The sequence below is a fragment of the Phoenix dactylifera genome, unplaced genomic scaffold, assembly GCF_009389715.1.
Source record: "Phoenix dactylifera cultivar Barhee BC4 unplaced genomic scaffold, palm_55x_up_171113_PBpolish2nd_filt_p 000812F, whole genome shotgun sequence".
Lineage (NCBI taxonomy): Eukaryota > Viridiplantae > Streptophyta > Magnoliopsida > Arecales > Arecaceae > Phoenix > Phoenix dactylifera.
The window spans coordinates 56,523-127,282 of NW_024068179.1; the positions used below are offsets into that span (position 1 = coordinate 56,523).

The 70,760-nt window shown below is 45.9% G+C and overlaps 4 protein-coding genes and 1 pseudogene across 6 annotated transcripts; 1 reads left to right on the plus strand and 4 right to left on the minus strand.

Moving 5' to 3' along the window:
* Window positions 1-8,403: 8,403 nt before the first annotated feature.
* Window positions 8,404-10,490, minus strand: LOC103696228 (annotated as a pseudogene).
* Window positions 10,491-12,824: 2,334 nt separating this feature from the next.
* On the minus strand, window positions 12,825-15,195 carry LOC103696229 (epoxide hydrolase A-like). 2 transcript variants are annotated; one of them, XM_008777772.3, is made up of 4 exons: window positions 14,823-15,195; window positions 14,552-14,734; window positions 13,595-13,830; window positions 12,825-13,173 (listed from the first exon to the last, which is right to left on the minus strand). In XM_008777772.3, the coding sequence occupies exons 1-4, from the start codon at window positions 15,111-15,113 to the stop codon at window positions 13,119-13,121; spliced, it is 765 nt and encodes a 254-aa protein (XP_008775994.2). In that variant the 5' UTR covers window positions 15,114-15,195; the 3' UTR covers window positions 12,825-13,118. The 2 variants fall into 2 exon arrangements, with proteins under 2 accessions (XP_008775994.2, XP_008775993.2); XM_008777771.3 differs by having other exon boundaries at window positions 12,825-13,276.
* A 14,768-nt stretch (window positions 15,196-29,963) lies between these two features.
* Window positions 29,964-32,553, minus strand: LOC103719777 (epoxide hydrolase A-like). Its single transcript, XM_008809170.3, has 4 exons — window positions 32,155-32,553; window positions 31,324-31,506; window positions 30,512-30,744; window positions 29,964-30,338 (listed from the first exon to the last, which is right to left on the minus strand). Exons 1-4 carry the CDS (start codon window positions 32,494-32,496, stop codon window positions 30,092-30,094), a joined length of 1,005 nt encoding a protein of 334 aa, XP_008807392.3. The 5' UTR covers window positions 32,497-32,553; the 3' UTR covers window positions 29,964-30,091.
* A 5,081-nt stretch (window positions 32,554-37,634) lies between these two features.
* Window positions 37,635-40,521, minus strand: LOC103719784 (subtilisin-like protease SBT1.5). The gene has a single exon (XM_008809178.3). The coding sequence runs from the start codon at window positions 40,256-40,258 to the stop codon at window positions 37,874-37,876; it is 2,385 nt and encodes a 794-aa protein (XP_008807400.2). The 5' UTR covers window positions 40,259-40,521; the 3' UTR covers window positions 37,635-37,873.
* A 2,349-nt stretch (window positions 40,522-42,870) lies between these two features.
* Window positions 42,871-45,566, plus strand: LOC120107274 (protein disulfide isomerase-like 5-4). 2 transcript variants are annotated; one of them, XM_039120484.1, is made up of 7 exons: window positions 42,871-43,062; window positions 43,832-43,898; window positions 44,076-44,222; window positions 44,618-44,779; window positions 44,853-44,930; window positions 45,014-45,202; window positions 45,310-45,566. In XM_039120484.1, the coding sequence occupies exons 3-6, from the start codon at window positions 44,079-44,081 to the stop codon at window positions 45,089-45,091; spliced, it is 462 nt and encodes a 153-aa protein (XP_038976412.1). In that variant the 5' UTR covers window positions 42,871-43,062; window positions 43,832-43,898; window positions 44,076-44,078; the 3' UTR covers window positions 45,092-45,202; window positions 45,310-45,566. The 2 variants fall into 2 exon arrangements, with proteins under 2 accessions (XP_038976412.1, XP_038976413.1); XM_039120485.1 differs by having other exon boundaries at window positions 44,853-44,900.
* The last annotated feature ends 25,194 nt before the right edge of the window (window positions 45,567-70,760 follow it).

Consider the following 70,760-nt stretch of genomic DNA (forward strand, 5'->3'; position numbering starts at 1 on the left):
GAAAGGAAGAAAAACGAAGTGATAAAAGGGACCTTTCATTAATAAAGGGCCGGAAGGCTAATTACAAAATTGGAGGTCGGCCATTCAAAAGCCGACCTCGATTACAACGAAAAAGAAAAAATACATGTGAGTCCTAAGCGGCGGCAGCAGCGTCCGCATCGCCCTCGGGGTCGTCCACGGTGATGACCTGGGGGCCTTCGGCAGGTGCGGGCTCGGGGTCTGTGGCGGGGGCCTCGGCAGGTGCCTCCGACTCGGCCACCGCCGTCACGGGCTCGGCGGCGTCACCTTCGTACAATCCCGCCTCGGATGTCAAAATGGCGGGAATGTCGTCCGAGTCGGACCCGTAGCCCAGGTTCATCCTCGGACGAACCGTCGAAAGATCGAACTGGGGGCAGATCCGAGCCATCTGCTTCCGGAAGTTATCGAAACCCCGGAGAAACCCATCCACCGTCTCCTCCTCCAACATATCGCGGAACTCTTCCGACTCCTTGAAGAGTTCCACGGCATGCTCGGCTCGCTCGAACGCCCTCTTCTCTCGGGCCTCAAGCTGCTCGATTTTGAGGCGGAAGACCCCGCCCTCGTATTTGAGGCCTGCAACCTCGGATTGGGCCTCCCCCAGGCGCGCCTCCGAAGCGCGCAAGGCCGACTTGGTCAAGGCATAGGCGGCCTTTTCCTCCTCGAGCACCTCCGCCGTAGCGAGGCGCCCGGCCTCGGTAGCCTCCCTCCGAGCCTCGGCCTCGGCCAACGCCGCCTCCAGCTCGGCGATTCTTTTCTTGGCCGGCTCCAATTGTCGGCCGAGCTGCCGGGCCTCCTCTTGACACCCTTGGGCGATGAACACCAGGGTGTCAAGTTCGTGAATATGCTGCAAAGAAAGGAACAAAGATGGCCGTGAGTTGAAAAGCACACGAGTTCACTAATAACTTCGAGGAGATTCCGAAGAGGACTTACCCGGGCGGTGTTGCAGTAGGTACCGTCAACGACCTCCTCCAACGGCAGATTCCGGAACTCGGCCCGGTCCGCTGGAAGCATCGCACGCCGGAATACAGAGCGTGCGACCTCGGCATCATGAATAGCCGAGCTCCCCTCGGGAACTGGGGAGTCCGGCTCCGACTCTTCACGAAAAGCCCAGGAAAAGCCCGGCACACCCGAGCCTGAGGTCCCGGAGCCGCTCGCTTCGGGACCTTGGGTCGGCTCGGGCCCCGGGCGCCGCAGTTGGACCACGGCCGGCCCCTCCCGCTGGGCGATAGGGGGAGGACAAAGGGGAGCCGCTGGGCCCGTGTTGCTGGCGACCCGCGTCCGCCCTGGGTCGGCTGCGGAGGCCCCCGCCTCTGGGTCACTTGCCCCGGCCGACGTAGAAGCACCGGCCGACCTCGCCTTCTTCCGAGGCTGGGGAATAGCTCCCCCGGCCTCGGCCTCTCGCCTCTTCAGGCGGGAGAAGAGGGATAAGTTGCTGGTCGGCATGTGAGGGATGTCTGAGATCAAAAATTTTCCCAAGTGTTAGATCAATGTAAGTGAAAAGGAAAGACAAGAAGGAAATGCAACTGCTCTTACCCTCGGGGCGCGCCGAGCTCAGACCCACGCTCGCCAGGGCGTCCTCCCGTAGGAGCTCGGTCAGGTCGTACCCCTTTCCGAGGGCCCGCAAAGAGTCCAGGACCCTCAGCTCCCTCCCCGAGGGCTCGGAGAGCTTGTTGAGGGTCTTCAGCCGAGGGTGCCCCCACCTCGGGTTGAACCCCCACGGCGCCTCGGGCGCGAGGAAGAAAAACTTTCCCTTCCACTCATGAATAGAGGAAGGGGCCCCATGAAAAAGTGACATACCGCCCCAAAAGACGAAGTATAGCCACTCCGCGTCCGCCGGATTTTTCTTCAATAAAAAACACCGGCGGAAAACGCTCACCGAGATCGGGATTCCATGCCCGAGGCACAAGGATAGGAACCCGATTATAGTCCTCCACGAGTTCGGAGCAAGCTGTGCTGGGACGAGTTGGTACTCGACCAGCAAGTTGTTCACGAACTCGTGAACAGGGAACCGCAGGCCGGCCCAGAGCGTCTCGCGATGGACCGCGATCCGACCTGGGGGCGGCCACGTCACCCTATCTTCCGGCCCTGCAGTTTCGAGGCGAAACCCGAGCTGGAAGAAAAATCGGGAGCGGATCAACTCCAACTCCTCCCACGACAGACTTGACCCTACCTCCTCAGGACCGAGACCCATTTTGCAGAAGAATGAAACTAGATCGAAAACAGAGAAAGGAGGAGGAAGAAGAACCCTAGCAGTTACAGGATAGGAACCTACGGGACATCGCCGGAAATCGCTCCGGGCACCGACGGCAAGATTTAGTCAAGGGGTGGAACAAGAAAGAGGACGGCAAAAATGCAAGGCAACCAAATGGAATCCTTAGGGCAGACCCGTGGGGTTTATATAGACCCCCCTGACGGCCCAGATCGACAGGGTCGGTCCCCATCCCCCAACTGGATTACGCCACGTGTCGACCTCGGAGGCCGAGGCACCACATTCACTCCGGATCAATAAATCGGGTACGAAATCGAAACGCTGTCCCATCGGATCCCGGGGCTTCATCATGGGTCCGCAGGATCAGATCACCTTGAAGAACGAGCGGGCGTCACCCCCACTCCCCTCATTTAATAAATCTCTGGGACACGTGGAGCCCCGATGTAGCCTCCACTTCCCCAGATCAATGATCCGATAATACGAGATCGGAAATGTCCGACCTCAGATCATGCCGCGTGTCCGTTTCGAAGCACGAAACGGCATACTCATTGATGGACGGGGAGCCTCGACCACGAAATCGAGGCGCCGCCTCGTCGGGCTCGGGGACCCTCATCATGGGTTCGCCGCACGAAGCGATCTCGGAGATCCAAGAGGCGCCACTCCTGTTACAGCTATTTCGAAAAACATAAAGATACGAGCCCTATCATAAGTTCGCTGAATAAAGTGACCTCGAAGCGCCAAAGGGCGCAGGTCCCGTCATAAAGGCTCCGAGAAGCGTAAGGGTGCGGATGAGATTCCCTACAACTCTAATGATAGTCTTTACTCCCCACGTCCGAGCCTGCAAGCTGCTCGAACTCGGAAGTCGGGGGGTAGTGTTGGGGGAATAAGATTTCCCCCCCAGTGACGCAAGTACCCCTAAGAAGTCGCACAATCGCCGACCCTGGATAGCCGAAGTCGGCGTCCGACCTCGGAACATCCGACCTCAACATATCCGACCTCAGAACTCCCGACCCGGAAAATTCCTGACACCCGAGGTCTACTCCTGTCAGCCACCTGCCACGGCCATACCCCTCCGAGGTCCGGTCAAGGGCCATATCCTGCCACTGCTCCGGCATTTATTGCGCACAACTCCTACAAACCTCTAGTTCACTCCACAATTAATGCGGATCTCCGGCTTACTCCACAATTAATGCGGATCTCCGGCTTACTCAACAATTAATGCGCGTGGCTCCTGTTATCTACGGACTCACAGCTCTCCACGGCAAGTCAGCCTGGCGGAGTCCAATCAGCTATGATAAGTTCCCAATCTCGGCCTTACTCCCGATACCAATGCAATAATTCGCCCGATTGCGTGCCAGCTCGGGTCGTACGACGACTTCACCTCCGACATCAACGCAATAATTCACTCGATCGTGCGCCGATCTGAGCAACATGCCGAGCCGTACAATGGCCTCGCCCCATCACATCATAGGTAAACCGACCCTCCTATAAAAGGGGACCTTTGCTCCTCAGAGGGGGGTTGGGAAAAAAATTCCACACTCTACAAACACTGTTCTTCTTCTCTTTATACATTTTGCCCCCCATCTGACTTGAGCGTCGGAGGGCCGGCGCCGGAAAACCCGGCCACCGGTTTGTCTGCAGGCACCCGGACGGAGGACGCCGCTCGCCGACGGATCGCCGCTCCCCTGTGAGGACCTGCCGCTCCCTCTCCTCGACCGAAGATTGCCCCCGGGTCCAATTTCCAGCAACAAGTAGCTACATGATAATGTATAAATGCAATTGATTGGATAACAAAGGATAGGAAAAATGTAATTTCACATCAATGTTTTGTTGGAGGAGCCATCAAGTGTCGAAATGCACCAAAGTCCATGCTGATCCTCTAGGATTCTAAAGAGTGCAAAATTGCAATCCACAGTCTCCTGGTTGGTTGCCTCTGAAGGTCTCAAAAATTGCATCGCATTATTGCATTCATTTTATGCTCAATATATGCTTTCCATAAATATTCATAAGATAGTAACGGAGGGATATCGACTCACACACAATGGGTGTGAGTTAGCCCTTAGAATCAGAAAGCATAAGAAATTGCAAGGAAGACGGAATAGAGTTGTAGTTCTCTCAGATAACATCTCCGAAATGATGAGCCACATAGGATACCATCCAATCTGCAGCATTGTTGGTCTCTCTGTAAATATGAGTAGCCCGAGAGCCGACGTATTCACCTAAAAGACGGTGAATATTGTGGAGCAACCGCAACCCCCTGGCAGCGCGCCCGAGACCCTGGATCCCTTCGATCACCGTGACGGAGTCCCCCTCAAGAATAATGCGATCCGCACCCAGCATCTGCCTCGCGTAGGAGGCCCTCCCAAGCGGCTCTGACCTCGGCGACGGACTGATCGAAAATCTGCCGACCCTCGGCCGCCACTAATCTGGCTTGTTGATCTGCTGCTACATCCACCCTCCTTGACACTACCGTTAAAGTTCACCTTAAGGAAACCAAGGATGGGGGCTCTCAAAAGACGAGCACAATTCTGGACGCTGCAAGAGCAGAATGAGAGTCCCAGATTTTCCTAGCCAACCCAAGGACGACGACGCAGTGATGTCAAAGACCTCCACCTCATGAAGTAGGGCCCTGTTCACCACTCTCGGGTGCGCACCTCTATCCTCAAAGACTCGGACGTTCCTATCTAGCCAGCAGTGATAAGCCAGATAAGCCACCTTAATCCCCTGCTCTAGAAGGTCGGGCCTCCGAGAGGACTCAGCCAGAAAGAGCAGAAAATCCTCAGTTGATGACCACCCCTGTCGTAGCTTAGAGGAGGCCGAGGTGCACTTCCAAATCCGAACAGACTATTGGCATCTAAAAAGGATATGAAAGATAGACTTCTCCGCCTCCTGACATGCCCAACAACCTAGGGTGATGCTCACCCCTCGCCGAGCCAGCACTCTTCTGGTTGGCAAACATCCCCAGGCCACCTCCAGACAAATAAGGCCACACAGGTGGATACGCAGTCGCCAATTCCAATCCCCCTCAATCAGCCGTGCCGTAGTCCTCCTGACCAGCCCAAGAAGGTCTCGAGTCCGCAGCTGTCCTGCCAATTTGGCCCCACACCCTCCTATCCTCCACCATACCTGCTAGGATTGGCACCGCCAACTCCCGCTCAGCCAGTTGCTCGCCAAAGGCCTGCTGCACGAGGTCCACATCCCATCCTCGCTCTTCTGGGGCAAATAGATCATGAACCCTGTGCCCCTCCAGCCCCTCGAGGTCGAAATAGGTGCGCCACCTGCTCAGCAGTACGCCAGCCAGCTAACAGTCCCCCAAGACATCCACTGATCGCTCATCACCAATCTCTCATCTGATCTCCGAATTCACCAAGGGAGCATGAGAGCATATCTTTCGCTAGAAGAAGGAGCTGCGCCGACCCATGCGGAAGATGGACGGGTCCGCCAGGTTTCCATACTTGGCCCTCATCAGGGAGCCCCAGAGACTCGCCTGCTTCAGAATAAACTTGACTGCCATCCTAGTAGCGAAGGCCTTCCGCCGCTCGATCAGGAAGTGGATCCCCAGTCCACCACAGCTAGTCGGCTGGCAAATCATATCCAATCAGAACTTTCCATTAGCATCACCTTCTTCGTTGTTCATTAAACTTTTCCTGTATAATACTGCCATGTATAATCTTACGGGCTTCAAGAGGTATAACCTTTAGCATAGATTTAGTTATATGACTATGTTATAGAGTTACGAACTGAGATATAGTTAGCTTACTTGGTGGAGCTGCTGCTACTGGGTAAAGAAATCTATGTCCATTCTATCCTAAAGCCCGCTGTTTGATTGCCATACCATAAGCGGTGATCCTCATGGTCGCTTAGGCCATTTCCAGCCCTGCTCTTTTCTTATACCTGAGAGTAAACAATTACAAATATATGTATTTCTCTTCCTTCTAGTAGCTTTGTAGATAAGGGGTCCAGGGAATAAAAGCAGGTATACATTTTTCTGTTTTTTAATCATGATATTATATATTTTTCATTTTTTTCTGAGAGTGATGAAATAATAATGTGTTAATTTTATAGAACTTAGAAAATATTTTAAGTTGCATAATATGGCAACATTCTTTTAGATTTGTGCAGCAATGACATAGTCGTGCACATTTTTATATTCCGAGTATGAGAAACTGATGTTTTCAATAGCTGAGTAATTACCATGTTATTGCAGTCAGCAGGTCTCCCAGGGGACAGTGGCCAAAGGGCAGGACGCATTCGCTCCAATCGGTGCACTTGTAAGGAAGCCTGATTTCTTTGAGGGTTTATCAGAGAATACCAATCATACATTTCGCAAAAAGTTCGAGTGCATGCAACAATATACTAGTTATCATGTTTTGTCTTCCTAGTTTCAAGTAAATTTTTCAGAGAATACCAATCATACGCATTCACTCCTCACCAATGCAGTAAACAGTTTGATATATGCCATTAGTTGACCCTTTAGCACTCTAATCCTTTAGAATTCAGACTATTATATGACCAAGTTAGTGTTAGCATAAGCATATTGAGCTATTTGACTGTCCTATCAATTCCTTCTGCCCAGGCCCTCAGGGTGCTGGCCCCGTCAGTGTGCGCCAACCGATTACAGCCGGCGCAACAGGTCTGATAGATATCCACTTTGATGTCCAGAGATGCCAAAAACCAGTCAGTGGTTGCTGCCGTAGTATAATAAGGAGATATTTATGAAGCTGATTTGAGCTGGATTTTATGCTAGAGCACATTAGTGATCGGAACAAAGTTGCAGCTTATGAGAATAAAGTTAGCATGAACATAGCCACCAAAATCGAGAGAGAGAGAAAGAACGACTAAGCGTTGGAGGAACAGTTGTATGACGCATCTAGAGGATCTCTCCAGAGTATTGGGCAGCAAAGGAGGCGACACAGTTAGCGGCATTGTTTGCTTCTTGGTACACATACACGGCCTGAAAGGCATCACACTCCCTCACCAGCCACCGGATGTCGCCTAGTAGCGGGTGTTTTGCCCTTCTCCGCCCCTCTTTTTGTATCCAACCAATCGCCACAGCTGAATCTCCCCTCAAGGATGATACTCTTGGCCCCTAAGACCCATCTTGCGTAGAAGATTCCCTCTTGCGCTGCCCTGAGCTCCGCCCCAAGAGCTGATGCCGCGAAAGTGCATCGCCCCCGCCCCAAAAGTAGCTCCAGCTCTATCTCCACTAGCAGACAACGAGCTGTCAAAGTTCATCTTGAGATGGCCAGAGGGTGGGGGCTCCCAAGAAACAAAAACAGACCTGAGCACTATAATAGCAGAGAGGGGATCCCAGATGTCCCTAGCCATCCCAGACCAAGCAACAATGGCAGCCTTAGTGACCTCAACGACCTGACAAAGGGCTCTTTCCACAACAATCCTCAGGATGCCCTCATATCCTCGAAGACCCTACTGTTCCTGTCCAGCCAAATGTGGTACGCCAGATAGGCACAGGCGATGCCCCACTCAGCAGTACTTGGTGATCACATGACAACCCTCATGTGGCGAAGTAGATTCTCTACTACTCGGTGGTCCTCGGCATAGGAAACGAGGCCCTCCTCCAGATCTGTGCGGCCCGTGGGCATCCAAGTAGAGCATGGCTGACCAACTCCATCATATCAAGGCAATCCACACACGTCTGAAGGATCCTGACCCTCCTCCTAGCCAGCACACTTATGGTCGGCAGACAACCCTAGGCCACCTTCAGATAAATAAAGCCACTCGGGGGTGAACCCGCATCTTCCAGATCCATCCGCTATCAAGCTGCTGGGATGCCTCTCCGCCAATCACCGTCTCCAGATCCGCTGAATGTACCTTGGCCCTCCCTGTGGTCATCCAGAGTAGACTGTCCGTTAACGCTCCTTGAGGCAGCAGGATAACTAGGATCCTCTATTAGATCCGAGGAATAATTTTATCTTGTTTAATTTCATTATAGCCCCTTTCTCCCCTCTATGATTACAGTTTCCTCTGTCAAGGTGCCATTTCTCATGCAACAAGACCACAACTAGATCAAAAGATATCATCCCAAGCCACCATCTCAATGGTCGCAACTGCATCCAGATGCCAAACATTATGCTCCTGCTGCTAGCCAATAATTTTTCCTAGTGGATTTCATGGATGTAAGGCTAGAATAACACACCGCAGTCTACTGATGGCACTGGGACAGAAAACTAGCTATATCACGTAGGATCACCAAGCTCATAATTTCTATATATTGTAGAACAACAACAAAGAAGAAGCACTCTCAAGACAACCTCTTTGACAAAGATAGTTGGCACTCGATGCTTAGCATAGTTGGCTTATTAACATCGGCTAAAGATGATTTCACCATTACTAAAGATCACACACCATATCAGAACTTCTGGATGAAGTCAAAGATGTGATCGGTGATCTCCTGCGCCTTCTCCTGGTTGATGAAGTGAGCAACTCCCTCCATGACAACTACTTCCTGAAGGAGAGGAACATCTTTCTTGAAGCCACCCTTGTGGATATAGTCCTGCCTGCGTGGTGGGTCATGGTAATTGAGATCCAGGTCTCCGATAATAAACTTAGCTGGTACTTTTATTTGTGCTCCAGTCCATGCTGCTGCAAGCTCCCAGTTTCTGCAAGGAAAAATAATCCCAACAATGTAAAGGAGTCCAGTTATACACTGCTTATGTGAGCGAGCTTACCAAGTATCGACACCACATACTTGATAACAAAAAACAATATCAAGGGGGAAAACATATATAACATGAGCGTAGCAAGTATTCCAAATAACTTCACTGGATCAAGTAATCAAGATAACAATTTTTGATCATTTGAGAAGCTGAAAAAGCTTGCTCCCACCACATATGAGGCATTTTTTCTGATACAGCCATGCTGATGGAGTTGAAGGTTGCAGGTAACTTACAAATCAAGACATCGGTAGTAATTGATCGGCCCAGTAAAACCAGACTTCTCAAACTTGCTCGTGAAATAGTTGATGTCTTCTTCCGAGAGCCAAGAAGGCAATGTAATGTGCTCATTAGGTGAACCCCAGCCTTCCTTGGGTATGAAAAGAGGCCCTGGATTGCGATACGTCAAAAATTTCCTGAGGACTGTTGCAGTTCCAAGCCGAGCAAATTCTGCTTCTACGGCTCCGTGTTCCTACGTCAATATTATGAGATGCTTACAACCATTTTAAAGAGTGTTCATCCAAAAAATAGAACAAAATAAAATGACTCCTTACAGCCTCCCTTCCCTTAAATAAATTTAAAAAGAAAAAAAAAACATATGCATATGACTAACCATATCGACGTAAAGAAACAGACCTGGAATCTAGAGATATAGTACTCATCTCCATTAAGAGTTCGAACGTGATTCAAGGGCTTCGCAGCAGGGTTCCGGGGCATAAACGGCACGCTCAAATTCACCAATGCTTTCACCCGGTCCGGCCTAAACAGGCACAGATGCCACGCCACGAACGCCCCCCAGTCATGCCCCACCACAAACACCTTATGTTCAAACACTCGAAAATATAAAACTTACCGTCAATGGCAAAAGATATTCGAACTTTTTATTATTAGATAAAAGAATGGTCACCTGAGAGAGGGCGAGGGCGTCGAGGAGGGCGACGAGGTCGCCGACGAGGTGGAAGATGGTGTAGGAGGCGACGTCGGGCGGCGCGTCGGTGTCGCCGTAGCCGCGGAGGTCGGGGGCGATGGCACGGTAGCCACGGGCGGCGAGGCCGGCGATCGATCTGGTGGCGCCATGTGTACCAGAGCTCCGGGAAGCCGTGGAGGAGGAGCACCGGCAGCCCCTTCCCCTTCTCCGCCACGTGCATTCTTATCCCGTTGGCCTCCACCGTCCGATGCGAGATTCCCGACGCCCCCTCCATTTCTCTCTCTCTCCGCGTCTGGGGGCAGGTAAATTAGATGACGCGGAACAGAGGTCCGAGAGGATTTTGTGGCCCTTCAAACGTCATCGTCATGGTTCGCGAACCTCCCATGTCTTTTGGTGCACCAACCCCGCTCCCATTTTGAGAAAATGATATTCGCCATTGACCTCTCCATCGTCGGCAGAAATTGGAGGCGGCTGGGGCCGAGGACGGTAGAAGCTTGCACTCCGTCAGTTATCTCTATCCTTCCATGGAGGACTCTGTTCTTTTCTAAGAAGCACCTTTCGATCAAAGAAGGCGGTTGTTTGGGAGTGATCGATCAAAGCCGGCTTTGTAGACGCACGCGTTGCGACGCAAGCCATGTTTTTTTTAGATGGAGCTTGCAAAGTTGGAGGTCGCTCGTCACCTTGACATTTTTTTTTTTGGGTCAAGCCGTCACATTGACATTCGCCGATGGCACTCCGACACACAAACAGGCAAGTGACAAATTGGCGATTTCATGGCTTCCCTTTTTTTTTCTAGTATTGCCCAATATTTTTTTTTTTTACCGAAACGAGTATTTTATATATCACGAGTACGAATACACCTAATAGAAACGACAAATAATGAGTCTCAAAATGTTCCGGACAAGTCTCTCTCCTCCAGCCCACAGGATACCTTCTGAGTGGCTTGCTACTTTTTCGACAGATATCATAGCTAATCTTTGTGCCAGAGTGGCATTAGCACCATGATATTTCACAATGCAAATGATCCTATTATATATTACACTTGCTCTTGTGAACTTTGCTATTCTTCTTGTGCCATGCATGTCTCACGCGGAAAAAAGTTTGTGTGATGGTTCAACACCCTGTAATCATAATATTTTTAATGTCATGTCTCCCCCTCTTTTCTTTTCTTCCCCCCCCCCCATCTTCTTCAAGGCGGTTGGAACCTTGGACCTTTGCATCACTGGTGGTGAACATTCAACAAGAGGGATGGGGCCAGTGATAAGTAGGGGTTGGTGGTTTAGGATTTGCGGATTGTGTTGAGAGAAAAAGAGCCAACGATGATTAGATCAGCAAGGAGAAGGTCGCGGTGATGCCGTGATGGTGAGGTTAGCATGGAATGGACTTGTCGAGGGTCGGACAGAGAAGGATGGAAGCCATGAGTAGTGGTCAGTGAGGTTAGCATAGGTTCTTGTCCACATTAACTAGAATAAATCCAGGCTTAGCTTTAGTAGAGAACCTAAGCCTAATCCTAATAGATTTTCTTTGATTTTTAGTTGAGAATGGTGATAGAGAGTGGTTTTGTAAAATATATATGTAAAAAAGAGTAACGCGAAAAGGAAGGAGATCTTTGTGAGGCATATGCAAGGGAACCGAATTTGAATCTTGGCTTATATTTTTTTTTGATAAAAAAAAATTTCTCCTCTCTCCTAATTTCTTTTTTCAGCACCACTTTCTTATTATTTTTTCTGATGTTTATTCTGAATCCTAAATGGACGCATTTGATCTACACTTACTAGTCGGTATTAGAGTTATAGACTTTGAGGTTTATTATTCATGTGTTCAAAATTCGACGTATTTGAAGAGCTTCCGGTAACAATAACCATGATGCGAGACGCAAAGGATGTAAACTCTTATTTTGGTTATTCAAAAAGATAAATCATTATGATTGATGCAACCATTTCTCTCACTGAGATTAAAAAAATTAAACAATACTACTTTTGAGTATTGAAAATCCGGCATCAAGTTTGATTTGATCGGGCCAAATTTATGAGAGATTGTGAACAGTAATGCCACCAAAAACCCCTAATATTGCAGAAAAGCAAGGGAGAGAAAAAACAACCTGATCCCCTAGCACCCTAATCCTTTAGGTTTCAGACTCTTATATGACCAAGTTAGTGTTAATATGGCCATATTGGGCTGTTTGATATCTTAGCAGTTTGCAGAATAGTATTGGTGTCTTACCGTGCCCGTAGATTCCAGCCGGCATAACAGATCTAATGGATATCCACTTTGATGTCCAGTGGCGACCAAAGCCATTCAGCGGTTGATGCCGTAGTATAATAATAGATTTCCTGTTCGACCGCTGATTTGAGCTGGATTTTATGCTACAGCACATTAGTCAGCAGAGCAGAGTCTCAGCTTACGAGAATTATGATTTTTCTTGGAATCCAGTTGCAAACGTTAAAGAGTAATTCAAAGCGAAAAATTTATAAAGGTTGTACTGAATGTCTTACCAAGAAATATCTACTGCCCTGCTGTCCAGAGAACACTCTGTACAGAGTAAGGGGACAGGCAGAACAAGCCACAGAATACCAAATGATGATATACATTACTTGATTGATGATATGCATAACAAAAGTATAATACCCTCCCTATGTTTTGCATGTGTGGATGCATTATTATTATGAGCGATATTTATAAATACATTAATGCTTCCATTAAAGAGAAGATAGTATATATCAATTTTTATGAAGGAAGAGAATCCAAACCTATATTCTCTTTTGATAAGTCACAGAGACATTAGTAACCCAAACCTCTATGAGATCTGAGGAGTGATTGTACCTTCTTGTTTGATTTCATTATAGCCCCCTTCTCCTCTCTACCATTACAGGTTCCTCTGTCATCAGGTGCCAATTCTCATGCAACAAGATCACAACTAAATCAAAACATACCATCACAAGCCACCATCTCGATGTTCGCAGCTGCATGCAAATGCCAGACAATATGCTCCTGCTGATAGCTAATAATTTTTCCAAGTGGATTCCATGGAAATAAGGCTAGAATAACACACCACATAGGCATAGTTTCTTTATCTGCTAGAACAACGACAGAGAATAAGCACTCTCAGGACAACGTCCTTGACAAGGATAGTTGGCACTCGATGCTTGGCATAGTTGCCTTATTAACATCCGCTAAAGATGATTTCACCACACACCATATCAGAACTTCTGGATGAAGTCATAGATGTGATCGGTGATCTCCTGCGCCTTCTCCTGGTTGATGAAGTGAGCAACTCCCTCCATGACAACTACTTCCTGAAGGAAAGGAACATCTTTCTTGAAGCCACCCTTGTGGATATAGTCCTGCATACGTGGGAAATGGTAAGTGAGATCCAGGTCTCCAATAATAAACTTAGCTGGTACTTTTATTTGTGCTCCAGTCCATGGTGCTGCAAGCTCGCAGTTTCTGCAAGGAAAAATAATCCCAATAATGTAAAGGAGTCCAGTTATATAGTCCTTATGCGAGCAAGCTCACCAAGTATCAACACCAGATGCTTGATACTAAACAACAACATCAAGGGGAGAAACACAGATAAATATGTATATGATACGAGCCTAGCAAGTATTCCAAATAACTTCATTGGATCAAGAAGCTTCCAGCGTTCATAATCAAGATAACAAATTTTGATCACTTGGCAAGTTGAAGAAGCTTGGTTCCACCACATATGAGGCATTTTTTCTGATACAGACATTTTGATGGAGTTGAAGGCTGCAGGTAACTTACAAGTCAAAACATCGGTAGTAATTGATCGGCCCAGTAAAACCAGACTTCTCAAACTTGCTCTTGAAATAGTTGATGTCTTCTTCCGAGAGCCAAGAAGGCAATGTAATGTGCTCGTTAGGTGAACCCCAGCCGTCCTTGGGTATGAAAATAGGCCCTGGATTGCGATACGTGAAAAATTTCCTGAGGACCGTTGCAGTTCCAAGCCGAGCAAATTCTGCTTCCGCAGCGCCAGGTTCCTACCGCAATATTATGAGATACGTACAACCATTTTAAAGAGTGTTCATCCAAAAAAATAAAACAAAATAAAATGACCTGAGAATTGCCACAACCAGCAGCCATCCTGGAACTTAATCCAGCGGTGACAGCTGCTACAATCTACAAAAACCCTTATGGCATTCGGAGTATCTCTGTATAGGCAAATCACACTTGTGAAGTCCTTGAAAGAAAGATCCTAGCCATGGGAACTTAGGCCAAAGAGAGAATGGAACTTGTACTGCAAGTGAGGTGACTGAATTGATGATTAGGTTCCTAATGGTTGGGTTCTTTGCTGAAAAAGATGGCACGAGCCTCACTTCGCTAGAAGGGAAAATATTGAGTGTAGTCCTATAGTTACAAGAAGCAGGTGTGGGTGAAAGAAGAAATGGAGATGCGGATGCAGAGAAATAGGTCTTTTTAAAATTTTTCTAATGAAGAATCAGTTATGAAGCCAGGAAGATTAGAAAAGTGAGCAGCACCTTAAACTCGTGACCAGTTTGCATGTGGGTGGAGGTTCTAATTGAGAATTATGACACAAATAACTATTGAGTGCAGCTGCTCCCAGCACCCTTATTCACAAAGAGAAGCAGCATACACACTCATGTATCCATACGAAAGCATATGCATATGACTTGCCATATCTCAACAACCAAATTTCGTGACAACAGCAGAGTAAAGAATACAGGGCGTAAAGTAACGGACCTGGAACCTGGAGATATACAAGTCATCTCCATAAAGAGCCCGAAAGTCATCCAAGGGCTTCGCAGCAGGTTTCCGGGGCATAAACGCCACGCTCAAGTTTACCAACGCTTTCACCCGGTCCGGCCTAAACAGGCACAGATGCCACGCCACGAACGCCCCCCAGTCATGCCCCACCACAAACACCTTATGTTCAAACACCCAAAAATATAAAACTTACCGTCACCGGCGAAAGGTATTAGAACATTTTATCATTAGTTAAACGAATGGTCACCTGAGAGAGGGAGAGGGCGTCGAGGAGGGCGACGAGGTCGCCGACGAGGTGGCAGATGGTGTAGGAGGCGACGTCGGGCGGCGCGTCGGTGTCGCCGTAGCCGCGGAGGTCGGGGGCGATGGCACGGTAGCCGCGGGCGGCGAGGCCGGCGATCTGGTGGCGCCACGAGTACCAGAGCTCCGGGAAGCCGTGGAGGAGGAGCACCGCCGGCCCCTCCCCCTTCTCCGCCACGTGCATCCTTATCCCGTTCACCTCCACCGTCCGATGCGAGATCCCCGAAGACCCCTCCATCTCGATGTCTCTCTGTCTCTCTCTCTCCTCGTCTGGGGAACAGAGGTCCGAGATGATATTGCGGCCCCTTCTTCTTTTTTTTTTTTTTTTTTTTTTTGCCAAAAAATGGCATTTTAAATTACCCTAGCATAAGTATACCCAACCTGATCATAAGAAAGTAAAAAGTAAAAGGGAGTGGAAATATCTGCTGCAGACATAAAAAAAAAACACTCCAAAATGCCGAACTATAAAGGAGGCAGCTCAGTCTGCAACCCTATTTGCCTTCCGGAATACATATACAATATGAGGATCATACATCTTCTGAACCAACCTCCTGATATTCCGGATGAGTGGGTGCGGCCCTTTAAACGTCATCGTCTGCCGTGCTTTTTGGTGCATAAAACCCCCTCCCATTTTGGAAAAATGACATTCACCTTTCACCTCTCCGTCGTCCGTAATGTTGCTAGCACGCATGTACGACGAAATAATTAGTATGATCATTTAAAATTCAAAGTCGTATCATGTTCTATACTCTATAAAATATCTAGAGACTCGAAATCTCATTTCCAAAAACTCTTTCCCATATACAAAATTGCAGTAAAATGATCAGTAGGAATATAGCTAATAAATAGAAGTCTATCAAAACCTATAAATTCTACAAATCTGATCTTGATCTAAGCTAATTTGGATGTTTTTATACTGTATATCAAACAAAATAAATTTGATGCATAAGGAAACTACATAAAGAATATATTATTTTTTATATGTAGTTATTTTATGTAATACAAATTATGCGCAGTGATATGGATTTTGATTTTTACTATATGCATGTATATCTATATTTGTATATATTTATGTAAGCAATCATTATCAGAATTATTTAAATATTTTTGTTGTTATTCTCGGTAGTTTTATGTTTTAACTTTACGAAAATCATGGATAAAAAAAATGCATGACTTGGCAGCATATTGACAAACTAGATGTCTTGTCAATTTGAATGGCTTGGCATGATATTCCACCTAAATTAAAAATAGAGTAGTTTCTATATTTTAATATATAATTAACATATTTGGAAATAGAATAGTTTCTAATTTTTTAATATTTAATTAATGTGGACTTGAATACTATTGTAAATGATAGGTGAAAATAAAATGGATAATATCCAACTTGACCCTTTTGGGTGCACAAATTATCTAGGGGAAACTAATGTCCGGTCCATTTTTGACCGGACTGTAATGTTTAATCCCTGTTGAACATAACTTTAACAACCGGTCCATACCCATTTTCAGTGCATAATAAATTTTCATGAAAAGACCATAATGCCCTTCACCCCCTTCATCTTCATTTTCCCTTTTTTTCCCCTGTTCTGAATCCTATTCCTTCCAACTTCCAAGCCATCCCGCAAGGTCTGCAAGTGCTCGTTCCGCTTCCGCATCATTGGCTCCGGCCTCCAGGCCAAGTGAGACTCCTCTCCGCCGCTGTCTCCGCCGCCGCCTCCCTTGCCCTCGACCTCCACCTGTGCTTCTTCCCCACCATCGCCGCCCGCGCGAGGATCCGGAGGAGAAAGGGTCTCGGCCACGTCGCCGAGCCACCGCCGGCCTCGGCACTCTTCCGGCACCGCCAGCCTCGCGAGAGAAGGATGGAGGAGAAGAAAGAAGAAAGAAGAAGGGGCATCGGGAAGAAGAGAAGAAAAAAGAAAAGAAAAAGAAAAGAAAAAAAAGAAAAGAAAAGAAAAGAAAAGAAAAATAAATAAATAAATGCATAAATAAGTGTGTGTGTGTATATATATGAATGAACGAATAAATAAATAAAATAATAAATAAATATATTTCAATAAAATAAAATAATAAATAACTAAATAAATAAATAACGATCCGACACTCTTTTAGCGCTGCCGGCCTCGCAGGAGGAGAAGAAAGGAGGGAGGAGGAGAAGGAAGAAAGAAGAAGAAGCTTTGGGAAGAAGAGAAGAAAAAAGAAAAAAAAAGAAAAGGAAACAAAAAGAAGAAAAGAAAAGAAAAATAAAAAATAAAAAATAAAGAAAAATAAAGTTAACTCACTATTGCAATTAAGTTAGTAAGCTTGAACATAGTGAACACAGTAAAACTATCTCTACATGCCATTTTTTTCCATCTTGGAAATTCAGTTAGAAAACAATAACATATACTTAAATCTTGTATCACAGTTAGTACCCTATCTCAAACCTTTTTTGCTCTATTTTTGCTCCATATTGGGAATTCAGTGTGTACGACGTTTTAGTACCTCACCTCAAACCTTATACATCAATGTCGACATAGCACCTTATTGTGTACAGTGTTAATTTAACTGTATGTGCAGACAATTTATCTGTATGCCAAAACAATTAAATTGTGTGCAGAGTAGAATTTACTGTGTGCACGGTTAATATAACTGTATTCTGGAGTAAAATAACAGTCTTGAAACATTTGTTTTAAATCTTATGCAATCTTCAGAAGGGTACAATAGCGAGGGAAACAAGAACATATGCATACGGCACATAAATATAAGATGAGTGCATTTGCATTTGATAAGTTTTGATCAATGTTTGGACTGAAGTCAAGTAGAAATAGATCTTAGACTAATGTGTTGTAAAAGATGAATGTAAATATGTGCATTTTTATTTTTTGTGTAATAAAATAACAGATAATATGATTATGTTGATTATGTTCAGATGATTGGCTTTCTTTTCGGCTTCTTGTCGGCTTCTTGTCATGCTCATTGCTGAAATGTCTATCATGATGACTTATTATAAGTTCTGAAAGAGTTTCATAAACTATGCCGACACAGTTGTAATATGGTTATGAGGCCATAAACAGAAACATAAGCAGGACATGCTTAAATATCTATCACACTTTCAGAAAATCAATGTGCCAATTGAATTTGTGTTCCTCCAATTTGGTAATTCTGTTTGGAAATTTGTTTAAAATCGAAGGTTGTACTCCAAATGGTTGATAATCGAAAGTAGGTACATAACTTTTCATTATCAAGAGGCACCAAACTGACGATAAAGAGTACCGACAAATCTAACAACTAAAGCGTATCGGAGTTTGAGAAAATTTAGCATGCCATTTTGCTCTATCTCCACATTTCAATTAGGAAACATAAACATAGGCTTAAATCTTGTGCCAAAATAGTTCAAGTGCTTAAAAGCGTATCAGAGTTTCAGAAAAATGAGCGTGCCATTTTGGGAATTCAGTTAGGTCCCATTATCATTTTGGATATCAATAATTATAGTTCCAGAATTTCAGAAATTGCAGCATGCCATTTTCTTTAAAAGCGTATTGGAGTTTCAAAATCCTCTGTGTGCCATTTTTGGGAATTATTCCATGGAAGCAATAACAAATGCTTAAATCTTGTATTAAAGTTTCAGATACTATTGTTCCTATGCTTAAAAGTGTATCGGAGTTTCATAAAATTCAGCGTGCCATCTTATGCAACATTTTCTGAATATCACTTAACTGGGTGCACAGTTTAATTAACTATGTTCGCAGTTAATTTACCTGTGTTCGGAAACAAAGAAACTGTGTGCAGAGGGGAACTTATTGTGTGCATAATTGAAGTAACTATGTTTCGGGGTAGAATAACAGTCTTCAAACTTTGCCAAACCTTCTATTCATCAAAATTAGGTGTTCACTGCTTCATTAAGAGATGTAGCAATGTAGATTTAGTGTTTACTCCGTTTTAGTACCCCATCTCAAACCACTTTCAACAATTTCAGAATAATACTTAACTATGTGCGTAGTTTTATTAACTGTGTTCGCAGTTAATTTAACTGTGCTCAACAAATAAACTGTGTGCATAGTTGAAATAACTATGTTTTGGGATACAATAACGGTGTTCAAATATTACTAAACCTTCTACTAATCAAAAATAGGAGTTCACTGCTTCATTTTGGGATGTGCCAATCTAGATTGAGTGTTTATTCCCTTTTACTACCTTATCCCAATCACTTCTACAACAATTTCCTAATAACACTTAACTGTGTGCACAGTTTTATTTACTGTGTTCGCAGACAAAATAACCGTGTTCCGAAACAAATAAACTGTGTGTACAGTATCATAAATTGTGTGCACAGTTGAAATAACTATGTTCCGGGGTAGAATAACAGTGATTAAACTTTGCCAAACCTTCTACTCATCAAAAATAGGAGTTCACTACTTCATTTTGGGATGTGCCAATCTAGATTTTGGCACGCTGCAATTTCTAAAATTCTGGAACTAACTGAATTTCCAAAATGACATGTTGTACACATTAAAGTTTACCGCAACAGTATTGTAAGTGTGTGCCGATGCATAGTTTAGTCACTTTTTGAGAACCAATAAGTTACATTTCAGCTTCTGAGCAATGAGCATGATAGCAAGTAGAAAATTTAGCCAATCATCTCAACATAATCAACATAATCTAATTTTCTGTTTAAATGCTATATGACACAAAAAAATGCAAATGCACTCATCTTACACTCAACTTTTACAACACATAGAAAACTATCTCTTCCTACTTGACTACATTCCGTACATAAATATTTTCTTATTCTTGCTATTCTTGTAGGCAAGAAGCCATAAAATTTAGAGATCTTTGAGATCGGTTTGAAGTGGATGTGTCGTATGCATATGTTCTTGTTTCCCTCGCTATTGTACTCTTGTGAAGATTGCGTTGGATTTAAAACAAATGTTTTAAGACTGTTATTTTACCCCAAAATACAGTTATATTAACCGTGCACACAGTAAATTCTACTCTGTACATAATTTAATTATTTTGGCATACAGATAAATTGTCTACGCACACAGTTAAATTAACTGTGCACATAGTAAGGTGTTATGCCGACATTGATGTATAAGATTTGAGGTGAGATACTAAAACGTCGTACACACTGAATTTCTAATATGGAGCAAATGGAGCAAAAAAGGTTTGAGATGAGGTACTAACTGTGATACAAGATTTAAGCATATATTATTGTTTTCTAATTGAATTTCTAAGATGGAGGAAAATGGCACGCAGAAATAGTTTTACTGTGTGCACTGTATTCAAGCTTACTAACTTAATTGCAATAGTGAGTTAACTTTATTTTTCTTTTCTTTTTTTTCTTTTCTTCTTTTTCTTTCCTTTTCTTTTGTTTCTTTTTTTCTTTTTTCTTCTCTTCTTCCCGAAGCTTCTTCTTCTTTCTTTTTTCTTCTCTTCCCTCCTTTCTTCTCCTCTCGCGAGGCTGGCGACGCCGGAAGAGTGCCAGATCGTTATTTATTTATTTAGTTATTTATTATTTTATTTTATTGGAATATATTTATTTATTATCTTAATTATTTATTTATTTATTCATTCATTCATATATATATATTTTTATTTATTTATGCATTTATTTATTTTTTATATATTTATTTTTTTTATTTTTCCTTTTTTTCTTTTCTTTTTCTTTTCTTTTTTCTTCCCTTCTTCCTGATGCCTCTTCTTTTTTCTTCTTTCTTCTCCTCCCGCGAGGCCGGCGGCGCTGGAAGAGTGCTGAGGCCGGCGGAGCACGGCTGAGACCCTTTCTCCTCCGGATCATCTTGCGGGCAGCGATGGTGGAGAAGAAGCGCGAGTGGAGGTCGAGTTCAAGGGAGGCGGCGGCGGAGACGGCGGCGAAGAGGGAGTCGAACTTGGCTTGGAGGTCGGAGATCTGGTAGGCGGCGGCCGAGTGGGCGGAGGTTGTGGAGAGGAGGGCAAACGAGGGAAGCGAGGAGGTCGGGAGTGAGGGGGTGCGGGAGGAGGAGGGCGGCGGCGACGAGGAGGAAGATTAGGAGTGAGGCGGCGAACTGGAGGGCGCCGAGGCGGTGGATGGGGGAGCGGTCGTCGGCCACGGCGGAGGATAGGAAGGCATAATGGGGGAAGAAGAAGGTGAGTTTCAGTTTGGGGAGAAAAACTGGGTACTTTGAGGAGGGGTATTTTCGTCTCATAAAAATACTCTCAAGGACCGGGAATTAAACATACTAAAATTATTGGACTGGTTGTTATAAGACTAGTGATCAACAGGGATTTATTGTTATACTAGACTCTTTTGAAGGGTGGGGAATTAATTTCTCCAATTATCTATATATAGATACAAACTAGCATCTAACAATATTCATATTTATATTTGTATTCATAAAAAAAAATAAATATGAAAATATGAGAATAAACTAAAAATTTAGTGTATATCCAAATATCCAATTCTATTTGTAATTTAGATAGTTCTCATAAATATTTTTTTTAAAAAAATGAGAACTATATCAATATGTTTTTAATTCAACTTTTTTTCTGCATAACAATGTCTTTTGACTTGATAGATTGCATCCTTAACGGTTAGTTTCTAAATTCAAGATACATAACTCAATAGGATTATGAGGATCCACAAAATGGGTGAGATCAGATGATTAAGCGACAATCGCACCACATCGGCAAATTATGCAGTTGGCTTATTTTTTTCAATCTTTATGAGCAATGCTGTGGCAATCAACATTCTTAAACCAATAAATTTTAACAATTTTCAAATGAAATATATGTGGCAAGTTGATCAAAAGTTGCTTTGACAACCAGTTTTAGATACAACACAGCTTCTTTAACCTTGGTAGGGGCTTCTTCGAATATCGATCCTCTAAAAAAACACAGCTTCCGTAGCTAATTTTTTACTCCTTGCAGTAGGGAGAATCCAAAACCGTTCTCGACTTTTTCCTGAACAAAGGAGAGGTACCAACTGCATGGATTGAGCCTCTGACATAAAAAACTGTCGAATAGATGGAGATTTTTTATTCCTTCTTTTTTTGCCAACTTTCTGAAGAGTCCTTCGGCATGCATACTCAAGTAGAGTAAATTCCGCTAGAACTAACAGAGAACAGACATCTTTAATTTACATTCCCCCCAAAAACAAAAGTGAGGGGTAAGAAAGCAAGCACTAAGAACTTAAACCCTTTCCAGCCAGAGAGATTGTTGGAGCTTTTTGTTCTTTCAACTTATTTCATGCTTTCCATGGCACATCAACCACATATTAACTCAGAAGTTTTGAAAGAAGTCATAGATATGTTCAGTGATCTCATGTGCCTATTCCTGGATGAAGTGCTAGGCTCCCTCCATAACAACTAACTCCGGAAGGAATGGAACATTTTGCTTAAAGCCACCAAGGTACGTGGTCTTGGACATACCTGGGTGACCCAGTTCTGCTTCGATAAACTCAACTTGTACTTTTATTTGCACCCACTACAAGGAAAAAAAAAAAAAAAAAGCGCATAGCCGACACATAAGCATTGGTAATTTGCTTTCTGATGCTTTTTAAAGCATCGCAAAAGCGTCGGCAATTAGCGATAACAAGCGTCGGTAATCCTGATTTTAATTATGCTTTAAAACATCGTTAAAAATAATTTTTTTATTTAAAAAAATTTAAAACTCTGTATGCAAATCCTTCCCATGCAACAGAGTCTATATATAGCTAGCATGTCCAACAGAGTCTCTTCTCTGATCCCTTCAAAGATTGCAGCTTCTATAATCTCTCTAATCTCAGATTGGTCCATTCTTCTCGAGACTCCAAGACTTCTGAATCTACCAACTGGGCTATATCAGCGACATCTCCTCTCTACTTTTCCCATGTAAAGATCCACTCCTTAATGATGCTTTTAGCTCTCTCTGGGCTAAAACATTCATAGGAGTCCCAAATCCGTTTCTCCACCTCCCTCACACGGTCCAACAGAAGTTGGAATGATCGATCTAGCTTCTTGGTATTGGCATATTGAGAAAGAAAAGAAGCAGACCCAAGAAGCTTTTTAAAACCAACCCAAAAAACATCACCGAACTAAAACTTGATGTTGAGGGAGAACCAGAAAAAAAAAAAAGAAACAAAGAAAGAATTCATTACAATTTATATAGATGTTAGGGGTTAAAGAAATGTTGTTATACTTCCCAATAAACTTGCAAAACAAAAGGAAAGGATGGATGCCTGCTAGCAGGCATATTTCCTCTGCGCACATTAAAAAAAAATAATAACAAAAATAACAAATTTAAGCTTAAAAAATGAAATATAAACATGCACTAATGATCAACACCTTCTTCGCCCCGGCCTAGATGTGCTTCCGAGACCCTTCCCTGTCCACGAACACCCTCGGGAGGAGGAGAAGGCTCTCCGGCGTGGGGAGGTCAGCCAGAGGGAGGAGAAAGAGGAGGATGACAAGAAGGAGGCCACCGAGGGGGAGAAGGAGAAGGGGACCGGTGAGGCTAGGCATGGAGGCGGAGGCTCTTTCGGATCTAGGGCTAAAATTGATGGATGGAAAGGGTTGGTAGGTATTTGAGATAAGTGTCATTTCCATTTTGGTTTCCAACGATGCTTTTTAGTGTCGTCTAAATCAAGCTCTCGCCGACGTTTTAGAGAAAGCATCGGTATCTCCCAACTCTATTTAGAAGCCTCGACAAATTTTGGCACGCCAGCCAAATTGCCAATGCTTCTCCCTAGCGTCGGCAGTTGGATGTTAGAAATTAGTGTTTTTCCTATAGTGACCACTGTTCATGGTGCTACCACCTCCCATTTTCTGCACAAAAGCCTCAACAATACAAAGAACCAGTCCATTTAAAACACTCTAAACCTGCAATTTTTAAGGGACAGAATAAAAGAAGGTGGATTGGTTGCAGAAAATTAAGGAGCTTAATCCCCTCCAAATCTAGAATACTAACTAGATTAACTATTAACTTGGTAGGGTTGCCTCATTATATGTGAGGCACTTCTCTGATGCTATAATTTTAATTTGATCTAAAATTGTTGGAAACTTACATTGCTAGCTGATCGGTCCCATAAAAAAGGACTCGTCAAATTTGCTTGCACAATATATAGTTGATGTCCCTTCTAAGAGCCAAGAAGTCTATGCAATTTGCTCCAACACATACTAACCTTCCTTGAGTATGAGATGATATCCTGGATTTCTGAGATGGTAGAAATCTTCTGAAAATTGATGCAATCTCTTTGTGAGCAAACTATGGCTCTATAGCTCCAGCTTCCTACCCTAACATTATGAAATAATTATTAAACAAGAAGATTAGAAATGAAACAAAACTGACGCCAAACCACAATCCCGGATGGTAGATGCATACTGTCACGCCCCCGGCCCGAGATCGCGAGCCGGGGGTCCGCGCTAACCGCTGCACACCCGTAGGAAACTCTCCCCACGAGCATGCAAGGCATCTTAACCAAATCTAAAAAATGTAACTAAAATAATTCAGATGAAATAAATGCAATCTTATTCCATTGACTAACTTGAGTCATAAAGTCTCACAGTTCTAAATACGCAGTGGAACAATAAAGATAAAACATCAATTAAAATAAACCCTAATCTAAGATAACTTATGCCACAGTTTTTCTAGTCGCTCTCCCATTTTGAAACCCCGATAGGTTAGTTCTCGAAATCTGTAAAACAACAAAAAATTGTATAATGAGCTAGACAGCCCAGTAAGTAATAAACACCTTAACTAGTCAAATCATATAATAACATAAAATATAAATTACAAATTACGATGAATCAACATAATAACATAATCAATTCATTTTCAAATACAAATTCATTGAAATCTGTATCTTTTAAATATCCATATGCATAATCGTAAATCTGATTCGAAACAAATCACATTCATCTCAACATTCTTTAACTACGACCACACTTATACCCTGTGGCTAAGCTAGAAACAGAACCGCACTTATACCCTGCGGAGTGGGCCAGAATACCGTACTTATACCCTGCGGAGTGGGCCAAAATACCATACTTATACCATGCGGAATGGGCCAGAATACCACACTTATACCCTGTGGTGGGGCCAGATTTGCCAATGCATAACCCCCAATTGGCAGGATCCAAAACATAGTCAGGCTGAGAGTTCCAAATCTGATGCACATCAAAATTCTTTTAGTAACATAATAGATATATCATAATCCGATCTAAATATGCATACACGATCCAAGAGCAGTAAATATAATAATAGTCCGAAAAATAGTATTCCAATTCACATATCTATTTTTCATTCAAATCATCATCTCGTAAAATTCATAAATCACATATAAATTCATTAACAAGTTATTCGATGCAAAAATAATATTATATAAATGAAGAGTCTAGAGAAGGCAGTTCATTACTTACCTTGAACACGATCCACAACAAATCTAATTAATCTTACAAATCCCTCGCAGAACCTAATATCCAAAAATCATATTTTTCTTTTAAAATTCATCACAATATATATAAAACTTAAATTTTAACATTCTCCCAGAGCCGACACTTGCAGAAGTGTCTAGCACCCCGAGTTCGGATTCGGATTCGGGTTCATACCCGTAAACCACCCTCCTTCTTTTATTTTATTTTATTATTATTATTTTCTTTCTTTCTTTCTTTTCTTTTTCTTTCTTTTCTTTTCTTTTCTTTCTTTTCTTTTCTTTTCTTTCCTTTTCCTTTTTCCTTCTTCTCCCGAAGCTTCCTCTCCTTCCTTTTTTTTCGTTTTCTTCTCTTCCCCTCTTCTCCTGTGTCCATGGAGGGGGAGGCGCGACCCCATGCCGAGGCTCGGAAGAGGCAGCGGCCTGAGGCCGGCGGCGCTGGCTGCGCCTGCGGCCAGTCGGCGATGCCCGCAACTCGCGATGGCCGGCTCTCTCTCCGTCCCGTGGAGAAGAGAGGGCTCGGGAGGACGGCAACCGACCCTCTGTTCTTCCCCTAAAGGAGAGGGAGAGCTCAAGAGGGGAAGTGCCCGTGGTGGGGATCAGTGGCGTCGAAGATGCTCGCGGCCGCACACGGGTAAGTCCCCTCTTCCCTCTCTTCTTCTTTCTTTCTTTCTTTCTTTCTTTCTTCTTCTTCTTCTTCTTCTTCTTCTTCTTCTTCTTCTTTTTGAATCCAATCCCGGCATTTGGCCGGCTCAAAACCTTTGTAAATCATGGATAAACATCAAACAGGAGGAGACGAAAGTTAGGAGCCCTTACCTTGGCCCCGACGAAGGTCCGGCGGCAATGGAGGAAGAGGAAGACCACCCGTGCCGTGGCTTCTCGACTCTCTCTCTCTCTCCCTCTTGGGCGGCTGCACGAGGAGGAAGATGGGACTCGGGGTTTGCGGCTCCTCCTCGAATGGCTTCAATGGGAGGAAGAAGCCCTAAAAAAACCAGGGATCTGGCTTCCACGGGATGGCTCCCTTCATCCCGTGCCCTCACGTGCAATGCACGTGAGGCCGAAAACTTGGGGCTGGGCCGGTCGAGTGGATCGGGCCCAGTTTCAGGTTCTCACATCCTTCCCCCCTTAATAGAAATTTCGTCCACGAAATTTTCATACATGTAGTTGAAGAGTAGAGAATACTTCTTACAAATCAAGTCATAATGCTCTTCAAATCAAAATCGTCTTATCTGACCAATGTCAAATAATTCTATTCACCGCACTTCCTCCGCACACTCTGATTTAAACCTCAACATACCCGTGTCAAGTCCAGATTTTTTTTTTCTAGAATTAATTGCTTATTGGTACATTCATTATTATGTGTTAATCTGTGTGAACACTTTCGAAATTTAAAAGTTCATATTCTTCTTTTAACAATTAATCAAAAAAATTGTTGTGTAACTATTTAATCTTTTGTAGTAGTATAATGAGTTGTCTAACAAAGAGCAGTGGACATGGCTAGACAATAATTAGAAATAAATATTGGGACTAGATTAATACCTGTTGTCAACACCTCAGAAGCCTGTGCATCTTGCTATATAAGTGCAAATACTCTTTCTTGAGTTTTTGGCCCCTGACTTCCTTCTATTGCCTGAGTAGAACTATTCTAGTTTCTCTGTAGGCAGTCTGCAATTTTATGACCTATCTTACCGCATTTAAAGCAGGCACCAGTGTTCCAATGGCAATCCTTGTCGGCATGAGCCTTACCACATCTGGAACATTTATTGATATTCATCTGCTTAGGGTTGTCACTCGCTGATTTCTTGTTTGAACTCTCGGCGTTTTCATTGCTCTGCCCCTGAAATTCATTTGAACTGTTCCTCTTCTTTTGATTTCTTTCCCTTTCCAACCATTCATCATTAACTTCCCTTTCAATTATTAAAGCCTTATTTACCACAGCTGCATAAGTAGTCAATTCATAAGGTACCACTTGTTTTCTAATTTTTGTCTTTAGTCCCATCTCAAATTTATGCGCTCGATCTAGCTCATCCTCGACTAACTTTGGAACAAATTTGGCTAGCTCGGTAAACTTAGCTTCATATTCTGCAACAATCATATTTCTTTGCTTTAGATGAATAAACTCCTGCTCTTTCTGTGTCCTTACACTCCGAAGAAAATACTTATCATAAAATGCTCCTCGAAATCTTTTCCAAGTGAGTGGCTCCCTATCCTGCTCATATTTATGTTCCAACATCCGCCACCAGTTGAATGCCTCACCTTGCATCATGTATGATGCAAACAAAATCTTTTTATCATCCTGCCATCTCAAGACAGCAAATGTTTTTTCCATCTCTGTAAGCCAATTGTCTGCTTCCAACGGTTCTGTAGTCCCCTTGAAAGCTGGAGGAGCCAGCCTCTTAAATATAGCTATATTGCTACGCTGTTCACACTGTTCCCCTCATCCTTGCTATGGTTGTGTCTGGGGCAACTGCGCTTGTTGGAGCAACTGCTGTTGCACCTGCTATTGCATCTGCATAAGGCCCACTATGGTCTGCATAACCTGGCTTAAGCCCGGTTCTTGTTGTCTTGTCTGAGTATCACTAGCAAGATTGACGACTCTCTCCTGCTGAGGGGTGTTACCAACTTGTTGGGGTGCGCTGCTATTTTGCAGGTTTGGTGCCTTATCAGTAGCTCTGCGAGTAGTCTTTCTCATCCGACGTGGAGGCATCCTGACTTATATCTATCAAATAGCAGCACGCCAATAATAAGCTTACCAATTAATTAATAGTATATAGGATGGCTTGTTACAATTATCATAAACTAACGTCCTAATGTCCCTAGTGTCTACCTACCTACACTCATATCATGTCAGATTTTCTTATCTTAGATTTTTTTTTTCTTCCATTCATGCTCTGATACCATTTGTAACAACCCATGATTTCACCCAAAATGGCTAGCCGAAAGTTATTATTTAGGTTTCTTGATCCTGTATAAGTACCCAAGATCTATCCAGTGAATAACCGATGTGGGACTAAACACACGCCCGCACGGGTCCTCACAGTCTCTCCCCGTTCAAGCCCTAACATCCTTGTCAGGCTAGGGTTCAAATCCATTCAAATCAAATCACAAACACCACGATTGGCTCGTGGTCAGCCTCAATGGATCCGTGCTGCAGTGTCCCCTAGTCCACATAGGTTATGGGCCGGGTCCGCTCTAATACCATTTGTAACAACCCAGGATCTCACCCAAAATGGCTAGCCGGAAGGTATTATTTGGGTTCCTTGATCCTGTATAAGTACCCAAGATCTACCCAGCGAATAACAGATGTGGGACTAAACACACGCCCGCACGGGTCCTCACATACTCCCCCCGTTCAAGCCCTGACGTCCTCGTCAGGCTAAGGGTTCATATCTATTCAAATCTAATCACAAACACCACGATTGGCCCGTGGTCAGCCCCAATGGATCTGTGCTACAGTGGCCTATAGTCCACATAGGTTATGAGCCGGGTTGGCTCTGATACCATTTGTAACAACCTAGGAGCTCACCCAAAATGGCTAGTCGGAAGTTATTATTTAGGTTCCTTGATCCTGTATAAGTATCCAAGATCTATCCAGCGAATAATTGATGTGGGACTAAATACACGCCCGCATGGGTCGTCACACATACAGATACAGGTAAAAAAACCACACAAAAGGAATGGATGGTCTGTCATTTCCACTACAGTGTTCTAGCAGAGAACACCAGTAACCAGACAAATTCCAAATTCCCTTTGTCAAGTTCTCTGCAAGAAAGATTTTGTTGAGTCCAAGCGGACAATTGAACCCTGAATTTTGGAGGGTGAGGACATTTCTACAATTTGATGAACGTTCTATTAAACACCACTATTGTTTAGCAACTTGTAGGCATTGTTTACAGTGAGGAAATTAGCACTAGTCCAATCCCAGCAGAAAGAATCTTGAAGCATGGTATGCTGAACCGGCCCGTACCGACCGGTTCAGCTTGTACCGGACCGGTCCGGTCTCTGACCTGTCCGGTTCTGCAATAAAAAACGGTTCCAGCCCCAATAAGACCGAAACCGAGCAGTACAAAATCCGTACCGGCCTGAACTGACCGATACAAGAGCGTACCGGACAGAACATGACCGGTTCCATCCAATTTAGCCTAAGAACCGGATACCATACTATGGTGTCCGAAGAGTGGCATTGCCGCTATGTGGTATTTAATGCCACTTTGTGGCATTTGCCACAATGCCAAATAGTGGCATTTAATGCTACATAGTGGCATTTAATGCCATAGAGTGTCATTAATGGCATTAAATGCCATAGAGTGGCATTTGCCACTTTGTGGCTACGACTTGCCCGAATTGATATAGGCCACGTACTAGTACAGCATATCTTGAGCAGGCCGGTACTGGTACATCATATCTTGGATAGATGACGGATACGTCTATCGGTACCGGTAGAGCATATGAAGCATATCCATAATCTAGCAATTTGTTCTCGACGTAGTTGTTCCAATGGATATCTAAAAGTCAGATTCATTGCATCTTCTTTTGAGTACAAGAAGCAAAATAGCAGACTAGTGCATTCGGATGGAGAGAAATTTAGAAGGGCTCAGGGAAAATACTCAACAGTAGCCCAACTGTTCATCTTTCTGGAGCTCTTTTGGATGCATACTCACTAAAAATTCTGCTAGAATTAACAAACAACAGAATTTTTACACAAAAGCAGGAAACAAAATGCAATCATTAAAACATAACAAACACGTTTCTATTCATTCTTTTTTAAAATTCCCCTTTATTACATCATTTCGATGGTACATCGGAGATGATTTCACTGTCACAAATTTTGGATAAACCACATACTAGCTCAGAAGTCAGAACTTTTGAATGAAGTCATAGATGTGATCAGTGATCTCATGTCCCTTTTCCTGGTTGATAAAGTGACCAACTCCCTCCATAACAACTACCTCCTGAAGCAATGGAACATTCTGTTTAAAGCCACCGTTGTGTATGTAATCCTGGATACCTGGGTAGTGGTAAGTAAGATCCAGGTCTCCCACAATAAATTTAGCTGGCACTTTTATTTGCACTCCTGTCCATGGCGCTGTCAGCTCCCAGTTTCTGCCAAAAAAAAAAAGCCCCGGGATATAGAAAGCACCACTCCAGATAATACACTCTAAACTCACAATTTTCGAGAAAATTTAAGAACAAAAAGAACTAGTGGACTGGCAGAAGAATTGAGGAGCTTAATTTAATACCCTCAGGATAGTAGTTGAAAGCTGTCTAAAACTTACAAGTTCATGCATCGATAGTAGTTGACCGGCCCGGTAAAACCAGACTTGTCAAATTTGCTCGCATAATAGTTGATGTCCTCTTCCGAGAGCCAAGAACACAATGGACTCTTCTCAGGCAGATCCCAGCCTTCCTTTGGTATAAGAAAAGGTCCTGGATCTCGACTTTGTAGAAGTGTTTTGAAGATTGATGCAGTTCCTATCTGAGCAAATCTTGCCTCTATAGCTCCTGGTTCCTACACCAACATTAATTATGAAATGGATAACAAGGTTAGAAAAGAAACAAATAAAGCATGAAAACTTTTTAATCAATCAGAACCATACACCTCCGTGGACAAATCTGCAACCAATGTTTAACTACAAGAAGAGCGGAAAATCTTCTCCATCCATTCTTTATTGTCTTACTGACTGGTTAAGAAGTAGAAAGTATGAAATATGAGAACAGGTTCATCTATATTCTTCTGAACTTTATTAATCAAAAATTAGTCTAACTTTCTGTCATTTCTGTTGAAGGATAATTTAGTTGGTTATTTGTTATCATTGAGCTCGAATGCCATGGTTCACTTTTGCTAAAGGTTGAAGCAAGCAGTAAAAATTGATGATAGACACTTCCACCATGTCTTTCTTCAGATTTTAAATAATATTTCAGAAACTATCTGTTCTCCAATGAAACTTTTCGGATGTGCTCATGGATTTCATCTATCTAGTAAATATTCGGCATTCTGATATCAACCAGGTTAGAAACCGAAAAAGATAAAAAGAAAATATTGGAAGAGAAGTAATAAATATAAAGAATAAAATGTAGGGATCCGAACCTGGAATCTACAGATATAGTAGTCATCTCCATAGAGCTTCCGAAAGTAGTCAACAGTTTTCATGGCCGGGTTACGAGGCATAAATGCGACGCTCAAATTCACCAAAGCCTTCACCTTGTCCGGCCTAAACATGCACAGATACCAGGCAATCAGCGCCCCCCAGTCGTGCCCCACCACAAACACCTGCATTACAATTATAAAAAATAAAATAAAAAATCAGAAACACCATAAAATTTAGTTTAAAATAACTAAGTGAGTTTTTAATATAAAAATAAATAAATACCTACATATTCCCTCTTCCTCAAATACTTGTACACACTATCATGAAAAAAAAAAGGGTTCCAAACACACACAAAAAAAAAAAAGCAATCCATTTAATCCATTTAAAACTTAAAAAGAGGTTCAGTGGGGAAAAAAAGTAGATTTCCTTAATCTATTCCTTCCACATTAGTACACCAAGCAGCAAAAACACAACTAATTTATTCTGATAATAAACCATATATCTTAAAAATTTGTAAAGCCACCTTTTCCATCATTCCACCGTATAAATTGAATCATTTATTTCAGAATAATGAAGATAGCAGTAGGTTAATTTATTTATGCCGGATTAACTTATTCTGTAATCAAACACAACCTAATCAAAAACTTAACCAGCAACTTTATCCAAGTGTCAATCTCTAAGAGAACAAATATAAAAGGGAGTATGAGAGAATAAATTACTGAAAATGAACAAATAAAATCAACGAACATTTAAAAAAAATATATATATCTTTTATAATAAAAAGAAACAAAGAAAAAGACGAGAGAGAGGGGAGACTCGAGGGGTCTCACATGTGGGAGGGCGAGGGCGTCGAGGAGTGCAACGAGGTCGCCGACGATGTGCAGGGCGGAGTAGGAGGCGACGTCAGGCGGCGCGTCGGTGTCGCCGTAGCCACGGAGGTCGGGGGCGATGGCACGATAGCCGCGGGCGGCGAGGCCGGCTATCTGGTGGCGCCACGAGTACCAGAGCTCAGGGAAGCCGTGGAGGAGGAGCACCGCCGGCCCCTCCCCCTTCTCTACCACGTGCATCCTTATCCCGTTCACCTCCACCGTCCGATGCGAGATCCCCGAAGCCCCCTCCATCTCTCTCTCTCTCTGAGGACTCTGCCTTCCTTCTTCCCTATAATACAGCATATGTTCCGTCTTTTTGCATGGAGTCGGCAACCCCGCCGGTCGCTTCGCATCCAGAAGTTGTTGATAACGGAAAAAAATACGCTTCGCCTTCATTTTGTTCGCTTGGAAAAGATTTCGTGTGGGCCCACCCGCCAAGGGCCGGTCCGACTACTGAAATGTCCAATATCTAGAAGAAATCTACGCCCACGACCTAAAAGCCAAGGACATTCTTTTGAGCTCGCTCAAAACCATCCAAGTAAATACAACGATGGCGGATATCCCATGGCGCTCCGGCGTAACAAGGCATGCGGAAAATTGGCAATTGATTGGCTTACCATTTTATTTAAATACTCTTTAATATTGTCCAATAATACGTTTTGGACGGCGTTTCTTTAATTGATAGAAGGTTATTAACTTATTCTATCGATTCCAGTCATGGGTGATTTCTAGCCACCTATTAGTTTTCGTCAGCTGACAAATAATTTTATGGTTCGAAGGTACCAACTCATCAATCTATGAAAAGTTTTGACAGGTAGATCAAGTGACGTGGATATAAATCGCATGTTTATCAAGATTTAGAAAATTTAAAATATGCATGAAATGTAACAAATTGCATTAGGACTATGTGACGGGATTCTACAACAAATCTTTATGTTTGATTGTTAAATATTTTGTTTTCTAATTCTTACGAAGTTATCTATATTCGAATGATTTAATTTAGCGGCAATTAATTTTCAATCCTCCAGATGACCATGCTATAACAAAATATCCATGTTTACTGGAACTTCTATATCTAATCCCCACTTAACGGTCTTCATAATTCTCGGTTCTTAATAGCCATTCCAGTATTCTAAAATCCTAAAGATTTCCCCCACGACCCCCACTAGAGATGGTTACAGCACGTTGATCATTCTCGATATCCTGAGTAATCCTAATTAATCGTATTCCGTTAAGGTAATTCCTCATAGCACACATCAATGATGATCTTACACGCATACCCCAAATCTGTTATTTATGCAAATCGGTTCTTTAATTAACTGGCCCAAATCTCATCATTCTCTTCGCAGCAAATATTGAAACCGCTTCTTTATTCAATTGCCCCAAATCTTTTCTTCCCTCCTTTGCCAAATCTCTTCTTCCCCATTTGTTTCTTTTTCTCTATAGATGGTGAACTGAAAACATTCCCAATTCTTGTCTATTACATAAAAGGGATTGGTAAAGAAGAATTCTCTCTACTTTATTTTATCTTTCTCTTCACAGCAAATGTTGAAATCGCATTTTGCATCATTTCTTCATCCCTTCATGCTCTTTCAACTATCATGGCTTTAAAGAACATAGATAACTTGTTTTCATGGTTATTTTTGTTATAGTAACAAAGCTCATATTATTTTCGTCTATGAGGACACAAATGTTGATCAAATTTACAACAAAATAGTGAAAAAGGTAGAGACAACTATCTCTTACAATGTAAAAGTAAAATTTTATATTCCAAAAAAAATCTAAAATGCTTATTACGCTCATGGGCGATAAGAATGTTCGAAATATACATCAAATACACATCAACTTAAATATTGTGGTAATCGAGATGGTTATTAGTCATTCACCATGCTTGACTGAAGTTTTTAGTGTGGTAATCGATATGAGGTAATGCACAAAATCTTTGCATTCCTTTTTCGTTTGCTATTTTTTGTTTTAATTAGTGTTGTAGTGCATATACAATGGCTTCATGTATGTACGTACAAATTACGATATGCGTATGTGCAATTTATTTTAGGCGCAAAATTTATTGTAAATATATAAAAAAAATTCTAAAATATTGCAGAGTTAGCGGCCCATCCCAAAATGTTGAGTGTAGATAAAGTTGCAAAAATGATTCAAAGAGTGCCTTATCGTGCTTTACCTCTTTTGGTAGCTTAAGTAATTTCTATTGATTTGTTGAAGAAACTAGAGTCATTATTGAAGAGGAACTTAGTTAAAGAAATTCTTTGGATGCTTGCAAAAGCTATATAAAGGGTGTTGGTAAGGAGTTCAAAAATATGGAAACTCTTCATGACACAATTTGCAAAGAACCGGCGTAATAGTTCATCCAACTTTGCTTACCTCAGCAGGACCTGCAGCATTCTCACCAAATTCGTCATTTGCCATGAGACCCTTCTCTTGGAGGATCTTCTCAATACACGATAGCCTCTTATCGAAGAGAACCATCCGTGTGTCCTCCCCTTTGACATCCCCAAATGTTTGAGGGTCCTCTAATTTAAAGCCATGTGCGATAAAGGACCTCTCAACCATTGTCATACATATCTCTAAAAGATCCATCGGACGTCATTCGCTTTAACTAGATAACGGTAACTAAAAAAACATAAATTATCCTAATAAGTGTATGCATTAAACTGTGTCGACAAGTGAGTGGTGTATACCAAATAAAGATACTTGCGTGCCAAAGGATTATAAGTGTGTGCTACCAAGAACTAATAATATGCAGATACATGATAGGTGCGTGGTGGGCGAAGTTAACTGTGTGCCAACAAGTAAAAAGTGTGTGCCAAATGAAAATAAATGTATACGAAGAGTTTCTAAATGTGTGCTACCAAGAACTAATAATGCGCAGAGACATGATAGGTGTGTGCTAGGTGGAGTTAACTATATGTCGGCAAGTAAAAAGTATGTGCCAAATAGAAATAATGTGCTAGAGGATTATAAGTGTGCTACCAAGAACTAATAATATGCAGAGACATGATAGGTGTATGCTGGGTGGAGTTAATTATATGTCGGCAAGTAAAAGGTGTGTGCCAAATAGTAATAAATGTGTTCCAAAGAATTCTAAGTGTGTGCTACAAAGAAATAAGAGTATGCATAGACCTCTCCTCTCTCATGCACACCCTCTTACAATCTCTCGTCTCCTCGCTTCTCTACCATAGCCTGCACTTGTGGCCTTCCTCGCGAGAGAAGGTACAACTCCTCCATTCTAGGTTCTAGCTTTTCGATCACCTAATACAGACAAAAGCTTAAGTTATGCATCAACTTAAAATAATTGTGATGCTAGAAATGAACATTCAAACCTTAAATCTTCTTAAGTTCTTCATAACTTCAGCGATCGCATCCACCTTACAAGGGAATGGGGTGTTACTCCAACGCAGGAGGCGTGGATACATGAATGGTGGCTGATGGCTTCCAGAAGGTTGTTCGCATGCTCAACATCCTATGCCTGCCAAAAACGAATGTAACCATCATATTTCAACTCAATATATATATCAACAATGAAATCACAAAGAAACATAAAGATGCTTATCACCAAAGCGACCGTGCAGTCATCTATATACCTTACAGAGCAGATCCCTTTCCGGAGATACAATGCCAGACACCCACGCATGCGAAACAGAGGGTGACTTGGTGAGCGAAGAGGAAAATGTGGAAGAGTGTGGAAGTCGGAAAGCCAAAAATTAGCATGTGGATGCCACAGAGATAGAGTTTTCACGGATTTCGGTCGGACGGAGGAGTGGGGCAGTCGGGAGGGCTTGGAAAAGAAGGGTTCCGAGTGGCCATAGAAAAATGAGTCAAAATCGAAAAAATCGGATAAGCGAGTCACAGGTCGGACGAGCGAGAAGGCGGAATGAGATAGAGTCTGAAAATTGAAAAGGAGGCTTTGACAGAATAGGTGTCGGTCGAAGTTGGAAGGGTTTCAAAAGAAAGGTTAGTACCAACCGGCCTTAGGAAAATGAGTCGAAATCGGAAAAGTCGGATGAGCAAATCGCAGGTTGGAGGAGCGAGGAGGCTGAGTGAGAGGGAGTCGAAAAATCGAGAAAGAGGGTTCGATAGAATAGCAGTCGAAAAATCAGGAAGTGACTTCGACATAATAGGAGTCAGAAATTTAGGAAGGAGTATTTGGGGATGACAGAAAGTGAAGAGCATTTTCGTCCTCAAGGATCTATGGTTAAATATAGAGTTACTTGTGGACCGGTTGTTATAAAACCAGTCCACAGGGAACAACAGTTAAAGCAAGGTCCGAGGATAGACCGGCCACTAATTTTCCCTTTAATTTACCCGATATATATATAAAGCAAGAAAGAACTTTCTTACGTTGCTTGCCGTCATTCACATCAAAATGATATTGGACTGATGTAGCATCCACTTGCTATTCTTTTTGTGCCATGGCTCACCAGAAAAAGGTTGTGCGATCGTTCAACACTCTGTAATCATAATATTTTTAGTGGTTAGGAAAGAAAAAGGCAACTTGAGCAAATCACAAGTAAATTATTATGACAATATATGGCATGAATGCGATTTTTTCTCAATAAACATGATATTATTTGAGGCTGCCATTGATTGAATTGCTAAATTAATTGCGAACCTCGATTCAGTCCTACGCTCGCTCAAATTTTGACCGAGCTGCGCGTTCCTATGGTTCAAAAATTCTCTGTTGTGTTTCTCATGTAAACCCCTCGTAGAGAGAAGCTCTGAAGTCTGAGATCCCCAGCCTTTGGTCGCCATGGAACCCCACCCTTGCTCTGTCCCTTTCTCTCTCCTCCTCGCTTCTTTTCTTTCCCCTCCTCATCTTCTTCAAGGCGGCTGGAACCTTGGACCTTTGCATCACTGGTGGTGAAGATTCAACAACAGGGATGGGACCAGTGATAAGTAGGGTTTGGTGGTTTAGGATTTGCGGATTGTGTTGAGAGAAAAAGATCCGCCGATGATTAGATCAGCAAGGAGAAGGTCGTGGTGATGCCGTGATGGTGAGGTAAGCATGGAATGGGCTTGTCGAGGGTCGGACAGAGAAGGATGGAAGCGATGAGTAGTGGTCAGTCCGGGGAGGATGGGTGTCCCGTGTTTGGCTTAACAAGAGAAGGTTGGTGAAGTCGGGCAGGGGGGCTCAAGAGTTCCTGGAAGCCGGGTGGGTTACGTGGCAGGGATGTCCCCTCTGCGATGCCAATGGAAGGCAGCTCCCCTAGCTTGGTATAATCGATTTAATTTCGTTATTCTTCTTAGAAACGTTACTAGAAACGCGACCACTTGGAAATGAAATTGCCACAATGGAGCATGTACGTAGGATCATGAGTTGCTTAAATGTCTTATTCCAAGCTATAAGACGCTTCTACAACTGAGCTCCTACAGCTAGCATACGTGATGCTTCATTTCATTAGCAGAAATACAGAGAGAGAATATCCAGTTAAAGCATCGCCATGTCATTGCATTATTATTCATATTTCTATTAAGCACATCAACATATAACCCTACCACGAGGGACATGCTTATTAAATATTTCTATAGCACAAACATTTCTGCCAACTGCCCACAAAGCAAGTAACCTGGGAAACAGCATCATCCCTCTCCTTATCCCGCAACCGGGCGCTTCCGCCACCTTTTAAGAGCTTCTCAACATTTCTAGTACTCCTGGCCTACCCTAATACGGCTGCTGCCATGTCACTGCAACCGGACTCCTCACTGTGTGCTTCCCGTCGCTCCATGTCACTGAACCGAACTCCGTCCGTGAATTCCCCGCGAGCAAGTTAACAGCCTCCGCCGAAACCTTAACGACGAACTCCTGCTTCTGCCCTTTGCCTTCGAACACCAACTTCTGAGGCTCCACCACCAGTCGCACTCCTTCTGGTTCTCTGATACTGGCGCTGTACTCTGACTTCTCCTCTCCCACATTCATCACCGTCCGATGAACCAGAGCTTCGAGCTTGCTAGTCCCGGATTGCTCCAGAACCACCAAAACTGATGGGTAATTGAGATCCCAAGGCTTCCGAGTCTTGTCCGAACAATTCGCTTGTCTCTTGGTTATGATCCCGATGGCGGCGCTGCTGTAATTGGAGCTGCACATGAAGTCCAAGTAATCGTCAACCGTCAGATCATAGACCAGACCAGGATCGACGGCCTTCTCCGGGTCCACATGCCCGGATCCATAGGCCCATTCGGTGGACCTGTTTCCCGTGCCCTCGTCCACCAAATCTTCGCCCGTGTTATCGGCGACATAGGCCGTCGTCATCAGTGCCGACTTGATAGCCGCCGGCGACCAGTCCGGGTGCGCGGCCTTGAGCAGCGCCGCCACCCCGGCGACATGAGGACACGACATCGACGTGCCGGAGATGATATTGAACTCCGTTCGGCGCCGGTCGGCCTTTAACTCCGTCGGACTCACCCCGTCCGGCCAGGCAGCCAGGATGCCGACACCTGGCGCGATCACGTCCGGCTTGATGACGTTCGTGGAATGCAAGCTGGGCCCGCGCCCGGAGAACCCGGCCACCGTCGGTGCGGGCGTGACGTCGACCTGGGTCCCGCGGAAGTGCAAACGGACACGTGGATCGCTGTTGGCGCCGATGTACGCCTTTATGGCTCTCCCGGCCTTATAGCCGATGGACACGGCGGGGAGGACGTTGGCGTCCGGGGTCACGCCTTCCCCGTCGGTGAGAGCGTTGGCCAGGATCATCGCGGCCCCGCCGGCGTTCTTCACGGCCAATCCCTTCTCGGCGCGCGGAACCGCGCCGCGCTCGCAGAGCACCACCTTTCCGCGTACCGCGGCCGGGTCCAGCGACCCGTTGAGGCAGTAGGGGGCGGAGGACCGGAACCCCGGGGCGGACGTGGACACGTTTCCCGCGTACACAAGCGGGAAGGACCGCCTCCGGGAAACGCGTATCCCGTCGTGGATGGCGACGCCGATCACGACGGTGCCGTCGCCGAGCACGACGTCGGCGGGGAATCGGCGGTCGATAGACCCGGCGCCGACGGTGGTTATCCAGGGGGCACTGTTGGCGACGGTTGACTCGCCAGGGCCGCCGTTTCCCGCAGAGGCGGCGACGAAGACCCCATGCTCGATCGCGCCGAAGGCGCTGATGGCGACGGGATCGAGATGCGTGGGGACGCTGCCGGCTCCCAGGGAAAGGGTGACGATGTCTGCACCGTCGGTGACGGCGGCGTCGACGGCTGCGAGGATGTCCGAGTCGTAGCAGCCAGTGGACCAGCAGGCCTTGTAGACGGCGACGCGGGCGCCGGGAGAGACGCCGGAGGCGACGCCGGCGGCGTAGCCGAGGAAGGAGGCGTTGGCGGTGACGACGCCAGCAGCAGTGGAGGCGGTGTGGGTGCCATGGCCTTCGGAGTCGATGGGGGAGAAGATGTCGGGACCGTTACTGGCACCGCCGTGGGTGGCCGCCAGATAGCCATTTGAGAAGAAGCGGGCTCCGACGAGCTTTCGGTTGCAGGCCGTGGACGAGAAGGAGAGGCCGACGTCGCAGGAGCCGTTCCAGCGGGAAGGGGGTGGGGGCAGGCGGCCATCGTCGGCGAAGCTCCGATGGTCTGGGCGGATGCCGGTGTCAACGACGGCGATGACCACGGAGGAGCCGGAGTCGGCGGCAGCGAGGAGGGAGTTGGGCTTGGAGTCCGCGGAGACGAGGCCTAAGAAGAGGGGGGTGCGTGTTGTGTGGAGTTGGCGGGGCCGGTCGGGGAGGACGGCGAGGACGACCGGGTCGGACTGGAGAAGCTCGGCCTCCGCCGGGGTCAGCACGGCGGAGAAGCCATGGAAGACTGCGCGGTACACGTGTAGGAGCTTCCGGTTGCCACGTGTCGCCCGGGAGGATCTCTCGAGAGAGTCGGTGGAAGAGCGGAGGGTATGGAGAGTGGAGGAGTACCACTGCTCGACGTCGGCAAACACAGAGGGTTTAAGGTCACCCCGGACGCGAATGATATAAGATTTTCGAGCACTAGTATCGGCAGCATCGCCGCCGGGAGAAGAAAGGAAAAGGATGGAAACCGAGACGATAAGGAGAAGGAAGGAAGGGGAGAAGGCCATTTGGAGGAGGTAAAGGGAGTGCTGGGAATTAAGCTACGAAGGGAGAGTGGGTATCGGATATATCTATATATAGGAAGGGATAAGAGAGCAGCAATTAAGAAGGCGGGGAGAAGCGGTGATGCATTCCATGAAGGATGTTGTTGGTTGATTTCATGAGCGAGAAAGGTGGCGGGGTTTTGGCAGAGCGCGATGCAATGGTGCATTAGAAAGCGCAAGGAAGGGGAGGTGTAACCTGGGGCGGAGAAAAAGGTTGTTGCTGAAAGTTTGGGAAACGGACGAGAGAGGAAGAGTGAGAAAGGAGCTGGTGAGATGAGCGAGGACGTGGGCAGAGGGACTGGGGACGGATGGAACATTTGACTGGTCGAGTCTACAGTGTGACCCCTTTTTTTGGGTAGAATAGCCCGACTTCACTTTATTGCTTGTTTTCCGGGGGGGTTTCAAGTAGAGCTGGCTGCTGGCCAGCTGTGACGCAGGTGGCGGTTCCTGCTACGTGCCAGGGCAAGGCCATGCATGATGGTTGCTTTGAGGTCACTGTGCTTTGGCTCGTTCGGAGAACGCTCGCACGGTGGCTGCAAGTAACTCGCATTGGTGTCCATTTTGTCTTTGATCTCAAGCGCGTGACACGGTTTCCTTGCTGTAACTCGAGCCCAATAAGTTCGATCTGTAGAATCTTCTTCATCAAACTTTGACCCAGACATCCGACAGTGGGAACAGGAGAGGAGGTGGGAGGGAGAAGAGAGACACAAAAGAGAAACTAAACAATGAAGCAACCAACCAAAGACCACTATGGTGCGCAGGCCGCGCAGCAAAGTACTGTGCCATTTTTGATGATCGTCCGCAAGAGGTGGGTGATCAAATAACTAATATCATATATGATATGGCATGTATTTATAAACCATTTTATTTGATATTCGTTCATCTCCTAATTTGCAAAAGATATGTACTCATGCATCCTACACCAATTATTTGGTGGAGAAAAAGTCATGCTGAAGCCCAACTTGATTCAAAATAGGAACAATTAGGTGTGAACCTAGCCACATATAATTATATTTTTGATAATATTTATTTTTCATTACACAATCTCACTCATGATGCTGAGTATGTGTCTACATTGGACATTGGCTCAACCGCACTACACAAAATTCTGGTTGTATGATGGTGCTATCATGGCTGCATGCAAAATACTTTCTTAATCTAGAGTTGATTTTAGCAATTCCACCTTACTGATACCAAACATAGGAGATCTTGAAGTATATGCAAGATCCCAACGTAATCCAGAACATGAGCTAATAGATTATGAACCCAACCGTATGTAGTAAATTTTGGTTAGCTGTAGACTGTAAACTTTATGGCCAAGGTTTTGCCTTAGACAAGGTCTCAGTGAAAGAAAGATCTCCAATTCATGTTCCTAGCGGCACGTAGAGAAATACATATCCATGATGCCATCTAACATTAGTCTTACATGGTTAATATATGCAAATGAGCCGGGTCTCTCGGGCTGACCTGCAAGGTGGGCTTAAGACGTTAATTGCTGATCACTACCAGAAAACACGCGTATAGTGACGGGACATTAGTGACGGACCGTTATCAGTTACTATTTGTGACGGATTAGTGACCGACAGAAATTTGGTCACCGTGGTGTAAACTTAGTGACCGTTTAGTGACAGACCGGTCACAGAATGCGCGGGTAGGATGGGCGCCAAACCTTAGTGACCATCATAGTGACGAGGTATCTGTCAGCAATATGATAACCAAAATTGCAACCAGACAGTGACAAATGCAGCCGTCACAAATATAGTAACCCTAGTATTTATAAATTTTTAAAAGATTATTTTTGGCAGTAACAGATTATTGACAAAAATTTCTGTCACCAAATTTAATTTTTAATTCCAAAAATATTAAAAATATTATTTTTGAGTAAACCTAAATTAAAAGAAAAGATAAAAGGAGGAATATCCAAAATGAAACTAAGTGTGCCCGCCGTTCCGCCCAAATTTCTTCGATAATCCAAATTCCAATCACTCTCTATAAAACTCAAATTTCTTCTTCTCATTTTAAAATCTCATGGTGTCGGCCATGACCCATTTGCACCCCTATTGCAAGTTTTCTGCTTTATAGAATTTTTTTATCATGCTTTATAGTTTTTTTTTTTTTTTTTTTTTTTTTTTTTTTTTGCTGAGAACGGGTGCTTCATACAGTACGGGTATGAATACACCCAATAAGATCAAAATACAAAATCTCGCGGAAATCATGCTTTATAGTTCAAAAATATTTTTGCCTTGCAAGTCCCGTCCAATCAGCCTTATAAATAAAAAATAATTTGATATGAAATTTGGCTTGCAAACCGATTTAGCCCATATACAATTTGGCTTGCAAACCGACTTAACAAAAACCCTAACCTTTCCCTTCCCTCCCCTTCCCCTCCCTCGCTGAGAGCCGCCGCCGCCGCACCCACCCCCCCCCACTCCCTCGCCCCCCCTCCCTCGCTGAGAGCCGTCGCCGCCCTCCCTCGCTGAGAGCCGCCGCCGCACCCCCTCGCTGAGAGCCGCCGCCGCACCCCCCTCCCTCGCTGAGAGCCGCCGCCGCACCTCCCCTCCCTCGCTGAGAGCCGCCGCCGCCGGCCCCCCTCCCTCGCTGAGAGCCGCCGCCGCCGCCGCCCCCGCCCCCCCTTTTCCCTCGCTGAGAGCCTGATAGCCGCCTCCTCTCGGTGTCGTCGCCTCTTCAACGACCGGCCGGCGGCTCTTCGCATCCTTCTCCCCCGGACGGCAACCTCCGCGGCTCCGGTCACCGACTCACAGTCACCGGTAAGAGTTTTCTCCTCCTCCTCCTCCTCTTCAAGCTCGATCCCGGTAGATTTTGCCCAAGCCCGGAGAGAGAAAGAGAGAGAGAGAGAGAGAGGTGGTGGGGCAGCGAGAGAGCTCGGAACAGTAGGTCTCCCAAAAATAAGGGTTCAATGTAACAGGTATCAGGGAGAGAATATTATTTAGTTTTAGTCATACATTGAATTATCTTAAGCATGCTCAAATTCTATATGTTTCTTTTCAACCCTCCTTTAGCACGACCATCTATTTTGATCCCTTAAATGGAGGAATATTTAGCCTGAGATATTTTTATTTTTTAATATGCCTCACCTCTGCTTCTAGAACTCCTATTGTTTGAAAAGAAATTGTGCTAAAATTCCTCTATGTGAGCCTTATGCAACATAGATATTTAAAAATCCTATTAATGAAGGAAGAAACAAGTGAGCACTGAGTAAATACTTGATGTTACGGGCAACCTAGTCCTCTGAGCTTCGTGCATAAGTAAAATTTGCCTGCAAATTTGTTTTATGTACTTTTGATATGTTTAAAATTGTCTTAGTTGCTTTTAATTGTTGTCGTTCATGCTTATAAAATTTCAAGTACTACATTTTCTACGAGGCTGAATTAGCTTTTGTTGATGTTGTCAATTAACTTCTGCTGTCTTCCATTTTCCTGGGCTAGCAAGTAGTCTTTTAGAATGTTAATGGTCATGTTGTTATATCTTATTTGCTGTTTAGTTAAATAACTGTGATTACTATATCATCTGCCACAGGGAAAATCATGGCCACCATGAACATGAATCTTATTATGGAGAACGGGACACAGAAAGTTTAGTTGTGGTATGCTTATTGTTTCGATTTAAATTTGATGTGCAGTAATTAATCAACGGCACTGTCATTGCACATCATTGCCTTATAGTGTACTCGTCTATCATAAGAGTTAGGCATATGCATTGTCACTTTATTTGTTAGCCCTGTTAACTGGTTTAACTGCTTGTTTGGAGTTCTTAATTTTAGGCAATGGAAACTCTGGTTGCACCTGTTCCAAGAGAGTTCCATAAACTAGCATTGGATGACAAATCTGGTCAAACCATCGATACAGCAAAACGGCCTGCGCCATTGACTAGTGGGTGTAGAATAGAAGGTTTTGTGCTTGTCAAAAAGGTAAAATAAGCTTCTGCATTGAATTCATTCACCATTTTGAGTTTGCAGAATCTTCTATGATGTTAATGCAAATGTTACTGTAAGTCTCGGAACCATTTCTATGTACTTAAAATTTTTTGATTGATCAGATACCTTGTTACTGTTTGATGCTCCATCATGATATCAGTAGTTGACGCTTAGTTTAGCATTAGCAGCACGAACACCAAGCCATAACTTATTTTCGAGGAATTGGACAGGAAGTGAAATATTGACTTCCTATATTTACACTGTTTTGATGTTTCTAATGTTAATCACCTGTCAGATAGCAATGAACAGGAGTTACCTATTTGTACCATGCCGATTATGAAACAGAGGCTGTGAAGAGAGATCTAAATGTACCCTCTTTGGATTTGCAGATTGAGCATTACCTTCAATTGGTAAAGACTGAGATAGCATCAAGAAAATCTTCTCGGGAGTTTAAATTGCTAGAGGAGTATGAGTATACAGCCCACAGTAGTTTGGTGCACAGTCTGCATATTCCTGCTGCCAAATTCCATTTTGAGCCCTCTCCTATGCAGGCTGGTTTCTGACACTTGGATACACATTTACCAAATTCAAAATCTGTGAGCTCATCGTTATTTTGAATTTCAGGTCTTGGTAACTGAAGTTCCAAAATCCTTCTCGCACTTCATTACAAATGTATGTGCTATCATTGGAGGCATTTTTACGGTTTGCACTCGATCTCTTTAAATGATATCTTCGGTTTTGTACTGCCAAATGCGTATGAAAAATTTGACCTTATTGGCTTTCAGGTGTCTGGAATATTGGATTCTATCCTGCACAATACGATCCGGCTTATGAGAAAGGTTGAATTAGGAAAACAATTTTGATGGGCAAAGGTAAAATATTGGTTGTACAACGGGTCCAAAGTTTTGCTCATTCCCCTAGTTAGCAATTCCATTTTGAATGCTTTCACTCATAAGAGAAGTGAAGTTGTCATGGTAAGTATAATTTTTTTATAATTCATAAATATTATTGAGCTTGCTCATGTTTATCTCTTGTTTGATCCACCATAATGTTTTTTCTCTTCTTTTAAATCAACTTGTAGGCAAAGTATTCAGCTGAATACTCCAAAAAATATGGTGATGCCTCCACCTCAGATGCTCCTCTACGTGATTATGACTTGTGGTTTGACGCAACTGATGTCCCAACTCATGGCCATGTCTATGGCTTTAGTCCCCTAGAGGATCTCACTGGAATTATTGGGCAATCATCATCTGCTTCCACCTCTACAGGTCAAGCTCCAGAGCTGTACACTCATGAAGACCTTCTACGTATTCTTGAGCAGGAAAAGAAAAAATGGCAAGAGGAGGTTCTTCAAAAGATGAGAGAAGAGATTGGCTTTGGACCAAGGCATGCAGATCGGGGGAGTAATGGTGATTCTGATTCTGCTGATCATGCTTCATTATAATTGTTTTTGCCTTAGATGATAGGTCTTTGCATTCCTAGGAGGAATGAAATCTCTGTTGATCTTTATGACATATTTTTAGACTTTGATTTTGATGGATTCAGGACATGTTGATGCCAATTTTGAATGACATTTAAAATGACTTTTGCGTAATGTTGAATGCCTTTGCTATTAATGATATTACTATTATTATTATTATGTGCCAATCAATGTACCAAATGTACCAGGTTATTAGATTGTGATCGGTGACCAAATTTTGGTTACTAAATTGTTTACCAAGTATTGTGACGGATTTTGGTCAATAAAAATTGATTTTGCTCAGCGCGTTTGTAACCAATTAGTGACCGTAAACTTATCACTAGGTCAGTGACGGGATTAATGACAAATGTAGTGACAAAATGTGTGACCATGTCTGTGACGATTAAATCTGTCACTAAAGGTCGTGACAGATTAGTGACCAAACTTGTGACCGCATTCTGTGACAAAATCAGTGACGAAGTTGCCTTCGTCACTAACTCCGCAACTGGATAGTGACGGGAAATACATAATTTCTTAAATATTTAATTCTTGAATTTGTAACGGCTTAGTGACGGCGGTTCTGTCACGGAGGTTAGTGACGGGAATCGCCGCCGTCACGGAGAATTTAGCGACGCGTGTTTTTGTAACGAAGTCAGTGACGGGAGCTCCGGTCACAAATTCCATATTAGTAACCGGAAACACGGTATAGTGACGGAAATCTCCGTCACTATACGCGTGTTTTCTGGTAGTGGATGAAAGGGGTACTTCGCGTCAAACTATGTCTGATAACTGACGTTACTCATTTCCTCACAAATGATCTTCCACACCATTGCCATCTTGCATGACCTGAACAAACATTTATATTTGGAAGCGCAGAATATCTGGTAACATCCCAATTGACTGAAGATCTTGATAGATTGGAAAACCAGCAGAGAGAGATCTCTCATCACATGGATCAAGAAACTCCCATGGAGTTCTTTATGCTTGGTGTTTTTGAATCCTTTTTTTGATATTTATTATTAATTTATATGAATTTTATTTTTAACAAAGAGAATGTGTATAATATATGCTACATTCTGATAGCTAACACATTCCCTTGTTACTAGATTCCATGTTTTCATCGACTACATCAATCATTTGCATGTCCCTCCCTCCCACCAGTGACATGTGTTAGCATAATTTTAGGGCATAACAACCTACATCAACCATAATATTTTTTTTATTGGTGTGATCCTGTATCAACCTATATTATTTTTCTTTGTTAACATGATCTTGTTAGAATGATTTTAGGGATCATATGATAACTTGTATCACCTATAATATTTTTCTTTATTAGTATGACTATATATCAGCTTATATTATTTTTTCTTGGAGTATGTATATGAATATATATAACTCCTAAGATGTACCGAATGTGTCGAAAAAAAATAAAATTACTTTTTTTCTCTTATTTTTCTCTTCTTCTGCAAATATTTTAACATGGTATCAGAGCCACCGATTACCTAATTTGTCGCCAGCATCTCTGTCTTTGTTGTAACCAACGTTGCCATGTCTAGAAGATTGAAGACCTACACTGTCGATCTATCGATCTCTATCCCTAGGTGAAGATCCTCTAGTTTTTGCTCCTCTCCACCTCTTTTTTTCTCAGGGCCAGATCTTTGGCTGTCTTTCCTCACCGTGGCTCGGTCCTTTTCTCTCCATCTTTGATTTTATTTGCTGCCTCTAGCTCCTTTACCATCCAGTTCGACGTCTCTTGCTCTACTTCCATGGTGCCTCCGTTTATGAGAACCATCGACTTTCGGTTGTCTTCTCTCCGAGCTCTGTCCTTTTATGTGTCTTCTCGCTGCCATATCATCAGACAAATCAATCAACCAATGCTCCTCTTCCATGGTGCCTCTATCTATGAGGATCGTCGACTTTCGATTATCTTTTCTCTAAGCTCTATCCTTGCTGCAACTGCCATCTTTTATGTGTTTTATCACTATCATATCATTAGACAAGTCAATCAGCTATATCGACAGACATATCAGTCTATGACGTCAGTCGGACACATCAGTCTACCATATCGACTTTTGAGTTGTTATGTCAACACCTAATCTCCTACATCAGCTTCTGAGCTGTTATAACAGCTCGTGTCCTGCTATATCAAACTCTATGCTGCCACATCAATTCTTAATTTACCACCATGTCAGTTTCTGAGCTGATACTTCAGCTTCTGATCTATTACATCAGTTTCCGGTGCATTCGTGATCTAGTTTTCAAACTCAAGTTGGCATATACAATACTATCTTGAGTTTAAGAGAGGATGTTAAAATAATTTTAGAGATCAGATAACAACCTGCACCACTAATAATATTTTTTTAATTAGCGTGAGCCTTTATAAACCTATATTATTTTTTTTGTTAACATGATCTTGTTAGAGTGATTTTAGGTATCACATGATAACCTGTATAACCAATAATATTTTTTTATTAGCATAATAATATATTATCCTATATTATTTTTTTTATATGGAGCCTATACATGAGTATATGTAACCCCTAAGACGTACTGAATGTGACGGAACAAAGAAATAAAATCAATTTTCTCTCTCTTTTTCTCTTATTTTTCTCTTCTTCTACAAATATTTTAACAACATGCTTATTGAGCATACATCTATATGCCATAAACATTTCTATCATTAATTATTTCTCTTACCATCACTGCAAAAAAAAGAAGCAAAGCCGACTCTTGAATGCCGACGCTACGGAAAAGCGTCGGCAAACTTGGCTGGCTTTAGAACTTTTGCCGACCCTTATTAGAAGCGTCGGCAAATTAAAGGAATCCACGACGCTCAAAAGCGTCGTCATAGTCCTCAATTCCAAATGACGCTCGGAAGCGTGGGAACTGCTTATAGGGCAACGCTATTACGCGTCATTGTTCTTCCAGACCTACAATGACGGTTAAATGCGTCGGAATAATACGACGCTTATAAGCGTCTGTCACGACCCCCGCCCCGTTCCCGGCGGGCCGCCGCGACGGTCCTAGGGTGCGGGTAGGCATAAGGCCACCAGCCACCGCGTAGAACCCTACTACCTATCAATCATCAATGGATCTTGAAAAATTTGGCATGATACATGCACAAAATGATCACTTTTCCTATAGTGACCTGTCAGGATTATCTCAATACATACAACACATTACCTGTCAGAGCAGCAATCACATAATCCGTCACATAATGAACCTGGACAATATATATCAATATATTATCTCAGGCATATAACTCATCTGTATAAAAATCTGGTTCCCATTCCATCCATGGTCAAACCCATATCCACAACAGGATCTATGACTGTAACTATGCACTAATACAATAGAAGGTTTATAATACACCAAAAGGTATAAACCTCTATTTACATTATACTATACTATACTATGGAGCGGCACAGGTAGCAGGCAATCTCTAACCCTGCTCTTCTCTATACAATACCTGCCCTGCAATTAAAAACACCAAACTGGGGAGTGAGTATATAAATACTCAGTGAGTGGAGTAGAGAGTACTATGCACATGAGACAAGATATAATCATGGCTCGAGGTGAAATCTCAAGAGCAATAACAAGATGAACATGATCTCAACATAGAGAATATGGAGTAAATCATCAATATCACCACAATCAATATCAACTCATCTGAAGCATATATGGAATAATCAAGTAAACATATATGCTACTCATGAATATGCTCAACAGATCATAATGCTGGAACATACAAATCAGGTGTCAATATACTGAAATCATCACTAGACAGCTGTCGGGAGGTGGATTTTACGCCCCAGGCGAACCAGCAACAACTCCCTACTGTCACATGCATATGCAGGATAAGACACCACACTAATCATGTAAATGCCGGCCAGTATCCAGAACAGAAATCTATCTCACATCTACATACTAAACGGCACCTCGCGGGAATTCTACATCCGCGGAAAGCCATACTGCACCTCGCGGGGTCTTACTATGCCCGGCGGCAAGCAGAATATAAGTCGTAGGACCGGCCGATCCTACGCCTAGGGCCGTGTCCCCCCTAGGAAGGGACTGGGCTCCGCCCACCCAGAAGGCTACTATGTGCACAAAGGCCGATGTTCAACCCCATCGACTATAGGTGTCCTGCAGATACTGCCAAGCCATGCATAAATGCCATAATGCACCCTCCCAATACTCTACTAACAAGGAGTATAATCAAGATTACCACTCACTCGATCATGACCCAATCATAAACTAACATCAGGGTTAGGAGTGAGGGTCAAGGAAGTGCAATACAACTCAATATACCACTAAAAAGGCTCTACAAATCTTTGAAATGGAGGAAATGAAATCAATTTACAAAAGAAGTTATTTCACAATTTGGAACCAATTTAATTACTCATAAAAGAGTATAATTAAGCTACGACTCACAAGTCTTTAAAATAGAGGAAATGAAATCAATTTACAAAAGAAATCATTTCACAATTCGGAATCAATTTGATTACTCATCAACCCCTCGTAATTCCTCTCAATGTTCCCTCAAATGCATGTACAGAATAATCAAGCATGGAGAATCAAGATTATAGAGGAATCTACTACAATATCAATCAATATGCTCAAGTGGAATCAATTCACACTTGGCGACATTCATGAAAATGAATTAAGGATGCTCATGGTGCAAAGTACATGACTCCCACTCACCTGTCAATCCGGCACAGCCCTGATACGCCTCCAAAAATCTACAGCAGGCAGTGGGAAACTTCTTCCTCTTGTTCCCTAGCTTCTTGCCCAACTGTGACATGCATTTACAATACATTTAGTCTTGTATCAAGGGCTATAATCTACGTGCCAATTATAACATAGGGAACTTTAATTGATTCAACTCCCCTGTTCCTTAAATCTTTTCTTTTCTTTCTTCTTTTTCTTTTTAATTAATTAACTCACCATTTATGTGTATTAGGGACTCCTTTGCATGAGTACAAGGTCCCTTTTAGCTTGATCTAGGCTTAATACTCTATTATAGCATGAAATCTCCTATTTTCCACTCGGATGAACAGTAACCCGAACTGACAGTGGGTTACTTCATCCCGGTTTTGATCCACTTTCAGGACTCCAAATTTGATGAAATTTTTACCTAACATTCTACACTCATAGAGGATTCCAAAGAGATAACATGCATCATCATCGGAGGCCGTTTGACCCCCTAAATAATTCGCCAAAGTTGGGACTTCGACACAGTTTTTCCGTAGTGCCGGAAAAATTTGTCAAAATCCGATTCTTCTTCTTTTAACCACCTCTACAACCCTTATCCGACTCCTCTAGACTATATCCACCCTTTGTATAGCCTAATGTCATCAAAAGACTAGATAGGGATGGATATTTACTGTTGCTGGGGGTCCAAACCGAGAACGATTGGCCCAGCGGTGTGAACGGGGTTCCCTTTGAATTGCTTTGGTTGCGCTCCACCTTCCGCCGGGAAACCTGCAAGCAAGCCTCGCACCACCACTGGGGTAGTGGGGGCCCTCCGACGATCAAGTTAGAGGGAATCGAAGGAGAAGGAGAGGTAGCAGGTAAGATGATGCTATGGAGAATCTTGCTCACCCTCCCCCTTCCCCCCCAGCCCCATATATATCAGGCTGGGGGGTTTTTCTGGGGATTCGTCATCGTGTGGCACGATGGGGTTGCCACTGACATAGCCGTTACAGGGCGTCGTGGGGCAGCGCCGGGTACGGCCATGGCAGGGCGTAGTGGAGCTCCGCTTCGTACGGTTGTTACAGGGGATCGTGGGGCAGCGCCGGATTCGGCCGTTGCAGGGAGTAGTGGAGCAGGGGGCCGCGGCGTGCCTCAGGAGAACAGTCTGTTGTTGTCAAGAGATTGCCGACCCGAGGTCGGATTGCTGGATCAAGGGGCAACCGACTCGGGGTCGGATTGCTGGATCAAGGGGCAACCGACTCGGGGTCGGACTGCGGAGCCGAAGATATCCGACCCGAGGTCGGATTGCTGGATCAAGGGGCAGCCGACTCGGGGTCGGACTGCGAAGCCGAAGATATCCGACCCGAGGTCGGATTGCTGGATCAAGGGGCAGCCGACTCGGGGTCGGACTGCGGAGCCGAAGATATCCGACCCGAGGTCGGATTGCTGGATCAAGGGGCAGCCGACTCAGGGTCGGACTGCGGAGCCGAAGATATCCGACCCGAGGTCGGATTGCTGGATCAAGGGGCAGCCGTAGTCTTTCTGGGCGCGCATGCCGGTCACGTGGGGCATGGTGGCTAAGTTCCCCCGTAACAGTAGCCCCCCACTTCCGAGCCTGGAACCAGGAGGGGAACGGGTGAAGGGAGTGATGCTTCGAGATTGCCGCCATCCCTCGAAAAGGCGCGCGCGCTCCGAGCTCCCCGCCCCCTTTTTTTTATGGCGTATGGCGGTTGTCGCTGATCTGGCGGTCTGCGGATTTCGGCGGACATCCTTCCTTAATGGCGTCGATTCGCCTTTGGGGCGAGAACGATCCTTCGGTAGCCAGGCGTCCTCTGGCGTCACCGAGGCGTCACCCGCCTTTCTGCCTATTTAACCGGGGGCCCTCCCCCGTCCGCCTTTCTCTTCACAGGCATCCTCGAGTTTCTCCCTTGTGCTGTTGCCGTTGCCGTCGGACTGTTCGTTCGCTCCTCCTTTGACGCTATTGGAGCCGTTCTTCCTTCCCTTCCGGTGAGTTGCCCCACTCTTCAATTTAGGGCTCTCCGTACTTTCTCCTTTCGTATTAGTGTACCCCAGTCGTTCCGGTCCCTTCTCCCCTCTTGACCCCGTCCTGACCGTAGATTCTCTGGCCGTTAGGGATGGACGAAATAAGAGCGGACCGCATTCAGTCGGAGCTGGTCCCCGAAGACCTAGATAGGTTCGTGGCCCGGTACCACCTTCCCGAAGCCTGCAACGTTACGCTCCCGGGGCCTGAGGAGAGGATGTCCCATCCTCCTCCAGGAAAGGTCGCCATTAATGAGGACATCCTTCGGGCTGGGTTCCGCTTTCCCCCCTCGGACTTAGTCGTGCAGGTGCTTCGAGGTTTAAGAGTGGCGCCGACGCAACTGGTGCCGAACTCATGGCGTACCCTGACGGCCTTCCAGGTTCTCTGCCGCATGCACGAGGTTTCCGCCACCCTGAATGTCTTTTGGGAATGCTACGGCCTGAACGGCCACCCCCGGGACAGAGGGTGGTGGTGCTTTGCGGCGCGGCGAGGGTGCGGCCTCGTCAAGGAGGCTCCTTCCTCCATTCATGGCTGGAAGGAGCGTTTCTTTTTCATCGACGTAGATCCCGCTTGGGGAATCGGGACAACCTGGGAGACGCCGATGAAGTCCCCGATCGGCCTATCGAGGTTGTCAAGGGAGGAGTCCGATGGCGTCGCCGTTTTGAGGGGGTTGGTTGCCGAGGGCCGGCTCCCCCCGGTGGCTCGCCTTATTTCCGAGGATGCCTTGGTGAACGTCGGTCTGAGCTCGGTCCCCGCCGACCGTGAGCCCGCCATCACTTCTTCTTTTTTAGCTCCTTTCTCCTCTTTCGTTTCTTCTTTCCACATCTCGTTCTTTTTGCAGAAATCGACGACGTCATGCAGTCGGACAGGGCAATGGCTGTTAGTAGGGCGTCCCTACTGGAAGCGGTCCGGAGGAAGAAACGGACTCCTCCGAGCGAGGTCCCACCGGCAAAGAAGCCCAGCCAGCAGGCGACTCCGACGCCGACAGACGGGTCCGGGCCCACCGATCAGGAGGACGCCGCGGGCTCGAACCGACAGTTGACGCCGTATCAGCCCTCCGGTGATGAGACTACCGCTTTTCCGGAGGTGTCATCCGGGCGCGCCCGAGACGGCCGGGTCGGACGCGGTCGGTCCCCAGCCCGGCCTTCGACTCGGTCGGCCTCGGATGATACGAGGAGGGGCGCGCCGAGGCCTCGGCCGAGCGGGACCCTGTCGATTTCTGGCGCGGCCCCCGCCCCGAGCACGGTCGGCATGACTCTTCCTCAAGCAATGGGTAAGGGTAAGGCCGCAGAACCACCGTCCGGCTCCGGGGCGAAGTCGGGGTCGGCCTTCACTTTCGCCGGCGCCTGAAACCTCATCGAGACGGTGCTGCTGGAGGGTGACCATAGGCAGGTCCGGCAGATGAGGATCCCTGAAGTCGGAGCTGCCAGCTGCGTCTGCCTCATGTCGGTGAGTGTTCTTTTGGTCGCTTTCGTCATTTATAGGCTCTATTGATCCCGTCTGACGCTCTCATTTTTCCTGTCTCTTAGCTCGCTCAGTACATGATCCGTCTGGAGGAGAGCCACGAGGAATAGGCGAGGCTCCTGGCGAAGGCCGAGAGCCGACTGAAAGCTGTAGAGGAGGGAGGCCAGGCTGCGGCGGGAAGAACGACCAGGGACCTCGAGACGAGGCTCCAGGTGGCCGAAGAGCGGGCACTCGGCTTCGCCGCCCTCGAGAGGCAACTGTTGGAGGCTCAGGAGCAACTCAAGGTTGCCTCGGGTCTCGAAAGCGAGATCAGGAAGGCGGAGGAGCGAGCCGAAAAGCAGTCCCGGAAGGCTGCCGACTTCTGGGAGAGGTGGGAGAAGGCCCAGCAGTCGGCCGACAACGCCCGCAACCGAACCCGATCTCTTGAAGCCAAGATGGCCGAATTGGAGTCGGCCTTCGAGGGGACTCGTGCGAGCAACCAGGAGCTTCATTCGCGCCTGGAGGAGGCTGAGGCTGCTCGCATCGCTGCCGAGGCGAAGCACATGGAGGCTCGGGCCGATCTGCTGAGGGTCTCCTCCGAGGCGGACGAGCGGATTGTGGCGAAGGTCATGGAAGCGAAAGCTCAGATTACGGAGCGAGCGGAGGCGACGCTGGCCGAGAAGAGCGCAGAAATCGGGCGTCAGGCGGTACAGGCCTATCGTCAGTCCGCCGAGTTCATCCGTGACATGTCGGATGCGGGGTCCGACTCCTTTGCCTTAGGCTTCGATGAAGGCCTGGCAAGGGTGTCCACTAAATACCCCGGAATTGACCTGAGTGGGGTCTCCCTCCTCGACTCCCCTCCGATGCCATTGCCTGCCGGTTCTCCAACCGTCTCCCTACCCTTCGCGGACGTGCTCGCCGTTCCCGATCCAGGGGTTCCTCCAAGCTGACCCTCTGTACTTTTTCTTTGTTCTTTTCTTTGTATGTTGGTGTTTTGCCATGTTGTATGGGTCTCGGCCCTGATGCAACGAAAGTTAATGCAAACAAAGTGTTTCGTCATTTCACTTTCGTCCTTCCTCTTTTTAACTCTTGGTAGCGTCTCGCCGACTCCTGACTCTTGAAGTTCCTCCGGCACTAGGCCAGGCATCCGAGGGTTAGGCCTCAGGAAATCCTTCCGGCGCTAGGCCAGGCATCCGAGGGTTAGGCCTCAGGAAATTCTTCCGGCGCTAGGCCAGGCATCCGAGGGTTAGGCCTCAGGAAATTCTTCCGGCGCTAGGCCAGGCATCCGAGGGTTAGGCCTCAGGAAATTCTTCCGGCGCTAGGCCAGGCATCCGAGGGTTAGGCCTCAGAAAATTCTTCCGGCGCTAGGCCAGGCATCCGAGGGTTAGGCCTCAGGAAATTCTTCCGGCGCTAGGCCAGGCATCCGAGGGTTAGGCCTCAGGAAATTCTTCCGGCGCTAGGCCAGGCATCCGAGGGTTAGGCCTCAGAAAATTCCGCTCATTGGTCGGCCAAGGCTGGCGCAAGCCGAGGCGACCGGTCGGGGCTTCAGGCTAGTCTGCTCCCGGAATGATCATCGGGTTAGCCTGGCATCCGAGGACTGAGCCTCGGGGAATTCCGCTCGTTGGTCGGCCAAGGCTGGCGCAAGCCGAGGTGACCGGTCGGGGCTTCAGGCTAGTCTGCTCCCGGGATGATCATCGGGTTAGCCTGGCATCCGAGGGCCGAGCCTCGGGGAATTCCGCTCGTTGGTCGGCCAAGGCTGGCGCAAGCCGAGGTGACCGGTCGGGGCTTCAGGCTAGTCTGCTCCCGGGATGATCATCGGGTTAGCCTGGCATCCGAGGGCCGAGCCTCGGGGAATTCCGCTCGTTGGTCGGCCAAGGCTGGCGCAAGCCGAGGCGACCGGTCGGGGCTTCAGGCTAGTCTGCTCCCGGGATGATCATCGGGTTAGCCTGGCATCCGAGGGCCGAGCCTCGGGGAATTCCGCTCGTTGGTCGGCCAAGGCTGGCGCAAGCCGAGGCGACCGGTCGGGGCTTCAGGCTAGTCTGCTCCCGGGATGATCATCGGGTTAGCCTGGCATCCGAGGGCCGAGCCTTGGGGAATTCCGCTCGTTGGTCGGCCAAGGCTGGCGCAAGCCGAGGCGACCGGTCGGGGCTTCAGGCTAGTTTGCTCCCGGGATGATCATCGGGTTAGCCTGGCATCCGAAGACCGAGCCTCGGGGAATTCTGCTCGTTGGTCGGCCAAGGCTGGCGCAAGCCGAGGCGACCGGTCGGGGCTTCAGGCTAGTCTGCTCCCGGGATGATCATCGGGTTAGCCTGGCATCCGAGGGCCGAGCCTCGGGGAATTCCGCTCGTTGGTCGGCCAAGGCTGGCGCAAGCCGAGGCGACCGGTCGGGGCTTCAGGCTAGTCTGCTCCCGGGATGATCATCGGGTTAGCCTGGCATCCGAGGGCCGAGCCTCGGAGAATTCCGCTCGTTGGTCGGCCAAGGCTGGCGCAAGCCGAGGTGACCGGTCGGGGCTTCAGGCTAGTCTGCTCCCGGGATGATCATCGGGTTAGCCTGGCATCCGAGGGCCGAGCCTCGGAGAATTCCGCTTGTTGGTCGGCCAAGGCTGGCGCAAGCCGAGGCGACCGGTCGGGGCTTCAGGCTAGTCTGCTCCCGGGATGATCACCGGGTTAGCCTGGCATCCGAGGACTGAGCCTCGGGAAATTCCGCTCGTTGGTCGCGCGCCTATCACTTGCCGCTCGACGGGGTTTCTCCGTGGCCAGCTGCGATCGTATTTCTCCTCCTCTCGACGCGTCGCCTGGGGAACACCAGAAGGCTATTAAATGCTAATTGAGGCGTTACCTGGGAAATCGGATCGGCCAGTTGCTGCTTGCGAGGAGTGCCAGTTAAGCGGCCGCGATACGCGCGTTCTTCGAGGCGGATGCGGCTTGGGCGCGTGCGGAGATACGCGTGCCGTGGGATACACGCCGCCCGGAGTGTCCTGCATGAAGAATGCAATTAAGGAGAACGACGCTTAGGAGGTCGTGGGAGGATACGCCTCGAGAGCCGGAACGGCTCCGGATTCGATGCGCCCGCATTTATTGGAGCCACCCGCATCGGAACGACCGGAGGGCCACAGTTTGGCTATAAATATAAGGGCAGGTGCGGTGGAGCCTGCCAAGCCGGAGCTGTTCAGGTTGCCATGGATCGTGGACCTCCTCTCCGGTGCGTGGCTGGGAAGCCCCTGCCGGAAGAACGGGAGGTGCGCCCCTCGCGACTTCCGCCAACTAGCCGTTTCATCTGGGATCAACGGGGAGATTCTCCCCGGTGGAACTCCGCTCTAGGCGTTTCATCCGGGATCACATCCCCCCTCTTTTCCGTCCCACCTCCCGATTGAGCTCTGCGCCAGACGCTTCATCCGGGATCGCGCCTCCTCGCGCTCTTCTCCCTTGTATTCCTTCCCTCCCCTTCTCTTGGGGAGGGCCGGAATATCCTTTGGAGGTGGCGTTCCTCTAGGAGCAGTGTGAACTCCTCCTTCGTCCACTTCTTCTTCGTCCGCGCCGGCTCTTCGTCTTTTGCGTGAGGCGTCGATGGCGCCTCCGGGGAGAAGCACCCACGCCCGGTGGGATTGCAGCTGCTTCGGGTGGAGGGTTCGGGATCCCGGATCTTCAACTCTACGGAGTCCCCACCTCTTCCTTACTTTCTTTACTCCCCAATCCCCCTCTGGGAATTCTTTGTAATCACACGAACACGCCATTGCGACCAGGAATTATTGAAATGAAAAGGACTATACATTTTTTGAACTGTCTTTCTGGCTTTGTCTTTCTACTGGTAATACACCCGTAGGTTAGCGGAATTCCAGCTCCTTGGAATTTCTCGACCATCTAGGGCCTCCAACTGGTAGGAGCCAGGTCGGTTTACCCAGCGAACCCTATACGGGCCTTCCCAATTTGGCGTCAGCTTTCCACCTTCCGCGGGTTGAGATGCTTTGGCTCGCCTTAGCACCAGATCTCCGATTCTGAAAAGTTTTGGTCGGACCTTGGAGTTATAATATCGGGCCACCCTCCGCTGATACATCGCCATCCGAACCTGCGCCATTTCCCTCGCTTCTTCCAAGAGGTCCAAGTTTCCTCGGAGTTGCTCCGAATTGGCCTCGGGTCGGTGCGTAGCCACCCGGGGCGAGGGGAGTCCGAGCTCCACGGGGACAACCGCTTCCGTGCCATAGGTTAGGCTGAAAGGCGTCTCCCCGGTAGGGGTCCGATGCGTGGTCCGATACGCCCAAAGGACGTTCTCGAGTTCTTCGACCCAAGCTTGCCCCGTCCGTTCGCGCCTTAATTCCTTGGAGGATTGTCCGGTTTGTCACCTTGGCCTCACCGTTGGTTTGGGGATGCGACACAGATGTGAACCGATGCTCAATCCCGAATTCCTCGCAGAAGTCACGGAAATGCTTGTTGTCGAACTGTCGACCATTATCCGAGATGAGGACCCGGGGTACCCCAAATCGGACAATGATGTTTTTCTTCACGAACTTCCGGACTTGCGCCTCCGTGATAGTGGCCAGCGGCTCTGCCTCCACCCACTTGGTGAAGTAGTCGATTGCAACAATCAAGAATTTCCGCTGGGCGGAAGCGACGGGGAATGGTCCGAGGATATCCATTTCCCACTGTGCGAAGGGCCAGGGTGCGGTGATTGGTGCCAAGGGGACAGAAGGGACTCTCTGGACGTTGGCGTGGCGCTGGCAGGCGTCGCATTTCCGTACGTGATCCTTTGAGTCCTCCAACAAGGTAGGCCAATAATAGCCTTGCCTCATGATCTTGTGCGCCAAGGACCTAGCCCCCGAGTGCGATCCGCAGACGCCCTCATGGACTTCGCCGAGGACGTAGGCCGCCTCCGAGGGGCGGAGGCACCTTAAGAGGGGGGCGGTAAACGAGGTCCGATACAGCCTCCCTTCATAGAGTACGTAGTGGGCGGACTTCTTGACGAGTCGCCGAGCTTGATCTTCGTCTTCAGGGAGGATCCCTTCGGCGAGGTAGGCGACGAGCGGGTCCATCCAAGACGGCTCCGGATCAATCGCCATCACCGCTCCAGCCTCGCCGATGCTCGGGGCATCCAGGGTCTCCAGGTAGATTGCCCTCGACAAGTTGTGCGCCTCTGCGCCCACCAAGCGGGACAACCTGTCGGCCCTGGCATTTTCACTTCTGGGGACTTGATAGATGTCGACACTGCCGAGGTCGGGAATGAGTGCTTGCACCTTCCGGACGTAGTTCTGCATGGTCGGGCTCCGGGCCTCGAACTCCCCACGGACCTGCCCGACCACCAGCTGGGAGTCGGTGAAGACCTTCAAACGCCGGATGCCGAGCTCCCCGGTGAGTTTGAGTCCTGCGACTAGGGCCTCGTATTCCACCTCGTTGTTGGTAACTGGAAATCCAAACCTCAAGGCATACTCGGCTATCACTCCATCAGGACTGGTAAGGACCAGCCCGACCCCTCCACCCTCGGGGTTCGACGACCCATCGATGTGAAGCGTCCAGGTCGGGAGGTCGAGGCTGGGCGTTTCTGGCGGTCTAGGTTCCGCCTCCTGCACCGTGCACTCAGCGAGGAAGTCCGCGAGCACCTGGGCCTTGATGGCGGGTCGAGGCTGGTAGCGGATGTCGAACTCACCGAGTTCTACTGCCCACTTCACCAGCCGTCCCGCATTCTCGGGGTTGCTGAGGATCTGCCGTAACGGTTGATCAGTTAAGAGGGTGACAGAATGGGCCTGGAAATAGGGGCGGAGCCTCCTGGTCGCGGTCAGCAGCGCGAAGGCGATCTTTTCGGCCTTCGTATACCGCGTCTCGGCGTCCCGTAGGACCCGGCTGATGTAGTACACAGGCTTCTGGAGCTTTGCCTCTTTCCGAACCAGCACCGCACTGACCGCGGTTGGGGAGACCGCCAGATAGAGGTAGAGCATCTCCCCTTCTTGCGGCTTGGACAGTAGGGGAGGAGACGCCAGGTATTCCTTGAGCTGGTCGAATGCTGCTTGACATTCGGCCGTCCAGAGGAAGTCTTTTGGGCGTTTTAACACCTTGAAGAATGGTTGGCAGCGTTCGGCCGATTTTGCCACAAATCGTCCGAGCGCGGCGACCCTTCCAGCGAGCTCCTGAACTTCTTTTACTTTGGTCGGAGGGGACATACCTTGGATGGCCTTGATTTTGTCCGGGTTGGCTTCGATACCCCGTTGGTTGACAATGAAACCAAGGAACCTCCCGGCCGAAGCGCCAAAGGCGCACTTCGCTGGGTTCAGCTTCATGCGAAACTTCCGTAAGGTGGTGAAAGTCTCCTCCAGATCCACGATGTGCTGGTCTGCCTGGTGGCTCTTCACCAGCATATCGTCCACGTATACCTCCATGTTCCGGCCGATTTGCTCTTTGAAGATTTTGTTGACGAGGCGCTGGTAAGTGGCGCCAGCGTTCTTCAGACCGAAGGGCATTACCTTGTAGCAGTACAGCCCCCGATCCGTTATAAAGGCAATTTTCTCCTCGTCCTGTGGGGCCATCATTATCTGGTTGTAACCGGAGAAGGCGTCCATGAAAGACAGCAGCTGATATCCGGAAGTCGCGTCGACCAGTTGGTCTATCCGCGGAAGCGGGAAGCTATCCTTAGGGCACGCCTTGTTCAGGTCGGTATAGTCGACGCACATCCTCCACTTCCCGCTCGCCTTCCGGACAAGTACAACATTTGCCAGCCACTCGGGGTAACTCACCTCCCTTATGAATCCTGCCTCCAAGAGTTTGTCTACCTCCTGGTCGACCACCCGGATCCGATCCGGGGCACAGTGTCTCTTCTTCTGCTTCACTGGCCGGTGGGTCGGGTCGACGTTGAGGGCGTGAGAAATGACCTCCGGGTCGATCCCAGGTACATCGGCCGCCGACCAGGCAAATACATCGGCATTGGCTCGGAGGAATTCCACCAACCGGGCCCGAGCTCCCGGGTCGAGATTGGCGCCGACCCGGACCACCCGGTCCCGGCGGCCTTCCTCGAGGGGAACTTCGACCACACCCTCGGCTAGCTCCCCCTGCCGCAAGGCCACCTCGTCTCTGGCATCAAGGGACTCGACGCTTAGGGCTTCTGCGGGCTTCTTCCCTTTGAGGGTCGCTAGGAAACATTGCCGTGCGGTCGGTTGGTCGCCTCGGACCTCCCCGATCCCGACCGCCGTGGGGAACCGCATGAGCAAGTGGTACGTAGAGACCACCGCGCGAAGGGCGTTCAGTCCGGGTCGTCCGAGGATAGCGTTGTAGGCCGAGGGAACACGGACGACCAAGAACCCGAGTCGCACCGTGGCTTCTGCGGGTGCGACGCCCGCAGTCACAGGCAGCTTAACGACACCTTCCGCCGGGACAGCGTCACCGGTGAATCCTATGAGGGGGGTGGATATTTTGTGCAACAATTGTCTGGACAAGCCCATCTTTTGGAAGGCCTCGTAAAACAAGATATCAGCTGAGCTTCCACTATCCACAAGAACACGCCTTACATCATAGTTTGCCATAGTGAGGGAGATCACCATGGCGTCATCGTGGGGGGTCTGAACCCCCTTTACATCCTCATCACAAAAGGTGATTACATTGCCGACCCTCTGCCTCTTTGCGACGGCCGCCCCTGACGCTTCCGTCGAGCCCCCTGAGTTCCTCACAGGCCGGGGGCAGCCCCCAGTGATAGTGTGGATCACGCCCGCAACGGGTCGATTCTGCTCCCGAGCCTCCGGAGGGGCCGGGTCGGCCGGACGCGGGTCTGCGGGGGGACGTCGGTCGCTCACATATCGACCGAGACGCCTCCGGCGGATGAGAGCCTCGATCTCGTCCCGAAGCTGGAAGCAGTCCTCCGTGTCGTGGCCGTGGTCTCGGTGGTACTCGCAGTACGCCCGGGAGGGCCTCTTCCCAGGGATCCTCCGCATCTGTCTCGGGGCCGGGAGGTCCTCCCGCCCCTTGATCTCCATAAGGATCTGGGCCCGGGGGGTTAGGAGAGGGGTGTACCGGTGAAAACGTCGGGGCGGAGAACGAGGGCGTGGGGCGCCGTGGTTCTTCGCCGGCGACGGGCTTCTACGCCGACGCTGAGGCGTCGGGCTCCTCCTCTGGCGTGCCTCTTTCCGCCTTTTCTTTCCAAGCTTTTGAGGGATCTCGGCGGCCTCCTTGCTCCGGTGGGCGGCCGCCTCCTCGGCGTCCGCATACTGGTTCGCCCGGGACAACAGCTCTGGAAAGCTCCGCGGCAGGCGTTTGTCCAGGGAGAAGGTGAGTCTGCCCTTCCGGAAGTCACGCTTCAGGGCTGAAAGAGCTACCTCCTGACTCAGGTTCCGGACCTCCAGCGTAGCCCTGTTGAAGCGGGTAAGATAATCCCGCAGGCTTTCTCCCTCGTTTTGCCGGACATCAAAGAGGGAGTCGGAGACCAGTCGCCGCCGGCTACTGACGGCGAAATGAGTGATGAAGAGGCGAGTGAACTGGTCGAAGGACCGGATTGAGTCAGCCTCCAGCCCGGCGAACCATGCCCTCGCCGGGCCATGGAGGGTTGCCGGGAAAGCCTTGCAGAGAAGGGGATCTGATGCTCCGTGGAGGAGCATAAGGGTCCTGAAACTCTCGACGTGATCCCGTGGATCCGCCGCCCCGTCATAGGGCTCGATCGCCGGCATTTTGAACCCCGGCGGATTCGGGGTCCGCAGGATCCTCGAGGCGAGCGCCGGCTGGGAGGAGATCTCTAAGTCGGCGAAGGGATCTTTGGAATGGCCCTTCAGGACCTGGAGTTGTCGGTGGAGATCGTCCACCCGCCGGTCCATGGAGCGCGACCGGTGGGTGGGAGACAAGGAGCGGCGAGAGGGGGACCGACTGGAGCGCGGGTTCCTCGAGGACTGGGGGGTCTGGGAACGCGCCCGGGCCCGCCTCTCGTACCCCGCGCAGCTCCGGTGGGAAGGTCCCGGCAGAATGGAGCGTGCTCGAGAATCCTCCTCGCGCCGGCGCTCCTCCCCATGGGAGAGGAAGGAGCGCGGGTTGAGGAGGACAGGCGAACGCTCAGGCAGCAGCGGCTCCTGAGCCCGCTGCGGCGCCCGGGACATCGCACCCTGCAGATTCTGCACCGCCTCCGCGAGGGTGCGAACCTGCTGGGTTAGCTGGTCGAACTGGGCGGCTTCGACCATCTGAATGGGCGGTGGGGCGGTGGAGTATTGCTGAGAGCGTGTTGGAGATGCAGCGGCCTCCCGGCCAGTGGCGCGAGAGGCCCCACGACCGGAAGCATTGGAAGCTCCACGACCACCTCGCCGTGCCATTACGATCGCTCTGAGATCCGGCCCTTCCTCTAGCGCCAACTGTTGCTGGGGGTCCAAACCGAGAACGATTGGCACAGCGGTGTGAACGGGGTTCCCTTTGAATTGCTTTGGTTGCGCTCCACCTTCCGCCGGGAAACCTGCAAGCAAGCCTCGCACCACCACTGGGGTAGTGGGGGCCCTCCGACGATCAAGTTAGAGGGAATCGAAGGAGAAGGAGAGGTAGCAGGTAAGATGATGCTATGGAGAATCTTGCTCACCCTCCCCCTTCCCCCCCAGCCCCATATATATCAGGCTGGGGGGTTTTTCTGGGGATTCGTCATCGTGTGGCACGATGGGGTTGCCACTGACATGGCCGTTACAGGGCGTCGTGGGGCAGCGCCGGGTACGGCCATGGCAGGGCGTAGTGGAGCTCCGCTTCGTACGGTTGTTACAGGGGATCGTGGGGCAGCGCCGGATTCGGCCGTTGCAGGGAGTAGTGGAGCAGGGGGCCGCGGCGTGCCTCAGGAGAACAGTCTGTTGTTGTCAAGAGATTGCCGATCCGAGGTCGGATTGCTGGATCAAGGGGCAACCGACTCGGGGTCGGATTGCTGGATCAAGGGGCAACCGACTCGGGGTCGGACTGCGGAGCCGAAGATATCCGACCCGAGGTCGGATTGCTGGATCAAGGGGCAGCCGACTCGGGGTCGGACTGCGGAGCCGAAGATATCCGACCCGAGGTCGGATTGCTGGATCAAGGGGCAGCCGACTCGGGGTCGGACTGCGGAGCCGAAGATATCCGACCCGAGGTCGGATTGCTGGATCAAGGGGCAGCCGTAGTCTTTCTGGGCGCGCGTGCCGGTCACGTGGGGCATGGTGGCTAAGTTCCCCCGTAACATTTACCTTTTTCTTTTTGAAAATCGAGGTCCTTGCGTAGAAGGGAAGGAGATCTACGTTTTTCCCTTCAGCTAGAAGTGCAACCGGGATCTCCTTCCTCTTCCTTTCTTCCTTTCCTTTCCTCTTCCTTTCTTCCTTTCCTTTCCTCTCCTTCTTTTTCTTCCTCTCTGTCCGTCTGAGACTCCCCTGTGACTCTCTCTCGGTTTCCATCCAAAAGCCACAGCAAACCCCTAATTAAATCACATCAAAACACTATTCACCCTTTGTTTAATATTAATAAATTCCCATTTTGCCCCTAACACTTCAACATATCTACCGTTATGCCATTAACTTTTGATTCCTTCCAATTTTACCCTTACCACTTCAATGCATCTACAACTATGCCATTATCTTTTGATTCCTTCCAATTTTACCCCTTATATCAATTTCAAAGGACTATTCTATCCCTTTTTGTTGCCCAGTAGATACAACCCAAGAGGGGGGGTGAATTGGGTCTTTTAAAACTTTTATGCTACTTTTAAAACTTTTTGATTAACTATGCTAAGTTGTATAGATGCACAGTGAAAGTTAAACTTAGCAAGGGTTTGATGTATAGACTTCGACTTGATTAAATATGCTTGCAACTAAAGGATGTGCGGATAAGAATTAAGCAAGCAATTTATCTAAGTAAGTAAGTGTGTTAGTTAGACAATAACTAGAGGCATTACAAACACAAAGGACATATAGTGGTTCGGTGCACCCCAGCACCTACATCCACTCCCCAAGACCTCTTGGGAATTTCACTATAATCCTACCGATTACAGCCGGTTGTTTTACAAGCTCACAACCCAACTTGTTGTTTTACGAGCGCACAACGAACTCGGTCGGTTTTCTGGGCTCACCGACTAGAACCTCCCCGATTGTTTTCCCGGGATCACAATCAAACCCTTACACGTTGGTTTTACCCTCGGCTCACCAACAAACCTATCACCGTTGGTTTTCCCTTTGGCTCACCAACAAACCTTAACACCGTTGGTTTTTCTTTGGCTCACCAACAAACCTTAACCCCTTGATTCAATCCCTTGATTGAATCAAGTTACAAGATATTAAACCAAAGTATAAAACAAAACAAAGCTTCTTAAACAAGCAAATATGACAATATAAACAAATAGAGTAAAGAGAAGCCCTCAAACGAGTTTTGAAGATGGAGGAGCTCGGCTTCTTCTTTACTTGATCCTCCTCTGATTTGGCATGAAGTAGAGGATCCCCGAGGCAGCACACGGATGGAGAGGAAGCTTTCGGATTCACTTGGACGCTCTTCTTCTCTCTATTTCGTTTTGGATGGCCCTTTTGTGCTTATGGGAGATTTCCTTTGTAATCTCTTTGAGATCTCTTTCCTAGATGATCTCTCCCACTTCCATGAGTTCTCCCCTAGCTCTCTTCTTGTTTTTATAGCTTTAGATGGCGTGGAAACAAGAATATAGCCGTTAGAGACAAGAAAAAGAGCCGTTGGACACAGTCTGCATTTCCTGACAATGTTACCGTTGGGATCGGAGTCGATTCGCGCGATCAGGAGTCGGCTCGCCTGTTGCAGGAGTCGGCTCGTGTTTTACCGGAGACGACTCGGCCACTGTTCCAAATTTGAATTAATGTGCTTGCCTCGACTGGGAGTCGACTCGTCTTAACCTGGAGTCGACTCGCCAACTTCTGGAGCTTGACTTGGCAATTTCGGAGTCGGCTCATCCACTGAAGTCCGTGGATCCAATTTTGAATTTTGTCCTCTCGAGTCGACTCGACTGTCCTGGGAGTCGACTCGAATCTCAGAGCCCGAACTCCCGATCCTCTGTCTTTTGGCTCGTCCAGTCTTGGAGTCGACTCGAACTTCCTTGGAGTCGACTCGGCTCTCAGTTTGCGAAACACAGCCTTCTGCCATCTTGGTGTAGCGCTGCCTTGGAGTCGACTCGAGCTGTCTGGGAGTCGACTCGAATCTCAGAGGCAGTAACTTGGTTTTCTGTCTGTTGATGGTCGCGGAGTCTCGGAGTCGACTCGTGCAATGCGGGAGTCGACTCGAATCTCAGAGTCCCAAAAATGCTCTCTGACTTTTTCTTTGTGTTCCGCTGAGAGTCGACTCTTGCTTTCTTTGGAGTCGACCTACCAACCATCGGAGTCGACTCGCGTTCCACTGGAGTCGACTCGAATCTCAGACCCGAAAACTGCTCTCTGACTTTTCTGCCTGTGACTCCTAGGAGTCGACTCATACTTCCCCGAAGTCGACTCGGTAAACATTGGAGTCGACTCGAATTCCTCAGGAGTCGACTCGAAGACTATTCTTTCAAATTTTTCCTTTGATTTTACTCCTCCAATTTGAACCTTTTGAACTTTAAACTTGGGCCAATGAATTGTAGCTTTCTTCTAACTTTTCTTGAGAGCTTTTGGAGGCCTTCTTGTGTTCTTCCAACTTGCTATGTTCTTTGCAAAATAAATATCTTTCTCCTTGCAACATAAACATTGGTATCTATACTTCAAGGTTTTGTGATCATCAAAATCAATCTATGAATCAATCTTTGGGTCATCAATCTCCCCCTTTTTGATGATGACAAAACTTGGAGTATATGCAATATAAAAGATATTGTTTTCTAGAAGTAATACATAGCTAAGTTGCATGAAGTAGAAAACATATATATTTAAAAAACATACTTCATGATAATGCTTTAGATTTAATCAGCTTAACACAATCAACATATTTCAATTTAAGCTGATTTGTATTCAATTCAAAGCATAAAGGCATTATGAGCATATACTTAGATATTTCTCCTGCTCATAAAGGCATTATGAGCATATACTTAGATATTTCTCCCCCTTTTTGACAACATCAAAAAGATAGTGAAACATTAAGCACAAAGATCAGAATGCTCATATATTTCTTTTCCTTATTGTACTCTGATTTGCAAGTCAAATTATTGCAAGGATATGAATCATATAACTCAAGGCAATAATATTAGAATCAGATTAATGAGCATAGATCAGAGCCAATTAAGATAATTTCAGAGCAGAACACATCGAATGTGATACCACAGATAGTTTTCTAAGCAAGTGTAGGTGGAATCTTTCTTAAGTTAATTCAAGAAGTACCACACGAATGGAAATCTAACCTCTCTTCAATAATAAGTATGAAAGCTTGTTCATTTAGGACCTTTTGCCCAATCTATTAAGTATTTTATCAACCATGAGAGCAAATTAATTAATTCTCTTAATGACTTCAAAGTTCTTTTATGATAATAGGAGCATTGGGGCACAAATATCAAAATATACATTCATGCAATTTTTGATACATCTTAGAGCTCTTTTTAAAGACTTTCTTTTATTTCTTTAGAAAATAAGCACAATTTGATACGTAAAATAATGAATTTGCACAAAATTGAAGTTCCAAAAAGCAAGCCAATTAGAGCTCATTAGTGAAGTTTAAAAAAAATAGATTTTCTAAGAGATACTCAAGAAAATTTAACACATTATTCTCCTCCTTTTTCATTAAATTAGAGGCTCTTAAGATTTGCAATTTGGTTCAAGAGTAATGCATGAGATATGCTAACCAAATAACACGCCTCAAGGTGTATCATAAAGATTTTCAGATTTAAATTTCAGATGATACATATTGGAGAGTATTAGGATCATTTTTTATTTTGTATTCTTCCTCTCTCCTTTAGTTATAGATATACGCGATTAAGTTCTGTGAGACCTCTCCTTCTGAAATTTTCTTTCTCCCCCTCTATTGATCATTCCATTTAAGAGTTTAGAATTTGAAGATAATGTTCAATAAAATTGTCAATCTCAAAAATATATTTTCTAGAAGTTTCAGCTCATTTTCATAAGACTCAAGGTTTGAGATAAGACAGCCTTTATAGAACTCATCTCAAGGTATAAACTCATTATATAATTAAAGCAAGTCGTGCAATATAAGGAGGTTCATTAAAAACAATCCATAAAAAAAAATACTGAATATCTGAAGCTCCCCCTCAAAAGATGCATTCTTCTTTAATCATTCTTTTCTATTGTTGAATTTCAGATTTTAATGATAAACGTGAATAAGACTGAAATTCTATGATATCGAGAATGTAGATTAATCTAGTATTATTCAAAATTTGTGGCAATTACTCTTTCTAATCCTTCAAGAACAAGTTATGCTTTCTCTTAATCTTAGAGAAAATGTATAGAAATATTAAACAGAAAATGATTCATTTTAAGCTCAGTTTCTTTCAAAAGCATTTACATTTTCTTTCTCTTAGAATCATTCGAGTGAGCTGAAATATTTCTAGCTTTAAGATCATTCACTCTATATATATTCTGATGGAAGTCTTGAAGAATGGAGGAGAGAAAAACATATAGATGATCATTGAGGTATATAGATTTATAGAACTCAATTACTTAATCACAGATTTTCAGCAATGTATACATGAAACACAATAAATCCCTTTTTAATATCAAAATAAAATTATATATTTAGAAATTTTTGTTTGCAATCAAGATCATCGAAAGACACATCATTTGGACCAATATTGGTACACTGTAAGGATAAGAAATGATATGTTTCAGATGCGTATCGGGTCAAACAATCAAGGCATCATTATTCTATTTTTCTTAAACTGTAGTTTTTATATAGGAATCATATTGAGTTTAAAAATCAGATTCTGAATTTTATAAAGATTTTCAATAGAGGCTTTTAAATCATGATTTGAGATATGTATCTTTCACATTGAAGCTCATCTTAAATCATTACGATTGAAAATACATATTTCAAACATATAAGAGCATATTCAGAATCTTTGTATTAAATGTTGAGTTTTGGTACGAATTTGAACATTATATACCAAATTTAGGCAAGTTGAAGGATAGAACAAAATCAATTTATTTTCCCTAAATAGAGATATCCTTCTCTTCTCCTTTATTCAACTTTCAGGTTTTAATGATGATTGTTAACAACCAATCTGAAAATTTCTTTTCAATAATGCCAAACAAAAATTTTATGTAATATTCCAAACATTCAATCAAGTTGTCCAAGCATGGAGCATTACAAAATATTGAGAACCCATAAATCAAGACATCATACCATATGCAAAATATATCATGTGTTGAGTCATGCATTAAAATACTAAGAACAAGCATGTCAAGAATCAAAATCTATTCCTTTTCAAATAAACTCCCCCTATTTATATATAATCTTGCACTGATTTCATCCTTAAAGTATGTTTTCAAGTGTTTAAAAAAAAATTGACTTGATTCTTCTTATATATTTTTATTAACTTTGTCTTTCATTTTTACTTTCTTATGCTCTATACTCTATTTGCTCCCTATCCGGTGGAGTTGGGAAGGGGCACGAGGTACTACCACTAGCCTCCCTCTTGTGCCGTCCCTAATATGCCCTACACCGAATAGTTGGGTCAAATAGTGCCGGATACTACCACTAGCCTCCCCATTGGCACCATCCCTATGATGAGCAATATAGAAAGGTTAAAATGTTTACTTCAAAAACTCTCTGTTTAAGTGTAATTAATTATGGATTTTATCCCTTCCAAAAGAATGCTCACACAAGTCTCACAAATGTGTCGAATATATTAAGTTTGTTTTGCTTTTCCTTAAGGTTGAAGTGTTTGCCTCTACTTGGATTTTACTTTTCTTGAATAATATCCATTTTCTTTTCTTTATCTCTCTCTCTTTTTGTTATTCTCAAGTTATTTTCATGAGAGAGCAGAATAGAGAATTAATCTTACGTATTATATATATGTATATCATGCAAACAACATTTTCATTATGCTCAAGGATTCATAACTTCTCACAAGTTATTTTACATCAACATTTTAAGCATATACTTGTGTATTTCATGGTTATGACATAGGCAAAGATATATTTTAGTTTGGGCAAACCATGAAATAATTTCTAAAAGTATAAGTCAGTCAATACACATATAGACATGATATCAAAAATTAATAATTAAAGAATTTAATCATGCCATAATAAGATTTAAGTTACTGACTTTGCTCAACTAATTTGTGAGAAAGGTATCTAAATTACCTATTCATTATATGTTCTTCAAGCCAAACTAGATTTCTTATGTGTGAACTTTTGGCTGAAGAAGATCCTCTCTCTTGTTTGCATGTGAATGTTTAGTGTATCTTACATGAAGATATCCTTCAAGTTGAACTTTCTCATTTTTCTTTCTTGAAGGAAGGTCATTAGTTTCTTTAAGATACAAAGCATTCATCCAATATATATATTTTTTTTAACTAGATGACTCAATATAAGATATGACAATAGTTGCATGTTGAGTCACTTTACTCAAGAGATTGCCTAAATATAAGCAAGCACATATCATTTGAACTAAAGAGATAGATTCATTAACCAAGATAGTTTAAGTCAATTTAGTTTAGATTCTATTTGCTTAAGATAATTATCAATAAGATATGTTAACTATGTTTTAATCAATTTATCTTTAACATTTGTTTCTATCAAAATTCAGATTATGATTTATTTGTTATCAATAAAATATGATTAATTAAAGTTAGATTGAAGTCTTGCACAAGGTCACATAATGAGCATACAATCTGGTCTACTAGCTGTATGATAAAATAATTATTCTATCATACTTCAATACAGCTTTAACACAATAGATCTACTTTGCTCATCCTTTTCAAATTCTACAAGATGGGGTCATAGATATACCTTCTTCATGCCAATCTTCTATAAGAGTTTTCTTGTGGACTAACGTTGGTCAATGAAGATCCCCT

Bases quoted from the DNA above. Each gene is read 5' to 3' on its own strand.
- LOC103696229 (XM_008777771.3), bottom strand. From the start codon at position 15,113: ATGGAGGGGTCTTCGGGGATCTCGCATCGGACGGTGGAGGTGAACGGG. The intron at 14,735-14,822 runs GTGACCATTCGT...TTTGAACATAAG, and splicing joins ACGCCCTCTCCCTCTCTCAG to GTGTTTGTGGTGGGGCATGA. The intron at 13,831-14,551 runs GTCCGTTACTTT...ATATTGCGGTAG, and splicing joins TGTATATCTCCAGGTTCCAG to GAACCTGGCGCTGCGGAAGC.
- LOC103719777 (XM_008809170.3), bottom strand. From the start codon at position 32,496: ATGCTGTATTATAGGGAAGAAGGAAGGCAGAGTCCTCAGAGAGAGAGA. The intron at 31,507-32,154 runs GTGAGACCCCTC...ATTGTAATGCAG, and splicing joins ACGCCCTCGCCCTCCCACAT to GTGTTTGTGGTGGGGCACGA. The intron at 30,339-30,511 runs GTAAGTTTTAGA...TTTTTTTGGCAG, and splicing joins TACTATCGATGCATGAACTT to AAACTGGGAGCTGACAGCGC.
- LOC103719784 (XM_008809178.3), bottom strand. From the start codon at position 40,258: ATGGCCTTCTCCCCTTCCTTCCTTCTCCTTATCGTCTCGGTTTCCATC.
- LOC120107274 (XM_039120484.1), top strand. From the start codon at position 44,079: ATGGAAACTCTGGTTGCACCTGTTCCAAGAGAGTTCCATAAACTAGCA. The intron at 44,780-44,852 runs GCTGGTTTCTGA...TTTGAATTTCAG, and splicing joins TTGAGCCCTCTCCTATGCAG to GTCTTGGTAACTGAAGTTCC. The intron at 44,931-45,013 runs GTTTGCACTCGA...ATTGGCTTTCAG, and splicing joins TCATTGGAGGCATTTTTACG to GTGTCTGGAATATTGGATTC.